This window comes from Lepidothrix coronata, unplaced genomic scaffold, assembly GCF_001604755.1.
Source record: "Lepidothrix coronata isolate B3197 unplaced genomic scaffold, Lepidothrix_coronata-1.0 Scaffold8, whole genome shotgun sequence".
NCBI classification, from domain to species: domain Eukaryota; kingdom Metazoa; phylum Chordata; class Aves; order Passeriformes; family Pipridae; genus Lepidothrix; species Lepidothrix coronata.
The window spans coordinates 10,050,323-10,121,156 of NW_016690188.1; the positions used below are offsets into that span (position 1 = coordinate 10,050,323).

The 70,834-nt window shown below is 43.7% G+C and overlaps 3 protein-coding genes across 5 annotated transcripts in view; all 3 read right to left on the reverse strand.

Moving 5' to 3' along the window:
* The window catches only part of LOC108492052 (lysosomal acid lipase/cholesteryl ester hydrolase-like), a 13,380-nt gene extending 7,463 nt beyond the window's left edge, over window positions 1–5,917 (reverse strand). Inside the window, exons 1-4 of one of the 2 annotated variants that reach the window (XM_017803869.1) lie at window positions 5,843–5,917; window positions 5,552–5,633; window positions 1,790–1,928; window positions 355–469 (exon numbers count right to left, since the gene is read on the reverse strand). In XM_017803869.1, the coding sequence (XP_017659358.1) occupies window positions 355–469; window positions 1,790–1,921 (247 nt within the window). In that variant the 5' untranslated portion in view covers window positions 1,922–1,928; window positions 5,552–5,633; window positions 5,843–5,917. Of the gene's footprint in view, window positions 1–354; window positions 470–1,789; window positions 1,929–2,704; window positions 2,775–5,551; window positions 5,634–5,842 lie in introns of those variants that run through there. The other variant, XM_017803870.1, reaches the window with a different exon arrangement.
* Window positions 5,918–8,597: 2,680 nt separating this feature from the next.
* Window positions 8,598–41,217, reverse strand: LOC108492160 (lipase member M-like). 2 transcript variants are annotated; one of them, XM_017804171.1, is made up of 11 exons: window positions 40,770–41,217; window positions 36,867–36,933; window positions 17,000–17,111; window positions 15,738–15,855; window positions 14,877–15,075; window positions 14,052–14,161; window positions 13,236–13,372; window positions 12,573–12,719; window positions 11,456–11,527; window positions 10,060–10,131; window positions 8,598–8,890 (listed from the first exon to the last, which is right to left on the reverse strand). In XM_017804171.1, the coding sequence occupies exons 1-11, from the start codon at window positions 40,837–40,839 to the stop codon at window positions 8,657–8,659; spliced, it is 1,338 nt and encodes a 445-aa protein (XP_017659660.1). In that variant the 5' UTR covers window positions 40,840–41,217; the 3' UTR covers window positions 8,598–8,656. The 2 variants fall into 2 exon arrangements, with proteins under 2 accessions (XP_017659660.1, XP_017659661.1); XM_017804172.1 differs by lacking the exons at window positions 36,867–36,933; window positions 40,770–41,217 and adding an exon at window positions 18,568–18,761.
* Window positions 34,015–36,379, reverse strand: TMEM72 (transmembrane protein 72). Its single transcript, XM_017804173.1, has 3 exons — window positions 36,244–36,379; window positions 35,514–35,653; window positions 34,015–35,328 (listed from the first exon to the last, which is right to left on the reverse strand). The coding sequence occupies exons 1-3, from the start codon at window positions 36,258–36,260 to the stop codon at window positions 34,868–34,870; spliced, it is 618 nt and encodes a 205-aa protein (XP_017659662.1). The 5' UTR covers window positions 36,261–36,379; the 3' UTR covers window positions 34,015–34,867.
* Window positions 41,218–70,834: the final 29,617 nt, after the last annotated feature.

Here is a 70,834-nt window from a genome sequence, read left to right on the forward strand (position 1 = left end):
TTCATATGCCTAACCTCAGAGGCTTTGTTATCAGGCTTCTATTTTATATGTTTATTACTTAGTGTGTTAATACAAAACCTTCCCAAATCCAGTTTACCAATCCATCCCCACAGGTCATTTAAGCAAAAAAATCCCAAACTGGGATACGACAAAATTATTAGAAAAGTCTGAAATAAGGGCAGAGGCAGTGAATGTGCAGACTTCAGATGGATTCAGTGTTCAAACCACATTTCTGATGAGATGCTGTTGTGGAGATAGAAAGGTGTGGTACATGCCATTGCATGTGCCAAGGGGAGGGGACCCAAGTAGGAGTTGGGTTTCAGACATTCTTTATGTCCTATAACTCTGTCACACCTGTATTTCGGCTGTTCCTCCCAGCAGGAATTCTGAAAACAGCAAGAATGTATCCATCCTCTGTTGTAACTTCATATTCCTCACTGGGGTACCCATGATATCTGATAATTTCACTCTGCAGAAAGCCAAAGGAGAGTTTGTTAACGTGCAAGTTGTCCTGTTCTGGAAGGTAACCAAAATGAACAGTGTGGATGTGAGATGTACTGTGATGGCAGGGCAAGGCCCCTGGCCACAAGAACCTTGGCTGACAATAAATATTACAGGTCTTGTAAAAAGACGCAGCAGAGTCCTCTCCAGACCTGCTTAGATTGTAGTCGTTTGGTTTTTGGCTCCCTATTATGGGACAAAGCAGAACTGTACTCAGTGACTAACCTTTTGGGAGACAAGCTGTCATGCTTTGCAAGGTTGATACAGATTGTACCTTTCTACAGATTAAATATGCCGCCCTATCTGCATAAGACAATGCTAAAAGCTGTGGGGAGGTCCATAATGACTCCTTTCTTGCCAAAATGTGGTTGGGCAAGCCATGCAGGCAAGGCAAATAAGGGTGGAGACCTCGTCAAAGGAACTGATAAGACCACCTACACCTAATTTTGCATGTACTCTGAGGAAATCTTTGGTGCTTCAGGGCAAGCCATCTTGGATTAGTTTGTGTTGTGAGAATCTGCTGTTTGAAGGAGGGGTTCAACTTCTCCTACCTCTGAGCAAACAGGTTGTTATGGAAGGGCAGACCTTTGCTTCACTTGAGATTAGAAACCAGCCTTTGCCTCCACTGCAAAGGAATTCTTCTCTGTGGCAGCCCAGACTGTTCAGATAGGAGACTCAAGGTTTCTTCCAGGCTGTTGCTGGAGGGCTCTTTGTCCTCTTGCCAGGTTCGCACTCCTCCCTTTGTGCGGTAGCCCAAAATACCAACATGTGTTAAAAAAGCTGGCTGCAAACATTTGTCATGAGGCATGACGCAGCTTCACGTTTATCATGTATCTGTTGGGGTTCACCCTAAACACATGCAGCAAAAGTCTGTTGTTCAGTTTGATATGGACTGGAGCACGTAATCTGTGCTATGGCCACAGTCCAGGTCTGAGTCCAGTTGCTGGGATCAAAATTCAGTAGCCTGGGCATCCAGTGCTCTTCAGGAGGTTCTAGGGAGTTGCCTAGCCTTGGAGCCAAAAGTAGCAGCCAGCATTCTCTAGCTGTGCACTGTGACACAGTGCTATGTGTCTGCCCTCGTGCAATATGTCCCTGGCACGTTGTGAGCCAGCCCTCATTTTGATGGTGACTCTAAGGCAGTGGTTTTGGAAACAGCAGATTGGGAAAATGGAAAATGTAAAAGGGGCCCTTCTTAGCTTCCTGACAAGGACTGTTTGTTATGGAACAGTGGTAATGGTACTGGGAGAGAAGCTTTAGAAAGAAAGGGGGAGAAGGTGATCCAACTTACAACATTCATAAAGCATTCAGGGTTGCGAGTCTTCTTGTATGGGTTTGTGTCTGCACTCAGAGTGGAGGATGCTGTGAATCCTGCTGAAAAGGCAACTCCCTGGGAGCAGAGCAGCAGGAGGAGGCACCACATCTTGGGGCTGTGTGAAAGAGCACATGCAGGGGTGTGTCTGTTAGGAAGGGAGTGGTGTGGAATTCCACTAGAAGACCCAGGTGAGAAATCTCCTGAAGGTTGCCCAAGGTCTGTTTCCCAAAGGGCAGAATAAGTATCTGTGTGAGAAGGGGTTGTGTACAGTTCACCCTGTTTAACAGGTAGGGTTGCAGAACAGGATAATAAAACACTTTGGGATACGATGCAAGAATATGCCTGAGCACTCTGTAGATTCCTAGAGAACTGTGGTCAATAGGCAAGGCCAGCTCTTGGTATGTCTAGGAGAAGCTTGACAAAGAAGCATGAGTACCTCAGATGACTATCACCCAGCTTACCTGCCTTTATCTCTCTCCACTCTTCTGCCAGCAGAAGAGGTGAACAGAGCAGAAAGTATTGTTTGATTCCTGTCTCCTCAGGAATGAGGTGAGAGAGAATCAGGGTGGGCTCTCTTTAAACCTGCCCTCTCCTCTTCTGTGATCAAATGCCATTCCTAGGGCTGTCAGTGGCATGCTGGGGGGAGGGATCAGATAATGAGGCTCATGAAGGGGCCAGAAGTGATTCAAGGACTCTGTGAGGAGATGTACTTGGCTTAGGGGAACATACTTGCACCGGTTCAGTGCAGCTTGTGCTTTCATCACAGGATGATGTGCCCAAGACCAGGTTCAAGTCCTGCTTGAAATTAGTTCCTCTGAGAATATGAAGCAAACAAGGTGGCCATGTGTGGCTCCCCAAAATTCCCATGAGTCAGTTCCCAGTCAGCCTTACCTCTCAGCCACAAGCCAAGCAGCCTGAGCAGTGAGCAGTGGATCCTGAGACTGCTTTTGTGTTGCCAAGGGCCTGTCTCCTTTCTGTCTTAGAAATGGCTGTCCAGAGTGCAAATCTTGTATTGGTCATGGGGAGGTGAGATCTTGCCCTTTCCTGGGTTGACTGGAGGTGCCAGATTAGCTTTTCTGAATAGAAATTGCAGAGTGCAGTTGACCTAGTACAAGTTTATGTCCACTCCACCTACAGTAGGAGTAGGAGATATTGCTTCCAGGCTTTAGTCTTTATTTTCCAGAATCCAGGTCCATGAGAGCAGGAACACTGCTCTCTGTGACCCTCCCAGACCTTTTTTTCGACATGAAAATTTTGACTTGAATACAACCTAGGAAAGGGAAGAACAGATTCTGTGACCCAGAAAGTTACTGAGTGTGGGATTATGGGCTAAAATTGTTTGGAGAGCAAGAGAAGTGCTCACAACTTCAGTGCTCCTTGCCTACAAGACAGCTGGAGGGGATGGGATTTGGGGATAGGATTATTCTTTCTAAAAAACTGTACAAAGAAGATTAAAGCATGAAGCTCAGTACTGTGCTCACACATTCTGGAAGAGCCCTTATACATCTGATTTTTGTTGTATGCTGTGCTTGAATGTGGGAGGACAGAATGAAGGCTGTGAAGGGAAGAGTAGCAGCCATTCTGCATGTGTATAAAGACCATAAAGATCAGGCAGGAAAACCAAATGTTCAACAATAGAATCCATGGGACAAAAGGTACACGTAATGCTTCAGTGTAAGGCTTCAGCTCATCAAGGTGTCTTGTAAGATTGCCTCACCAGTAATGACTGGGGACATTACTGCTCTTGTGAGCTTGGTTTCCTCAGAAGAAGAGGACATGCTTCTATGACAATGGTGTGTTTGTGTTAGTTCACCTTTCTGTCCATCTCATAATTAACTTTTGATGTAATTGTCAAATATCTGCCAAGTTCAGCACTGAGATACAAGCCTGTAAGGTAATGGGGTTCACAAGAGCTCCTGAGGACTGTTTGTCAGGGAAGGACTATTCAACGGGGTTTAGCCTTGCATGAGGGGAGGCAGGCTGAAGGCAGCTGTTGTATGTCCAGCAATCAGCTGAGCAGTCAGCAAGAGTGAGCAAATCAACTTTTCAGTGTCCATGTAGCTTCAAAGTAGCTACAGCATGCATGGTTTGTGAGTGAATTTTGTAGGACATATGTCTGTTGTATAGTTTTCATTAGGAAGTTAAGCAGACCCAGGAGACAAGTCTTTCTTAAAGCAGACATTAGACATGGAGAATGTAATTTTTAATGAAGAACAGAGGTTCTCATGCAGCCACATGTTTATTGAGTCTGCTTCTAGCATAAGTCATCTGCTATGATGAGATATGGTGCTCTATGAAGTTTATTTGTACTTGGAAATGTTCAATATCAAGATCAAGAGAAAATAAGACAGTATTCCCTGTCAAGTAATGGGGAATATGAACAGGATTTGTGGGAATGAGAGAGGGGTAACCAAGAGATTTTTTCAGTCTCTAAACGTCCTTATAGGAAAATATATTTTGACTTTTTGTGATATTCAATTTAACCTTTAAAATTGACTGAACAAATTTGAAGAAGTTAAATCTCATGAGTCATCAAACAGTTGAAATGAGGCAGCATTTGGAAACACCCAAAACTTTAAACTTGGCATCAAAACACATTCATTTGATTCCCTTTGTATATCAAATACTTCTTAATTTCTGTTGTCAAAACAGGAAGCCTCACAACTACATACTCAGGCAGTGCAACACTCTGTTTTGCTTTCTGCTGTTTTGTTCTGTTCTAGTGGGAGTAAAATATACCTCTTTCATTTGGGAATCTCATTTGGGAAGAAAAAGTTCCACTCAGCTTGTTTCCAAATCACTACCAAGATTAGTTGTGGCAATGCAGAGGCTAAATTATTCCTCTTGTTAGGGCAAACTTTCCTCAGTGCACTCTGTCATCACCTGGCTTAGCTGGCATGGCTCATGGACTTCCAGGTATTCACCTTTTAAATGAGATACAGCGGGCTGAGTACTATCAACCTTGGCAGGCTGCTACTCCCTTAAGCTTTAGGAATAAAGACAGGAGATGTGAGCAGCTGTTTCCACCTAGTGAGGTGAAATAACTGAGTAACTACTGGGCATGGTAAACTGTCATAAAAAAACATGCTTAGATGAAAAAATGGTCAGAGAGAGAAATGCTCTTCAAAGTTCTTTAGGTACTTCTAAGATTTAGTGAAACCAAACTGTTATAAAAGAACATGCTTAGATGGAAAAATGGTCAGAGAAAGAAATGCCCTTGAAAGTTCTTTAGGTACTTTTAAGATTTAGTGAAACTAAGATGAAACCCATTCCGAAATTCATCCTTCTACCCTTGTGCTTTAAGAAGTCTAAAATTTATTTCACAGAAGCTGTAAGGCAACCCCACACCAACCAGAAAAGCAACTGTGACTAAACACATATGAGAATTTGCTGCCTTACTCACTAACAAAGCATACATGTGCATATGGCAGGAAGGGGAGGTCCAGATTACACACACTGTTGCAATTCTGGGACATTCATTCCCTTGTTCTCAGACTGAAGAAAACAAGTAGAGAAAAATTAAATAGTTGCTCTTTTTCTTCCTTTTGTGCACGTCAAACTTATTTGTCTTCTAACTTGAGCAAAGAAGCACCTCTGTGCATAGCAGCAGGCTTACAGATCAGAGAGGCAAAACACTGTCTATTTTTACAACGAACTGCATAAAACCAAGACAGCACATCTTCGTGGAGACAGGCAACAGAGAAAGAGACCATGAACACATATGTACAAGCAACTTACCTCTGCTTTGACTGCCTTGCTTGTGTCTTCTGCCACTGTGCCTGCTCCGTCTCCACTAGCAGACTGATTCACTGGCAGAAACCTGCGCAGATAAAAGGAAGTCAAAACAAAATGAGCACTTCGGGGAAGCAGCTGTGAGTGTCATGAGCTGGCAGCATGTATTGTAGAGCGTGTTTAAGTGCTGATTTGGCAATGCTTCAGAAGTGGGGAAATCTTTGTGATGAAAAAGATCTGGTTTAATTCACAAACCCAAAATGCACTATGGAGCAGGAGAGTTTACAGACTACCTACAAATCAGTGGTTAGGATGTTTAGCTGGGACCTGGGTGTTCCAGTTCGCTGGGGCTGTGGCAGACCTTGACCAGTACTGTTGCCCAACTGAGGGGCTGCTTCAAATATAATCTTTTAAGATGAAAATGAGGAAGTGTCGAGCTTCTCTGAACACAGTCTCTCAAGAACAGTCTCTGCTATTGCTTTTCATTTGTTTATGTTAACTTTATGATTCCAGATTGACCTAAATCTGTTTCCCACTGAGCATCACAACTCATGAAACCCATCTTATTCTGCATTTATCACACTCCAGCACCAAAGAGTGCTTGAACACAACATACAACCTTTCACCCAGTGAGGGAACAAACAAGGGGTCTTGTTTATCCCAAGCCATTTTCATCAGCTCTGAAAACATGGTGTCTTTGGAGACCTTTGCCTAATGGCTGAATTAGTTATAGTCAGCCTGAGGGCTCAGTCCTCACTGAGATTGGTTTGATGACCATGGGCAGAAGGACTCGTTCTGTGCCCTTGGGCAGCTGGGCTATAAACCAAGCAGAATCCTCCTGTGTGAGGATCAACCTGTTCAGCCAATTCATTCACAAGTGTCTTCAGAAGAACTTATGTTTCTTCATGGGCTGATGAACATTTAGAAGAACATCAGATGAAAGGGTGTATTCTTGGGAACACCATTGCAAATGATATGGTACCTTTGACTAGTGGGGGAAGGAAAAGAGTGAAACAACAGGATGTCAGTGAAGGCACAGTAGCAGTTCTGCTTTACAATACAAAGTAAAGAATGTTGTTTGGGATAGTGAAAAATGTAATTTGGTATTTTCTCAGTAAAAAGCATTATAACTTGGCTTCTCTGATGTCNAAAACTTTCATTAAACCATAAATTAATCACTCAGAAGGACTTCTGCAACATGATGCCTCATCCCTGCTCATGTCCCAAGGTGAGATCAACAGTCCCCACAATGTGTCCAATGCTGTTTGCCCAACCTGCTTCTACTGATTTTCCAGAAAATTCAACACCCTGCCTCCTCTATGGTGTCTCAGGTAGTAAAATAGCTGTACAGTTGCAAGCTCTTTCCTAGGTGACCTTAAGGAATGCTCTGGCTACTTTCAGGTATATTGCAATTTCATTTACCATTGAAAGTATGGAAAACTTATAATGTAGGCCTCAGTCCTCATACATTTCCCCTACAAGCAGTGAGAGAGTTGAAAGATTGACTCTCTGAAGGGTATTTGACTCCAGGAATTTGTATTTGATGTAGGGAATGTCCTTGTCTGGAGGAGAGCTGTTTGGATTGAACTCTAGTTACATTTGTGAAGCAGAAGAAAACAGAACAGGCTTCAGTAGTGGGCTTAGAAGATGAAACAGGCCTGTTGTTTGTTTTGGAAGGGAAAGGTGCAGAAGTGGCAACAGCCATGGTTAATTTGTTTGGCTAATGAACCATTACGCCGAGTGAGGCACTGGTCTTTTGGTCATACAGTGTCACCAGTGAACTGTCTTAGTCTAACAGCTGTACCTGCCCTGGATAGCATCCCAGATTTGGCCCACATTAACATTTCATTCAAATGGAGAATGAAGTTGTCATGCTGAAAGGAAACCCCTAAATGCAATGTGTTTCTTTTCACAGTGAAGCTAATGGCATTTTATTGTGGAGGGATGGTGACCTATAATGCTGTAACCTAAAAACCATGGAGGTTACCCTTCAGCTGAGTGGTTTTGTGCAGTAACTACCTCTTTGAAAAAAGATTGGTAGAGTCATAGTTATCCTGGGAAATTAATAGGATGACAGTTTCTTCAGCACTGTTCTGAAAGCAGCCCTTTTCAGTAGTGGTCAAAGTGCTCTAAATACCCATGGGGTGGAGATAATGGATTCTTTCTAGCAATGTTTGGGTGCTTTTCATTTTATTGTTTAAACTCCAGAGAGGCTGCTCAGAGCCACCATAAAGGTCAGAACAGCTCAGCTGTGTGGTAACCAGTAGCTTACATGGGAAATAAAAGGAGATGTGAGATTCCTGCTGAGTTCAGGGTATAACTTTGAACCAAAGTGTCCTGTGGAAGTGTTGCCAAAATAAAATCGTCTCCTTTCTCCCACACTGGAAAGATCATGTACACAGATCCTGAAAGTGTTGTCAGGAGAGATCGAGTTTGTAAGTATTTCCCTATCTCAGGGTGGGCCCTGAACCCAAGTTTCCCAGCTTCCAAGTGCATGCTTGAACCATGAGACTGGCTGTTGTTTTCTGTTGGTCTCCCTGTGTCCCTTGCTCTTCCTCATGAAAACAGTGAGCAGTCCTGTTTAAAATTAAGACAAATCATCTTCTTTTCAGGAGTGAGGGTTTTTTTGTATTAATTCAGGTTTTGCTTTATGGTTATCATCTCATTTAATAAGAAAATTAATAAATACTACAACTGTTAGAGTTAGTCTCAGCTTACACTATGCCTTTAAATAATTGTCAAACCAATAAACTGAGAAATAATATGAAGAATGGAAAACATCTTGAGATCACTGAATGTATCCAGAGAAAGTAAGTGCTTTTGTTACTGTTACAGCCTAAAGAAGAGAGCAGGCTGCAAGCAAACCCTGTCCTCTGTTAGCAAAGTATGGTTATTGCAGAATCTAACCTGTATCAATCAAGAAAGTATTACAGAGCCACAGGGTTGCCAGAAAATATGAACTGCACTATCAGGATGCAAAAGGCATTGGAGTGACATGGGGTGTGCAGGAGGAACCCTTTCTTTGCCTCCAGATGCAACAGAAGGGGTTTTTTTCATACTGAATGAAAGTGAATATTGTTGAATGAGTCAGGTAAGGCTACTGGTTGTGGGTTAAGGATACTTCTGCATCAGATCAATAATTTCATTGTACATATGCAAAGGTGCATCCAATCCCCAGATAAAATCCAGGTGTGCCCATTCAGGAATCTTCTTGTGATAGATAAGCTTCTTAATTTTAGACAGTAAAATGGCCGCATCCTTGGGATCTGCGAGCAAGTCTTGTCCTCCAGTCCACACTGCAGTTGGTACAGTCATCTCTTCTATGTTGTAGACAGGAGGAATAGTCTAGAAAACATGAGGCAGTACAGGAATGAATGTCCAGGAGAGCACAGGAAACTTTAAATGTCCATTTTGGGCTTTCTTCTGTCACTTTTCAAAGTAGAGGTGCCTAAACCAAAGAGGAAGGAAATTCTCTTGCTCGCCTATCACTGCTCAACTGATAGCAGTGTCAAAGGCAAAACACCTCCTGGGCTGACAAAGAGTTACTGTTGTGTCTTTGCCCTCTCAACTAGGAATCTTAGGGCAAGAACCTGGAACAAGACAGATTTCAGGATGCCTCTGGATAAACCCCCATCATGGTCCTTTTGAAGTGCTGGTCAGTCCCAGAAGACATGATTTAGCTAGAAAACACATGTGACAAGGATGAAAAGGATCATGGAGTGGCTTCTGTAGGAGGAGAGGGAAAGTAGCTTAGGACTTCTGAGTTTGGAAAACAGAGGCCAGAGCAAGTACAGGAGACAAGATTATACAATCACAAATAGTATGAAGAAAGAACACAGGAAGTATTTATCCCATTACTTCTCATAACACAAAACCTAAAAGGCATCCAGTGACTTTCCAGGAGCAAGCAAATTCATGTCAAACCAAAAGAAGTTGTGTTTCATGCAAACCATAATTAAAACATGTAGCTTGTAATGACAGGTTGTTGTGGAGACCTAAAGGGTAGGAGGGTCAAGGATGGGATTAGAGTCCTGAATGGAGAAGATGTTCCTCAGAGTCTTCTTGAGGAAAAAGTCCTTTTGTCTCTGACTGCCAGAATTTAGGAGTGGCTGTTAGTTCTTCAGTGGTACTCTTCCTAATATTGTTTCTGTGAACTCTCATGCCTTGTCAACTGTTTCAGATCCACTAGTAGGTAAGATGACTCTATTCTTTTCCATTAATTTTCTTTTTCAAAATCCATTTTATATAATTTCTGCCCTTACTTCCTCTTATTCCCATTGATCGTGTAATTAAAAAGTTTTGCTCTTCCCTGCTCACTTTCTTCCTTTTAAAATGTATTAAATTTATTATTTCCATTAGTGCTTGTATGCTTTCTCCACTGACCTCCCAAGTGAAAAGTAGTAATATTTTCATCTACTTGTATTCTGAAAATGTGTCTCCTCCTACACACTTGCTCTCTTCCTTTGTGCTTCTGTGATGTCCAAGGGTGGTAATATTGTTTCACCAAAACATACCTGTTGGTATTTTTCCATGTTCTTCTTTGAACTTCCCCAGTCATAAGCTTGGAACTTCCCCGAGCGGGCCACCTAGAAGGATGAACAAGAGAAGGGCAGTTATAGTGCCATTATTCAGGATGTTTTTGTGTTCTTTTGCTGCTGAGCCTCTGACTCCAATCTAAAGCCCCAACAGAAGTTCTTCTAAGAGGTATGAAAGAGCCAGTAGTAAATTAATTAAAAATGTCAAACAGTGAAAAGGAGTCAAATGTTTTTATCAGAACCAAAAAAATCATCTCCTCTGCAGAAAGACCCAGAGATGTCCTTACAAGCAATTTGTTCAGGTTGGAAAACTGCTAATAACAACTGCCTTCAACAAGTTCCACTCACTGCTACTGTCTTGTCCTCTTCTGACAGTCGTGTTGCCATCACTCAGCTCTATGAGTGGCTCCATCTATTTTAAGTACAGAAATCACCATTTCTAATTCTTCTCATGTGCTCCTTGGCTTTGTCTACAGCATGGATGATTACTACTGTGAGAGACACCTTCAATGGGATCTTAATATTGAAAGTCTGTTGGCTCCCTGAATAGTAATAACAGCAAGGACAGTGAAGACTCAGGAATATTATTTCTGCATGTTTGTGCTTGCCAGTCTGTGGTTAGATGCTGAATTACATCTGCGTCAGTTTGCAGAACTTCCCCCACTGTGTTTTTGGGACCCTTTTTTTTTACAGGTCTAAGTCATGGTTACAAAAGCAACTTCATCAAATCTAATATCTTATTTGAACAGCCAAAACTATTGTTTAATTTTGAGTAAATGCCTGTGCAGATGTCACTCAGACATACCCATGTGTTTGCTGTGCTGAAAAGTGCATTCACACTCTTGCAAGCTCACTGTGCTCAGCTCTGCTTCCTGCAGTGCAGCCAGGAAACCAGCCTTGCTACAGGGGCTTCTGTGAGTGAGCCCAGGCTTTATGAATCCTGAAAGTGAGCCCCAACACAGAAAGGCAGCTCCCATCAGCATTGCTGCTGCAGGAGTGCTGTGGCAGTACCTTGTAGGTATGGGATATAAAGAGTCTACTAAATAAAGAGTTTACTATTTATGGTTATATTGCTGTCCAGACACTGAGAGCTTTGAAAGCAAGAGAGGAAACTACATGGGCTTTTACTAGTAAAATTGATCATTTACATAGCAGCCTAAGTCCTGCTCATTTCTTCACTCCACACTGGAAACATGACTGTCTTAAGTGAAGTTCTGTACAGAACTGTGGACATCATTTATAAAAGGTACTAGATACCCCATAAGTTACATGTGTCTCCAAGAAATAAGCCATGGCTTCATAGCAGGATATCTCTAAACATATCTATTCACCCCAAGGTGAGTATGTATTTTGTCTTCCAGGGGTTTGCTCATACCTGACTCCAGTGGACTATGTTCTGCACAGAAGTTCCAGCGGAGGTTTGGGCAATATACACATTGATTCGGTTCTGAAAAAAAATACTCAGTGAGCATTCTCTTCTTCCCTTCCATTCAGATGTACATCAAAACATCTGCTACAGCACTGTCATGGATTGATAAAACCAATAGAAATTGGGGTGGTGTGATTAGAGACTCCTTCAGATTTACTCCAGATATGGCAATGTGTTAGGTTAAGAGTAGCACTGGAAGAACAATCCCCAATCAGAACATTTTCCAGTATGACTGAGAATCTAAAAGAATCTACAGGTGGAAAGTATAGAATAGAAAGTCAGCAATTTAGACCCCAAACTAGGTGAGTTTTTTTCAGAAATCTGTATCAGATCCTATGTGAGAGAGCATCACTCTAGGACAGAATAGCAAAGGGAAATGTAATTGCCTTAGGAATGCATGACTATTTGAAAGAAAACACACTCTAGTCCTGCCAGGTTTCTTAACAAGCTGCTCTGTGATCCCTCCTCGGCAAACACACTCTGAGGCATTTTTTGAAAAATGCTGGAGCAAAATTTTGATGTGGTCTGACCTAGAGCTGAACATAGCATGAGGTGCCCAAGTATGTCTTAATAACCCCTTACAGTGTCTGCCAACTCTCTCTCAGGTATCTCCAAGGTATCTTGTGCCGCTGGGCATGGAGGAGGAGAAGGGGAAATATATGTGCTCCTTACTCTGTTGCAAAGAGAAAACATGAAGTGTTTTATTTCTTCTTCTGCACTGTGCCAGCATACTAAATATTTCTCATGAGACCAGTGGCAGACACAATATGAACCAGGAGTAAAATGTGCCCTGGGTGAGGTCTGGCAGAAGGCAGACTACAGAATTTTGGGGGGCTCTGAGCAGCTGTTGACTGCAGGGATGCTACCAAATGCTCTTCTAAGGAGTGAGGCAGTGGTCCCCTGCTAGTGATAGGGCAATCAGCACATATTGCTGTCTAGTAGTGGGGACTGTTCCCTGCAACGTCACACTAACAGAAATTCAGGATTTACACTACAGGACAGAAGGTGAGTTTTGGGAGCATAAGCTTAAACTCTCAGTAGAGCTGGCAAGAGTTATACATACCACATCAATGTTTTTCAAGTTACAGCCACCCAGACTGAAGAAGACACTTCTACAAAGGCTGGCAAAAGCTTGGTGGCTGCAGACAGGGGCTATTATCCTTGTTAGACCCTCAGTTTGGGGAAGGAATTCTCTTTTGCCAAGCATACCCTGTGAAATACAAAGTATCGTTCACTTAAGAATATACATATTTCCTCTTCTTCAGCACTGTCAGTGGTTCTTGCTTGCTTTTCTCCATTTGCCAATTGATGTTCCCACAAACAAGAAAGAAATAACTTGTTTTTGCATTGCATCAGCCTTCTTGGGCATTACTCAATTTCTGTTACATCACTTTTAATGAAGAGATACGTTAACCATTAACTCCAATTCACAGTTAATTTTAAGCTTGCATATCAGTTGTGGTTTTGTCTACACAAATCTTGGACACCTTCGAGGGTCTGCATCTCTGTGCCTTTTTGGGTGACCCATCCCAGTGCTGCAGTATTGCCTTCAATAGGAAGCTTTTCTTAATGCCCAGTCTGAACTTTCAAAGGCTTCAGCCATAAGGTAAACCTACCCACATGCAAATAAGTAGACTTCACAAAGCCCTATACTTTCTGTTTAACCATTTTAAGAGCTGAACAAGCAAGTATACAGTTAAACAGTCGAAACCAAGATATCACATACCCTGAGCACTTTTTCAGGAAGGTAGAGGAGTTTTGTGGCAGGGCCTTTAGCATACTTGATAGCAGCGACAGGTGCCAATGCAAAATAGAGTTTGATTTTTTGAGCCAGCTCTGGCATTGTTGAAAATGCAATGAAAGCTGAGGAAACAAAAAAGATGAGTTAAAAAATCAGTGTTTGTACATTTTTTTTATTATTAATAAATGCTATTCTGCAACTTCAAGCCTACAAGCAACCTTATTAGTTGCTCAGAGACTATGGTTCAGTCTAGATTTACATGAAATCCCTCATCTCCATGACTACCAGCTTGTAGGTTTTTTCCCATTTTCGGAGAAATTTCTATATTTTGCCTATGCAGCTTTCTTGCAGGCCTGTTTAAACAGAAATGTATACTTCTGATGTACATTCATGCATTTCATATGAGGAGAAGTTGTTTTTCTTCCTGTCAGTCCAATTTCATGTTTTCTTTTTTTGTGTGTACATCTGGTCCAAACTGGCCAACTTCTCTATCTGTACTCTCATCTTCCTGTTTTGTTTATTTTGGTCAACTGACCAGATGCTGTTGGGCACACCCCTGCATCTTGGAAAGAAACAATTTTCACGGCCCACAGTAATTTCCAGTAAGATTTTAAGTTGACAGACTTCCAGTAGCAGTGCATTTGGTCCATTACGTTTTACTGTCTTTATAATAAATGTAAAATGTGTTTTTCACACCTGTAAAGAGTAAATTAAAACCCCAGGTACATTCAGTAGCTCAGTATCTCAAATCAAATTTTACTCCTGTTTTTCTGAAGCATTCATCTGTTGTGTGTAACTTACCGTTGGTAGTACCTTGTGAATATCCAATATAGTACAGCTTTTCCTGTCCTGTTTTCTCCACAATAAAATTTATTGCTGCTGGAAGATCAAACCTTGCCATCTCATCAAAACTGCAGTCAGGAGATTGAAAGAGAGGCATGCATAAACGAAAAATCAGACTTTGAATTGAATTCCCATTTTTATTAATGGCCTGTCAGCAAAGAAACAGTCTGAACCATTTAGTGAATCATTCATCTGTTTTCGGTTCTGTGTTTTCCTGACACTGGATATGGAAGATACTATTCAAGATTTTCTGGGGTAATTTCTCCCTTGACTTTAATAGAAGGACCAGAGCTTCAAGAAGTGTCAGGTTGAATTGTAACTGAATATACAGAAGAAACAGGTGATGATATAATAACAGAGCTCCTTCCTTGGAATCACACATTTTATACAATTTGGCATTAAAAAAAAAGGTCTATTTCTAAACAATCATTAAAATAAATGTAAAAATTATTTACATTTTTTCTTCTGCCACTTTTGTGATATTGTAATATACAGAATAATGTTTCTAATAGCTGCCAAAATTGCCTCCAGGGCATAGGAATGGCTTGGAGACTGCCTGTGCAGGTTCCACTGAATTGCTCTGCTGCTATGCCTCTAGTTTGAAGAACCTGTTCTAGCAGTAATTAAAGTAGTCTCCATTACTATTACAGTTCACATGCACGTATAGGGGCACCTCAGCAAAAGTGAAGGTAAAGAATGCTTTTTTAAAGGTAAGATTTTTGGCCAGCTGAAATTAATATGTGAGGAGGGGCAATGGATATGCCCTTCAATGGTTCTGTCTACCTGAAAGCCCAGAATTCATCTTGATCAATGGAATATTTTTGATGTTTTCTTGACCAGCGATTCCCTCTGCTATTTCCCATCCAAACGTCAAAACCAGCATCAGCTAGCATGAAGGCCAAGCTGTTGTTGGGCAGGTTTGTGACCCAGTTACTAGCATCTCCCAATAATCCATGCTGGAGAAACACCACAGGTTTCGAAGCTGAAAAGCAAATCAGAAACAAAACAACAATTCATAACTTTTTTTTTCATTTCCCTGTAGTTGAGGGATATTATTCAATACTGGGATTTGTTCCTGCATCAAGAACAAAACATCCCTGTGTGTAAGAGAGAACGTCTAAGCTTCTGTAAGGATTTACGGAAAGATCTGCCTGACATCTAACTGGGCACCCTCTGGTCATTGTTTGTGTAGCTCAGCTGCTTCAGCTTGAGATTCTCAACTCTGATACAGAGAATGAAGGTGTGGGATTGTTTGCAGAGGTTTCCTTTACTCAAAATACGAATCAGTCACTGATATTAACCTCGTGTAAGCAAAACCAAAGCAAAATTAGAAGCCAGAACTGCTTTCTCATAACAGGCTGATTAGGCAGATTACAACCTTTATCCTATTTTTATTTTTTTTTTAACTTTTACTCATCAACTCTTATTAGGAGGCATATGTTTCATATTATAATGGATTTTTATTATAAATAAGTATATTTGACATTAATTTTGTAGATCTTGCAGGTTGTTCAGGGCAGCCAGAATGCTCTTAAAATTTCACTCATGTATACAAGCTTTGGTGGACATTATACAAATACAAGGTATCACTTTTTAGAGCATGCCCTATCTAGGCTGGTCTTGTGTCATACTAAAGAACTGTACCTGAGCTTCCTTGATTCTGAGTACCATAAGGGATTCTGTTAATGGTAATGGTATAACCATCTTCTGTCATCACTTCATACTGCTCGCTGGGGTACCCTTTGTAAGTAATGAGCTCATTCTAGAAGAGAAGGTACAAATGCATTTGCTTGCAGAACTCCATTTCATGTATTACATGCATAAGATAGAATGAAGAAATGTTAGAAAGCAGATTGGGCATTTAATCTACATATATTAAGCATCTGAATAAAGCATCATCAGACTGGATATTGTAACCCTCAAAAAACCAACAAATTTCCTTTATTCTTTTTGTTATATCTAGGGGTTTACCATTCAGTTAAAATACGTTGTGTAAAACTTGTATTATACTCTTGCCATGCAATCATCACAAGATCTTGCATTCTCATGATAAAAGAATCACTATAAACTCATAGCAGGAGTTTATGAGCTGAGATAAGGTGTGTGGCTGAGATGAGGAGCTGCCTGAGTGCAATGCTCCTGGTCTGCTGCAATGGAAGCTGTAACCAGTTTATTTAAACAACCTTCAGAGAAACCCAGAAAGCTTCATGACTACTCTATTGTGAATTGCATAGATTCAATGAGTACTGCTGAGAAGCTGACTACATTATGAAAAAAACAAGATCGGGCAGTTGCATAGTCATGAGGGAAATCACTAGCACAGCCCACCTTATGATCTGAAGTAAATATTACTTTTGCCCAGTAACATTCAACCTGTTTTTTACAAAAGAGAGTTGTTTTTTATAACTTGTACTCAGAGAATTACTCAATGTATTTTGTCATGCAGGACAGAAACCCCAAGATTTTAAAAAGCGACTAAAGACCTAAACAAGTTTGCTTGGTGAGAGGTGTTCTTCTGAAAAGCTGGCCGTTTCTGATCTATGCTGGTCACCACTAGTTATTTAGAGATTTCTTTGCTGATGAAATGTTGATATTCCAGATGGTCATTCTTTCAGATATGCAGATAGTGCCAGCAACAGCAAACTGGTAAGTGATGTGTAAAAGGAAATTAACTCTGGAGATTTACTAAGGAAGGGCGTTTGCCTCAATTTCTATCAAACAGAAGATGTGCTGTTAGACATGCAAACAGAAGAGAATAGAAGAGAAAGCAATACTATATACAGTGACTACAGAGGACAGGTCAAATAAAGCAGCTTATCTACCTTGTTCTTTCTAACACTTAGAAACCTCTCTACTGTAAGACATGCATTACGTCCACCCTCAGGTCACTCCACCGAGCAACTTACAACATTCATAAATGCTTCAGGATCCACAGCTCTCTCCATTCTTCTCAGTTCTTCTGAATAAGTAATTCCCTGAAACAAACACATCACAGCAACAAACAGCCATATCTTCTCTCTGCAAAGAGCGATACATTCATCTGTCAGTAGTCCTGCTCTGCACTTGTAATCCAGACAGGTCTCTGATGAGGGAAGTTCTGCCTAATAGTAAATGGAGCCAGTCTGGGACACTCTACTTGTTAATTAAACAGAACAAAGCTGTTTTCAAACACCTATCTGAGGGAGTCTGGCAGCAACCTGGGTTCTCTGCTAAGGTGTGGACCAGGATGTTGCTCTTGATAGGGCAAAAATATCAATGAATCCAAGGAAAGGAGCAAAGCTTTTGGAGAAATGGATTTCACTCATTTGTCTGAGAAGTAGGTCACTTGCATTACCATACCACACATTTGTTCTGTGGATGATTTTGGAAACATTTCTGGCTAACCCTGGAAACAGGTGTTATTGGGCAACTTGTAAGTAAATCAATCACTGTCAGTGAAGTTTTAAAAGTGCGGACAAACAAGTTATTTGATAGTTAGCTGAAAAAAGCAAAGACAATTGAAAATAAAAAAAGTAAATAAAGTGAAAAAAGTAAATATCATTTAATCAAAAAACTTAGGAACCTTAATAGAGCAGTTACTTTTAGTTACCTGGTGAAATGTATACAAAACTGCTCAATGGCAAAATTTTTTCAACTCTAATAGAATGAGGATGGAGAAAGGAAAAGAAAGCTTTGCTAAACGTAATGCTAGGTAGAGACTAAGTGCAGGGACATCCAGTTTTGTTCAGCAAGTAAGGAACAAAAAAACCCGAAGGGTAAGTATCCTGCTTAGATGCACACATAACAGCTCCACTGTCTGTGAAGACCTACATACTCATAGCTTAAAGAAAATGCAGTGTTTGAACCAGCATCCTCTCTACATGACACAAACCCCTGGAGGCCACATCTGAACTTCTGTTGCCCCAGTAACAGGTCTTTAAGCCAGACTGAATCAGCCAAAAAACCTATTGCATTTATCGTTTTCCTAATCAAGAAGACTTCTAAACTTTTTTTCCAGAGTAATATGATAGCCTATTTTTTTCTTATGACAGAACAACAATTTATATTCTAACTTCCTAGCACTACATTCTAGTACAATCTGTGTGTTGAAAATACTTGGCTCCTTTTGCAGATAAAGGAACAGACGTTTAAAAAACCTCTGTTTTACAGAGCTAGACTCCTTTCTTTTGGTTTAAAGCTGTTACTTTCTTATTCCCTCACTTTCCATTTTCCCATACCTCTTCAGCTATCCCACAGTTACCTAAATTCAAGGTAGGTGAGCCAGGCTACTCCTCTTTATCCAAAAGGAACTTTTCAAGAAATAACCATATGGTCACATATGAGCCATATGAGTTACAAACAAAACAACACAATGAAATATATTTGTTTCCAAATATTAAAGCAAATCCTTGAGCTCAGGTTTGATACCATCTTTTGCAGCTCCCACAAAGACTTCATCAGTTTTGGATCAGAAATAATTGAAAGCATTACCGACCTTGTGCCAGAAGTCATGAGTTTGGCTGAGCAACTGTGGCTATTGAAGAATAGAAACTCAATTCCTGGCTTTTAGGAAGCTGTGCTGGGTAAAGATGGCAGTGAAATGATGGTCATGCACTGCTTTTTCCCCAATCATGCAGCACCTTGACAACAAGTAGCTATTTCTTCCCCACTCCTCATTCCTTCTACTATCACTTCAGCTTTTCCCTAAGGTAGCACCAGAGAGAGGTGACTCCTTTTATCCTTAAACCTCGTGCTTTCCAGCTCCTTAGCCACAACAGCTATAACAAGGCTCTTTTATTATCACAGATAGCTGGATTTTTAAGGAGAATACCAGCCTCTGTGGAGTGGCAGAGCAGGATCAGGAATTTTGAAAACAAATATATTCATAGATATACCTTATCATACCTAATGAAATTGTCAATAAACCTGCAACAATTTTCTCTTTTACTAACAACCTACCAATTCCATCTTCTCATGTTATCTGGAAAGGATGGAAGGAACTCTGACTCTTGATACCTCTACAGATGCTATTGCACATATTTTTCTTTTATTCTTTTAATGCTCTTGTTGCTCTTCAATAATTGTACATTGTTGCAGGAGTGATTTCAGGATATTTTCCTCTATTTATATTTTCATCTCTCAGATGGCCATAGAATTCAATAGATTTTTCCTAAATGAATAGTTATGAAACTAGTATGCTTTTCTATAATCTGTATGGACTCAGGAAACATTACCATAATGGGCAGACTTGTGTCAGTGGTCTCAAACATACTGGGAGTGGGCCAATATTGTCCAACAATGGAAATTAGGTAGGTAGTTCTGAGTAGACAGTTATGTCTTCGAGATAGTGGCCTTTGTGATGCTCTTTTTGTGGAGCCATGTTTCACCACAGGAGTGGTATCTTCACTACAACTACAGTACAAACTTTGCAGAAGTGTGATTGAGTTGAGGCTTTTTTTTTTTCACTTATGTACTCCGGTATAAACTTGGTGGGTTTTACATTCTGCCTTTCCAGCATGGTACTTTTAAATCTTGAAACTAATTATTCTTTCTTGTTCATTTTGCTATACTTGTTTGTCCAAATATTCATTCTGTCTTACAGATACTGTTCATCCACATAGAACAGATCAGCTTAAACACTGAGATGAACGTTGAACAAGGTTTTGAACAGGCTTTGACATTTCTATTTATTTTATAGCTTGCATGTTTTCTTTTCCCAGTACTGGCTGTTGTTAGGAATAAAAATATTTAATATATCCTTAAAAGTTATTCTCTTTAATATTTACAGATCAGAAAGAAATATGAAACAAAATCTCAAGAGAAGACTTGTTCCTACAAGACTTGTTATCAGGCCTTCAAAGAGAAATAGAAAGATCCTAGTTCAGTTTGTGGCAAGGAATTAGGAGAGGAAATGATTTTCAAAGAGCTGGTTTAGGACATGGAGTGTTTTCAAATATTGACTCTACACATGGGATGGGGTGTTTTTTTGAATCTTCTCATTATTTCCTTCCATATACTCTAAGTTCTTTCATCTTCCCTCTAAGAAAAGCAGGTTTTCCCCTTTTTAAAGTCTCAGTGTCTTTTGAAGCTTGACATGAATTTCATGAGTGAAGTGTTTAAATGCATACTTGCCTTCGAGTACCTCATGCTATTCTAAGTCATTAAGATGTGCTATTAACTCGTGGTGAACAAATCCAGCTTCATTCTTTAGTGCAAAGCAATGCTTCAATGACAAAAATAACTCAGTAAAAAAAATATTGCATGAAAGGACAAGGTATAAATGGCATAATACCATAAATAGCAAACTATTGGATAAAGTCATTGCAGGTTATTGGCAGTACGTGTTTGAAGTGAGTGTTTGAGGTGGGGAAAGAAGATGAACAAGAGTGGGTATTGGGCTGATTTTCTAAAAAGATTAGACATGCACACTCTGTTGTAAACTGACAGGTTTCAGGGGAAGTTACTCACATTATAATAAGGTGTAGAATTAAGTGGAAATGCTTAAAGGTTGAGATGTTGCTGTGAGAGATGTGGTTGCATCTTCACAATTGTAGTCATATGCAAATGAACTTTTAACTGGTCTCTCTAGGTGCCCTTATATAAATAAGTACTTCTGTATAAATTGTTGACTACACACTCAGTTTATGAAAGTCAACTCCTTCAGTGCTCCTTACGGATGAAAGCCCCAGCAATGTCCAGCATATAATTGCTAGCATTTTGATGTTTTCTGTAAACTTTTTCCTCTCCCCATTCTCTCCTATTTTGGGAATTAGACCTGGCTCTGGAAGTGACTTAGGAATGAAAGATATTTGTATACAGCTGAATATAGCAGTTCATCATGGATCAAATATGTCCTTTTGGCTTCTTCATCCAGCTAGTGTATGTACTTATCAGAAACATTTGGCTATTTTAAGTATGTTAAGGAGGGCCTTTAAGGGGAGGTATGCTTTATTGAGAGACAGACTTGTTTTTGTGAAAGCTGCCATCCAGGAGTCTCCAAGGGAACATAAAGCAGCAAAAAACAGAAAGAACCCCTCAAGCACTCATATGGCTTTAAAAACATTTCCTGCCATAATGGTGCAAGCAGTTGTTTCTTGAGAGTGAGTAAAGCACTGAGAACTAAGAACAGGGTCTAACAGTGCACTCTCCACAGTATCCCTGGGATAATACAATTAATAATGCAACAACTGCCCTCAGCCACCTGCCCCATATTGTTGCCTTGGCTGGACCACTGTTGGCTCCCAGGGCAGGTGTATTTCAGGGGGTGAAGGCAGACCCTCCCTATTCAGCAGTGGACCCTACAGGTCCAAACAGTGAAGGAATTCCTCCCAGTGGAGTCCACACAAAGAGAGACTGGAGTGCAAAAGCATAAAGCACTAGTGAGAACAGGTGCTGAACACTAATGAGAACAGGGTGGAAGATTCTCCTCAGCACTGTTAGGCCTACAAAAATATTCCTGGTGCTCATCATCAAGGTCAACGGCATGGGCTGGCCTGTGGATTTCCAGCAGTGAGGTTGAGTGGCACAATATTCATAAGTGATGAGTGAGGTAGCTCTGAGCTGGCACTTAGACAATTATGAATCTTGGGTGTATAGGTATAGTAAGTAGTGTCAAAAGGAAAGGCTCATGAAGGACAGAGAGGGCTGCATGCCTGCCTCTTCTGCTCACACTCCCAGCTCCTTGTCTGGGAATGTCCCAAGTAGTGTTAGCCTCCTGCCCAAGCACCATTCACCCATAGAAGGGGCAACTTGCAAATGAAAAGCTCAGCACCAGCCTCTCTTTTAACTTATACAAGGAAAATACAATTTGTGAAAACAGCAATTATTTCTACAATACTTTTTGGCTGATGCTGAAGTTTGTGAAATGTATGGAAGCCAGGGTTTCTTCACCTCTGAGGGTGGATGAAGTCTGTGTTGCAATTTATAAGCTTTGCATGACTGTTCAAATTGTTTTGCCCCACAATCTGCAGGTGTAACTTTTATCTCTCTGTTGATTTTGTAGTAATGTAGTAATGTATAGAGTAATACCTCATCACCCCCATAGGTATCTATTGTAATTAGAGAAAAAAGGAACTCACAAATCTGCCTACATGTGTGGAAAGATGAAAATTAAGTATGCTTTATTTCTCTTGCAGTTGTTGCTAAATGAAAGTCTTGGGGGGGGGGAGTGATTAATTCAAATCCTCTGGGAGAAGAACTGGAACCAGTATGAGCACTATGTAGGACTTAACGCTCAGTGTGCACCAGTCAGTGCTAGTGAGTGTCCTGGTGAGCATGAGCCATTAAGCTTTGGCAGGCTTGGACTAATGAATGAGAGTGGGGCTGGGTCATGCAGTGTGCTATGGTCAGTTTTGTGTTGGCATCAGCAGGACCTACCCAGCTATTTTTAAGGATGGGTCAGAGGGACTCTGGGCAGAGTGGCTCGGGTTTTTCTTAGAGCTAAGAATTAAAGTAACAGGTTTGCTCTGAGACAGAAGGAGGTCGCTGGAGGGGGTTAGAACAGGATCACAAAACCTCTGTTCTCCACTCAAACTGTGATCTTTGCATACCTGTAACTGGGCTAAGCTGGCAGCAGCCTGGAGTGGGCAATGAGATTAGGTCAGGGCTGAGCATCGAGGTGGCTGGAAGCTGGGACCACTGGCTCTCTTCCCATGAGCATCTTTTTCTTCCCTTCTTTCTGCTGGAAAATTCTCTTCAAATATGAATTCCACTACTAATCATCTCCATCATGGTTTGTTGAATTTTTTCATGCATAAAAAACAATATCCCACTAACTTTTGCTATGTCAACAGGTTAGATAATCATAGATGTGCTTTTTCCAAATTGTAAAGCCCTTATTTTTTCATTTGTACCTTTACACACAGTAGGAATTTTGTTTGAAACAGCAAAGGTATTGCTAATTCATAGATCCAATACTTTTTCTTTATAAAGTGAAGATACAATTACCAATACAAACTGTTGTTCTATTCTGGGTGTCAACATTAATTTTCCCCCATTGTCTACTACAAAAAATGAAATATAAAGTAATTATAAAATTAGGATGATTACTTTGCACTTAAGAGTTACAATATTTTTTGACCTTTTGTAAGGAAAATGGAACATGATAAAAATATTTTAACCTTAGATATAGAAATGCACTTTAAATAGCACAGCTGCTTATCTAATATAGTCTGTGTTTTCAATAGAAGCTTTCCCTTATAAAGACAAAATTTGTCTGCTGACCCCAAAGTGATTCTTTTCAAAACCAAGTGAGAATCTACATGTTCTATTTTACTTATGTCAACAAAATATTTCATTCTTTTGCTACGTGTAGGAAGTTTACTTCTAAAATATTAGTGCCAACACACAGTTCCACAACATTGCACAAAGGACAAATGAAACTTATGGACCAGTTTCAAGCTCTGCTCCACTGGATGTTCCACTAGACATTCCAAGTTTTCATGAAGCAAGAGAATATTCTTTAATTAAGACAAGTAATATCAGACAAGGGCATAATTCTGACTGTCACAAAGGAAATCTATGTGTTTTTTATGATCAGAATGACCTTTAGAAGCATTTTGTGAAGTGTCTTGAAGCAGGAAGATCCCCTTGCAGAGGGGTGTCATGGCTGTTTTGCTCCCCTGGAGCAGGTAATAGTGACCATCTGAAAAGCAGTGAGTTCCCAAGGTCTGTGTAAGAGGACACTGTCCCTCATCAGGGATGCCTCATGGATCCACGCTCTCTGCTAGTGGGACTGTCAATCTGCAGCAGAGAGGCTCCAATATTAGAGGACAAACAGGTCTGAAAAGCTGGTAATTTGTTTTTCCTTCTGAAAGCCAACAGGAAAATTGGTCAAATCTTCACTGTCCAACAAGTTGTGGTGCAGTGATCCTCGGGCTGATTCTGGTCTGAGCATCCCTACAGAGCAGCATATGGGGTACCAGCTAAGACCTGGCTCTGGCAGCATCATTTTTAGGAGCTGTACCCCTGGCACTGCACCCTGCCTCTCAGCTGCAAAGCTGGGCTGACACCTCCCTGCTGTTGCACTCCCTGGCAGCCTACACCACTGCACTTGTTATATTCCTGTTATCTCATTCAGGTCATCCTGACATCTTGAAATAACTGGTGTCCAGGTCTAATGACTAGGACATTGGGCCACTCACTGGTGTTATTCAATCTTCTCAAGGAATTTTGGTCTCCAGGGCTTTTGTTTCTTTCCTGTTTTCCAGATGGCACCTTCAATTAGGAGGATTTTGTGCACGAACTGTCCCTGCTACTTGTCTGAACAGCTTCTAAGGGATATTTCAGTTCAAGCTGCAGTCTTGCTAATCTGAATGAATATTCAAATAAGTAAATGAAAATTGTGGCTGAAATCCTTCCTTTTGCGCCCTAAGGGATGTCAAATTTTATTCATATAAATCATAAAGACAGAAATGTCCTTATTAAATTGCACTGACAGAGACTTGTGAGAATAGACTACTGGAAATAAAGAAGTGATTTTTTTGACTTAAAAAAAAGAAAATATCTGGAAAAAAATGAAAAAAAATTTTAACAGGCAGGTAGATTCTTGGAGTTAGCAATGCTGTCAGAATTTTCATTCAATCCTACCAGAATTCTTCTGTGCTTAATAAATTGTTCCCTGAGCACTAGCTGAAGCAACACTGGTTTCCTGTCTGTTTGTACCTTACAGTTGATTGCAAGCTCCAGTTAAATATTTCCAATGACTGGGGTATCTCTCTTGCTCTTCTTCTTCCTCTTCTAATTTCCTAATCATGCTACAGTCTTCACTGGTCAGGACACCTGTAATCTTCCTCTTGGTCAACTTTTTGTCATGCAACACATGAATCTTTAGATATTTTGTGGAGGACTATGCTGTTACGAGTGAAAACCAGGAAACATGCAGATGAACACACAGACCACATAATCCCTCAGGAAGGCAGCTAAACCATCCTTCCTTAAGCCTTTGAATAAAATCACTGTAAGCTTCTACACTGCTGCTGGATTCCTCATCTTCATGTTTTGAAAAGGGATTTTGCCATTGCAAAAAAAAAAATTATTTTTTTTAGACTAGTATAATTTTCAAATTATAAAGATATGTACCAGTATTTTTAATAAATGAGTTATTCCAATATTATGGACCCTCTGATATTACTAACACAGCCTGATGGGCAATGTGCCATGCAAAACTTGTATGTGATGTGTATACTGGGTACTTGCTTTTTTAATTTCATAAGAAAGCATTTGTTTCCATGGAAGGCACCGGCTTAGGAAGCACCCTGAAGTCAGCGACATTGCTTTCTGCATGGCTGTGCATGGTTCAATTTCAACAAGGGAGGAACTGAAATAAGACCTGTTCAGAGAAGACAGGATCCACCTAAAAATGGATGGGAGTTCCCAGTCTCTGAGGGGTTTGGAATGTACACAGAAAGATACATTAGCATTTTGTGTAGCGTGAATTCTCACCTGGCATGTTCAACACCCCGGAGGCTGTTCCGGATGGCACAGAAGTGAACCGTGTCACCGTACAATGTCCTTTTCACACTGTATATCTTAGCAAGGGACATTGAGGAGGGCTGTTGGGATTATCTGCGGAAGGAGTCAGCCTTCCCTTTCCCACTGCAGGATTGCTTGGCTCAGCAGATCTCCCACACGATGCCTTCCCTCTGCGAGATGGCTTTGATGCCTTCTCCGTGCTGTTTGTTGCCAGTGGCGCCAGGGAGGGGGAGCAGTATCAGGGGCCGGTCAGCTCTGAGACGGCTTCTGTGACCATTAGCCTGTAATTTTCACTTGGGACTGCAGAGAATTACAGCCTTGGAGTTTATTTACTAGAAATTCAAATCAAAGCCAGAGCTAGGTAATTGCTTACGGCAAACTGACTCCTCTGCGTGGTACACCAGCTGTCTACTACCAGCAGGTGAAATCATAAATACAAGGTGTATATGCACACAGGGTGTGCACATACAATCCACTACTCACAATGGCTATTTTTTCCCTTAGATGGCAATTCATTTCAGAGAGAATTTTGGGGAAATTTTTTTTTTTTGAAGAATCACGGAATTTCAGGCACTAATCTGTCTGCTTTTTCTTTTTATTTCAATCTTTAGACATTGCTACCTAACACTCGACAATGAAAAGGAGTGTAGCAAAAGGGGCTACTCAACACAATAGTAATCAGTCCCTGGATCCAGCAATAAGAAGTAACCAAACATGGGGTTTAGTGCCATTTCAGATGCACTTGGGCATCCTGCCTGCCTCTGGGATTTGTCTTTGGCTTTCCATGTAGTAATTTTGGCTGAACCAGTTTCTTGCTGGATAATGTCTGGAGTCTGTGAAGTGTTTACCTTATGTTTTATCCTTATCTGTTAAAGATTGTTTTATTTACAAAGCTATTAGTAAATAATGAAGACTGGATTTGCAGGTAATCTTCACTTGGTTTATGCAAAGCACAACCAGGTTTTCAGGTGTAGAAGAAATTGTCCATCTGATGGGCACAAGTTGGTTAAACTCATGAACATCTATTGTCTGCAAAATTTATGCTATTTGTAGCTGAACATTATAGGGAAGAAAGGGTGAAAGCAGGAGGTTGTTTATGAGAGGAATTCTAAATATTTTCTCTTTAACAGGTGATGCAGACTAGGAAGTTCTGTACATTTAAAGACACAAACAAACTCTCCAGGATCAGCAGGTGTTCCCAGTTTTCAACCTTTTTCTGTATGACTGAGGTATGACTCTTTCAACAGAAACTCAGTATATCCTCACATGACTCCAGGAGTAGTAATTTTAATGGAAATTACAACCAACCTTTCAATAAAATCTTAGTAAATTCATTAATTTATAACACCATTATGATTTAAATTATGGCTTTTCATAGCTATGACAAGCTTGAAAATTACTATCATGATCATATAGGGTTTGATATTATCCTTGGACTTAAGAATATTTTGTAGGTAATATCACAGTTTTTTATCCAGTTTTTGATGTTGTGCAGGTTAGAGGGTTTTGGTTCGGTTGTGTTGCTTTTTTTTTTCCTGTTTCTGATATATTTGGTTTGGTGTTAACTCTGGTGGTGAGGCTGCTTTACAACATTGTTACTTTTCTAGCCATGGTATATTTCCTTACATGCAACAGACCATTTGGCTTGAAGAGATCTGTGATACACATTGAGTGTGAGTGTAGCTGTGCTGCAGAAGTTAGCTTTGTTAGCATGTGACTCCCAGAGGGTTTGCACCCAGCATGCACACATACATTTCTGTCTGGGAAATCACAGTCAGAAATACTGTCACCGTACCTAATTGGAGACAATCATCTTGATATTTCCCATCAAAGCAATGTGGATTTACTGCAGTGACACAGAATGAAATAACAGGGTCTTATTATGCAATGTACATTTGTCTTGTTTATTAATAATAGATGGGGTGGTCATTTAGGGTGAACCTGGTTTGTTAAATACAATCATAGCATGAAGAGGTGTGGTACCTCCTGTATGAGCTGAGGAAATGCTGGTTAGCTGCAGCCCTGGCACTGTAAGGACAGGCCATTCCCATACACAGCCTGATGTGCCATGTCTCAGAGTCCCATCCAGTCATCTCCATCTGCACTGAGAAGTGATGCACATAGTCCTGCTGCTCTTGCCACGAAACCACACAGCGATGCTGCAAGCAGCAGAGTATTGCACAAGGTGTTCAAACCATTTCAGAATTAAAAAGCTGATGGAAAAGTTATACAGGGCAATTAATCATCATGTATCCACGTTTGTTTATGTTTGCTATATATTTGCTTTTTTTAGTCTGCCTTCTGGTCTTTGAAGGGGAAAGAGCCACTCCTAACATATGTGACAATTTCAGTTCCAAATTCAACTATAAGTTGTCATATTTCTGCTCAGGATGAAGGAAAAAAAAAATCTCCATTTACCTCTCCTGCTTTTCGTACACATCCATTTGTGAATGATTCACCCAAGGCAGAGTAAATTTATAGACCTGTGAACTCAGCGGTCTGTTAAAGTTTCTCATGACCATTTTGAATAAATCAGATTTTAAATGTGATTAAATAGATCAAATGAAATATAAACCACAATATAGTAAAACAGAAATTCTACTTGGCTTCAGTTCTTCTTAGCAGCTACCCTGCACAGGTACTGAGCCATATACACACCTACTCGGCTTCACAAAAGGGTTTCCAAAGATGTCAGACTCTTTCTTAAAAGAATACAGCAAAAGGAAAATGCTATAAAAATTATCTTTCATCTTAGTAACTAAAGCATTAAAAATCCATGGAATGTGTTCAGAAATATGATTCAACTTGTAATTTCTAGTTACTGTTATGTGAAAACTCTACTTGATTAAAAATAATCATTAATGATTTTGTACTTGAGCCTAGATTTGGTTGCATGCCATTCAACTTGTAATTTTCATGGTGCTTGCCTGAGATGTACAATCTTTTTTAGCAAGAAAACACTCCCATTTGAATGGCTGATCTGAATGCCAGCAACATGGGAGTTACAGTCCTATAAAAAAGATTTAACACATTGCTCAACTTGATTTTTCTTACACTTTTTTTTTTTTAAATTGTTTTACTGATTTAGCTGTTTGTGGGGCAATAACTCAAATAATTATTTTTTCAATAAAAGTATTGAGTAACAAAGGTTAGCTTTTGCATGGCAGTTCCATGCAGTCCTGAGTGGCTGTCTGAGCGTCTCACAGGTGTGAGCCACACAAGGAGCCACAGAAGATGCTCAGGTGGGCAGGCAACTGGAGCTGAGCTCTGGGTATCTCTCTGCTGTCATTTACAGCTATAAGCAGGTAACAAGAAAGGAGAGAGTCTGTCCAGAATGGCACACAGGACACTGTTTCAGGGCAGAACCAGCACAGTGGCTGCAACAGAATTTCATGGCAGTATAAATTCCATATGGTATTTTTGCCTTGTATTGCATGATCTGTCATAGTGCCCTGTCTAGATACACAGTATTAATGGAGTAATTCATACATATGGCACTCTTTCGGGGAAGAGCAATGCTACAATTAATGGTTTTGGGGCATTCTTAGTTGTAGCTTCAGGACACAAAGCAAAAAATATTTTGCCATTTTGTGCCAGCTTTTCCATGGTTGAAAGTGCTATGTAAGTGGAAAATAAAGGCATGTAATTTTGACTTAGAAGGAATCAGCTTAAATAAGGAAATGTTTGTGCCTGTGACTACTAGTTGGAAGGGAAGAAAACTTGAAACAATGAGTAACAATGATAAAATAATTATAGCATAAATGCAACATTTTAGTACTGGATAAGAGCCAGGAAAAGTAATGACAAAAGCACAGCCTTCTCCATTTCCAAAACAGTCAGCAGGAACTTGTTTGTAATTTCCTTCTTAGGGCACTTCCACGAGAGATGTTGACAGTAAGATTGTTATATTTTTTACACTGTCACAACATGCACTCTCAGTGTGGAATATATAATATGTCTATGCTGGGGAAGACACTTGGATTTTCATTTATGCAGCTGATGATTTCTTCTGTGCTTGCATGTGCTTACATGAGAAACAGATGCTGAGATAGAATAATAATTAATTTGAGAGGAATAAGATGAGGTTCACTTTCATGTCTGGGCCTGGGTTTTTGAGGGGAATGTGTGGCTAAAAGGTGTAATTCCATTCTCAAATTCAATCCCCCAAGAACCTCCCAGATCAAGCTTCCTTGCCATGCGGCTGCAAATGTATCCCAGAAAAGAGCTTCAGGTTAAATGGCCCATCTGACTTCACCCGCTAAATCTGGGAGCATGGAGAGAATCCAATGGAGAGAATACACCTGCACATTCATTGGCAGCCTCAGTCTTTCTGAGCACATGGTATGGGGACATAAGTTGGCAACGTGTGACATAAAATGGGATGTGGTTGCTTCATTTGATTGGGCAGGGAAGCAGGCTTGTTCCCATCCTGGGGACTGTCTCCTCAATAGGCACAACAGGGAAAGAAGTAATAAAGAAAGCAGAGTAAGCCTCCCCACCTTGAAAGGGAGAAATGCAGTGCTACTACATCAAATTCAAAAGTCTTGTCACTATACCAAATTCCCCCAGAGGATTCTACTCGAGTGTGTGAGAGAGTAGCCAATATAGAAGAGCTTCTTCAGCTCAGTTTTGTGCACAATAAAACTCTTGTGTTCTTCTGCTTTCTCATGCTATTGAAGGAAGTAATGCAGTCTAGCAAAAACAATGCTGAAAAAATAAGTTTCTCTCTGAAATATGGATTCCCTCTTTAGTCTGTGATCCAAAGACCTGGGTTGGTTCCTGGTGTTTTGCCAAGAGCCTCAAAACAAGATTCAATTTAGTCACATGCTGAGTGAATAATTGCCTAGAATTAGAATCCAAAAGGTGCCTTAATCATTCATTCAGATATAACCTATGCAGTCATTTCACTAGTGGTATGTCAGATGAGATATGGTGGCTGGAAGTCACATTCCTGATTTTGCATTATGTCAAGAAGTGAGCTGACAGCTCCAAGCAATTCCAGGCAGGTTTGGGATCTGGTTTCTGCTTCCTGTAACTTCCTGCACAGCACAAAATGCAGGAGGCCAGACAAAACAGAACCTGCATTTCTGGCCCAGCACTTGGTAGAATCTCCTGAATGGGATAGAAGGTGCAGTGATAATGAGTGGTGGGGTTGCAGGTATGTGAACATGAAGTATTTGGAATCAAATGGAGACAGGTCCTCTCCTGCATGTGGATATGACTCAATACTGAACTAGGAGCCACCCACACCACCAATGCTGACACTGGTGTTTGCTGCCATGGGTGTTGCAGTCACAGATACAAGCAGGGCACTGCTGATTTTGAGTACTGACACTGCAGAAACTGAACACTTTTCTCTCCAAATGTACCTTATTTTCCTACACTGCTGTTGTTTGGGTAAAACATTCATTTCCATGTTTCAAACATGGAGCAGCGCTCAGAGAACCTGGGGACCAGAGTCCCAGTGGGGAGCTAGGGAGTTTGGAGGGTGACCATCTAAGTATCTGGTGTGAGGTAGGAGCACTGTGGCAGGCCAAGTCGTGTGGGGCTGTCTCTGGGGCTCTGCAACAGCTGCTCATACTAGTGTGCAGTGGAGGCAGAGAAGAATTGTAACTAAAGCTTGCACTGAAATCTGGTTTTGCCTTCATATAAAACTTAAAATGGAGTAATTGTTTGCAACACAGCAGTTCACAAAGTTGTGATGGGAGCAGTCAAGTAGCATCAAAGAGTGTTTCCACTACACACATACATGCAAAGCAGGAAAATTTTTCCTCATGCAGGGATATCTTTCATGGAAACTTTGAAGGAAATGATTTCTGCCAGGATTACCTCACAGAGTTTTACCTTACACATGTATTTCGTTTGGATGATTCATCTTATTTCCTTTCAGTATGTGAATCCACAGGAGTTTATAGCTTTATGCACTCTAACTCGGTAAATTAATCTCAGTGGACCGGCTGAGTAATGAATTTTTGCAATGCAGGCAAAAATTATATAGCAGAGTTCATGTAGTGCTGTGTGGACTTACAGTTCAAGCAGCTCAAATTCAGATACTACTGCACTGCACAGTTAATAGCATCAAGTGCTTCCTCTTTTTCTTTTCCTGCAATTACCCTGCATATATGAGAGTTTTTCTCATACAGACCCCCCAGAGCCCTCCACAGCATCTCTGGTGCTTTCAACACCCTCTAGGATAACCCTCTCAGCTAGATTTAGGGAGAGGGACCAACAGAGAAGTGTACACTTGAGTGAATAATCTCTGAGGTCTCTGCAAAGTCATCTGACACCCCCTGAGGCTGAACATTTCCCTGCACTGCGATTTTAAAGAAAGCCTGAGGCTGTGTTTCTTTAAGCAGTTGCGCTGCTCTAACAGCCTTCTGCCTCTGAAAGAGGTGCTTTTATTCCCCATCCCCTTCATTTGTGGCTGGCCCTCCCTGAATTTACTTGGGTCATTACCCAAGAAGATAGCCACCTGCTTTCTTTTTCCTAATTATTTTTCCTCTGGGCTAACAAGGTCTGTACGCTGATGGAGCTGGAATATGGCACCAGGGGTGGGATGGGTGTTGAGGAGCAGAGCAGAGGAGGTACAAATGGACTTCTTGGCAAGGGCAACCCAGGAAGCAGATCAGCTCCTGTGGTGGGATCGCACTCCTCTGGTGCTTTTGGGGGCACGAATTGTCTGCCTCTGAAGGAATCTCCACTTCCCTAGCACTGATGCAGGCTCTTGGCTGACTCCAGGGTGAGTCAGCCATGGACCTTAACTGAACAGTCAATTTAATACCACAGCAAAGATGACCAACTTTTTTTCCTAGCCTTTATCTCCTGAGCCAACTAGCTGTGAGGCTGGAGAGGAGCCAGGCCAACACAAAGGAGCAGGCAAGAAAAGCGACCAGGTTGAATGCTGTCTCCATGAAGGGTGAAAAAACACCTCACCTTGTAGCTTTCCCCAGTCTTGCTTCTGAAGGGAAACCTAGAACAGACTTTTAAAAGGTGAGCCTAAAAACTGAAACCTAATTCTTCAGACTCTAAAAACTACAAACTCATTTTAAGCATTTCACAGAGCAAGGAAATTTGCGCCCCTCACGCTTCAGGGTGCCACAGGTGCTCTCACCACATTGCTTCTCCCCTTGCCAGCTGGCCCTGCTGCCCCATGTAGATCAAGTAAGGGCTTGATCAAGTAAGGGCTGAAGGATGAAATTTGCTTCAGAGTAGCAGTTCCCACCCAGGCTGCCCTTTGCTGAGGGCTAGAGAGGAGTCAGCAGATTGCATGATACACTGGGAGCGGTGCCTTTTCAACAAAGTTTATCTCTCTGTGTGTAATTAATTATGCAATGTTCAAAGAAGAACCTTGAATGATGCAGAAAGCTGACTCTGTGTATGAGAGTGGTTCTAATTGCAGAACAGATGTGTAGTTGAGCTGGGGAGCCAGCTCCAGGTACAACCTTTTTGGGCAGTTGGCAAGGGTGGGTGACTGTTAGCATGGCTGGGTCAAGACCTTCATGGATGCAGGTATGCTTGATTGTCACCTTCAGAGGAAAATAATTTTATTTTTTGTTTCCCAATGTGAAGAACACACTAGGTCAGGGTGGAGCTGTGGTTTGATCCTGGGCTTGCTGCTATCAGCTGCACAGCATTAGGCTGGAACTGGGTGCAATTTTTTGAAGACATTTTTCTAGGTGCAAATCTACCCTAAAGGCAGATGTGTACGTGATTCTTCTCCAACACACAATTATGGGGGGAAGGTTAAATTCTGCAGTCAGAAACAAGAGGTCTCTAATCCATGCATCATGTTTAGAGCAGATTGATACCAGCTATCATTTTAAATGTTGATGATGCAACAAAAAGGTTTTCTCTATGTCTGATTGTAGGAATGACAAGCATGTGCAACCCTTCATAAGCTTCTCTTACTGACAGCGTTTCATTATCAAGCAGTCAAATATTGTGAGTCAACATCTTTCACCTTCTTCCTCATCCATCTCCCAAATTAGAAGTCAGTTTAAAAGAGTGTATTAAAAAGTACCACTGGTTTCTTATCTCAAGTGTTTTCTGATTACACTTTGACCTACATCGCTCTCCTGAATGAGCATGATGATTGTCACTTGGAGAGGTGAGATTTTAAAGAGAAGAAATAACCTATTTTCAAGAAAAACAGCCAGCTTTACTGGCTTCTACCTTATAAATAGTCTAGCAGGTCTCAAGGAACTTCTCTCTCTACTACTGTCTTACCCCAATGCTGTGTGTCTGGGCTTCTAACAGGGGTGACAGTGTGGCTTAATGTCCCATGTTCAAGGGGAAACCCAGCCACCTGAGTTCTTTCCCACGTGTTCTCAGGTGGGATAGAACCAAAGACATAAGTTGAACTGGAGGGAAATGCCTGTTTATAAGGGAACGGTCCTCAAGAGGCAGAAATTATGCTAGGATTAAGCCAGAGATGAAGTGTTCAGGGAAGAGCTGGCATGGAGGGAACTGGTGAGACAGCGATGTAATTTCATTATTGCCTTTGCCCTCTAGGGGCCATGATTACACACTGGGAGTGGCACAGTCTGTCGTGCCAGCGTGGAGCTGAATCTCAGGACCTGAGCTACCATATCATCCCAAAGCTCTCCTAATTCAAGAGGTCTGTCCAAGCAGGGGACACAAGGAAGCCCCAGGGTGCTCCCTGCTGCCCCATAGGTGCTCCCAAGGCCAGAGGTAATTTCCCTGCTGGGCTCAGGGTGTGTCTCAGAGGAGGTACTGAGCAGGTGCTAGCCTCAGGGGTGTGCTTGGTCTCAGCCCACCTCCAAAATGACATTTTGGATATCCCAGGCCGCTGCAGCTGGTGCAGGTGCTGTGAGGGAGCCTGCAGGCTGCAGTGCCCTGTGCCAAACGTGTCCCAGCCCTGAGCTCTCCAATGTGCACAAAGGACCAAAGGGAGACAACTGCCCCAGCAGAGGCTGCTCGGGGGCATGTCAGTCTCCGCTTTTCCTGCCTGCTGCTGCCAGAGGGGAGGCACATGCCATGGCTGTGATGTTAGGCAGGAGCAGCTGCAGTGATGTGTAGTGCTGTAACAGAGGGGTGACCCATGTGAGAGGTCATGGGAGCAGAAACCTCTCTGTCCTGGAACTACGCTGGCTGAACCACCGCCTGTCCCCTGACCCTGCCACAACATGTGGGACCATGTAGGGTGGGCAGCCCCTTGAAAAGGGGGCTGGCACAGCTGCCACCCTGGATGCAGGGAGGGCAAGAAGAGCCACTTCCTGGGGCCCTTTGGCTACTGGAGCATCAGGGAGCAATGCCAGTGCCAGGGGTAGTAGGTCTGTCATGTCCTCATTCCTGCTGAGGGCTCAAAAGAGCCCTGTGGAGCTGAGTGGAGTGACGATGATGGGGGCATCTGGTGGCGTGAGGATGGGTGTTGTGTCTGATGTGGTCTCTTCAGCCTCACTCTCCACATCCTCCAAGCTCTCGCTGACAGAGGGGATGATCTGCACCACTTTCTCCTGGAAGTGCACTTGCTTGCGAGGGACTGACATGGCTGCTGGTTGGGCAGGAGTTACTGGGGCTGAGCTCCTGTCCTTGCTGCCCTTCAGGATGCTCTTCATGTGGCCCAGAAGTGAGTGGTGCTGCTCCCTCTGGGCCCCGTGGAAGGTGTAGATCTGCTCAGTGTCACCAACGATGGTTGGAGCTGCCATGGTGGCTGAAGGGTCCACGTACTGGCTCGTCTGGGGATGCATCTCTTTGTGTCCTGGGCTCTTCCTCCTCTTGCTCAGCAGGAAGTAGGCCAGGGCAGTGAGCACCAGCATGGACCCTGGGGAGAAGGCTATGTTGGCTGAGGGCTGTGGCAGGTGGGAAGAGCTCACCAAGCAGTGCTTGGTCTGGCTAGCTCACTACCATCTGCCACTGGTCCAGCACCCCACACATCCCCACCCTCACTGGCTCTTGACAGACCATGCTCCTCTTCTGTCTGCACTGCTCCCCACCCAAGCTTCTCACCAGGAATGGTGACATGCCAGACGAGGATGGGATGCAGGAAGCAAGCCACTGAGAGCAGCGTGTACCCCAGGAATTTCTGGAAGCTCCCTGGGCGTCTAGCTCGCTTCCAGCAGGTCTGTTCCAGGGATTCAGGCTTGTGACTGGGGAGAGAAAGAGAGGTCCTTGTGGGATGAGGCACCAAGCACATGGCAAGAATTTGGACCTAACTGTCACCCACCCAGATGTGCAGATCCTCACGCTGGTTTTCCAGGAGACTGGAATTGGTATTGGTCAGGGAAGGTAAGCCAAGCCAGGAGTCTGGGGCTGCATCTGCCAGAGGCCAGCATCTCAGACAATCTCTCAATGTGTTTGCCCACTTGGTCACTAATCAAGTGTGTATTATCTGGAGTAAGTTGTTGCCTCTGAGTAGCTGGAGTAAGGTGTTGCCTCTATGATATAAGGGCTTTTGAGTTTATGCTAGAAGACAGTGGCAGTACTCAGCCTCTGAAAAGTACATAAGGATTTTGTACATTTTAATTTTAACTTCTGCACTGTCTCTGGAAGGGAGCTGAAGCTCATCCTGGGGATCTGGCTCTTTCCTCAACCCCCGTACTTTTCCCTGCATACTGTGTTAAGTGGATGCTGGAGAGCAGAGTTTGTTGTGCTGATGCTCAGCAAATTAAGGCACAAGCCTGGTTTAAAACACAGGTGTAAATGGTGGTGGACACGGCCCCACTTACCTCACCCCTACCTGAGTACACTTGCCATGGCATTAGGGAAAGGACCTTTGGTCTGGCACTTGCAGCTCCCTCAGGTCTGGTGTTGCCTGTAAGAGGCAAGTTGCCTTAGGAGGTCCCACCAAGGCTGGAGAAGAGTGGACAGGGTCTACTCACGTGAAACACATCTCCAGGAACAAACTGATAAAGAAGAAGCCTTCACAGACAGTAACTGCAACCCCTGAAAAACTGAAAGGTGGAGCTGTCAGGGGGACAGGGCTGGGCTTAAGTGTGCTGTCTAGGTGGCAGAAGGGGCACAGAGAGCCAGAATTTACTATCCAGTTCACAACAGTCTGTGTGCTGAGGTCCAAACACCCTCTGCTCAGCTAGTTTGTGGAGGAGAGCTCACAGCCCTCCTGTCCCCAGGGAGTCATCTTGCAGCCAGTGTCACCTCTGGCCTGCCTGAATCTGCAGTAGCATGTCTTTCTCTACCAGAAATAGCTTATTTTTCTGAAACCTCAATATGGAGACCTGAAATCCCCAAAGCCTTGGACACTGTTCCCTGCTGTTGTTGCAGTCTGGTCTGGTGCCATATATGGTGGAGGGGTTGACCGTGTCACTCTCTGCCAGCTCTGAATTCAAGGGCAAAAATACTCACAGCAGATAGAAAGCCAGGCTTTTGAACTGTCCTCGCTGCAGAGTTTCTATGCCCACACCGATCAGCACTAGAAAGAGAAGATAGGAAAGATGCTGACTGCAGGGTTAGTTCCCAATTCCCTGGTGCCCTACCAGCTCCCAGGATCAATGCCCTCATTCCCCAGAGGCTAAGCAAGGCTGCTTCTCCCATGCAGTGCAGCACGTTAGCACTGGCAGCATCAGTGATTCATGCTGACATACCAGCCCATGGGAGTCAGAGCTCAATGCTGGCCTTGACACACAGCCCTGAAACCCATCCCAGCAGCACCACTATTACGGCAGCCTTGCCACTGCGTGGGCTGGGGAAAGGTGCTCTGGGGATACCAGCTGGCCTTGGACTGATGGGGCAAGTGAGCAGTGACCTGTGACCCTTTCACCCTCTACCACACCACCACATCACTGTTGCCACAGGGCCCACTGCCCACTGCCCCATTCATCTCTGCCCAGGTCCCCCCAGTGCCTGCCAGCCTCACTTCCCTGCCCTTTCTGCTTGCCCAGGCCTGCTTCACCCAACACAGGGCTGTAGGGCAGCAGCAGGACACAGGAACTGTGCCAGCTGCCTTCACAAAGGGCTGTAGCCATAGCATCAAGATCCTTTGCTAGCCAAACAGAAAAATATATAATGGGAGCAGGCAGATTAAAAACAGGGAATGAACATTCTCTCAGTGCCCCATCCAGTACAGAACACCAGGGAGTCAGTTTAAGGGGGATTAAGAGTATTAATAAGGCTAAAGTCTTCGACGGATTGGCCAATAGCTTCAGGGGATGGAACATTTCCTTCAACATCCTTCAGTTTGCTTCAAGACTATTTCTAAAATGGAGCAGAAACATAGTGACTTACACCAGCTGCAGTCACAGTGCACCAGTGCCAGCAGCACAGAGATGAATGGAGCCCAGATTTTACGGCCAGAGCATCACTCTGGACAACCACTACACTTGTGTCTGCACTTGATGTCTCCACACCTCACTGACCAGTTCCCACCCATTCACCAGTGCTCAGGAAGTTCGCCACTGATCCTGCTCAATGCCCACTGCCCAAGTTTTGAGATGCAGGTTGGATCCATTTCTCTGAGTTGTGGTTTGTCCCATCTGGAGAAGGATACCAGGCTCCCAAACAAGGATGCACATCACTGTCCATCAAGACTGCAGGGTGGGTCAACACCAAGGGTCAGCTCTCCCACAGGGGCTGAACAAAGAGCCCCTGTATTTTTCTTGTGTCACCTGCAGCTGCCAGCCCCTGTCAGCCAAGGGAACACATGGGGCCCATGTGCCACCCTCCTTTGCTGCCTTTCCAGCCCTGAGCAGAGCACAGAGAAATCAGTCTCATCAGACGGCTGTGAAGCTGCATGAGCTGTGTAATCCTACACGCAAAGTATTGTCCGCTACTATCTTGTGACTGAGAACTGTTCTTTATAATCTTCCCTACAAATGTGGAGTTCATTCATTTATTCATTTATTCCCTGTGGATGAATGCAGAATTCAACAGCTTGGCTGTTATGCTCGAGCCTCTGCTCTGGATGGGGAGGTTTCCTCATTTTGCACGGCTTCTGCTTTATCCACAAAGCTGTTTGGATGAAGAATCTGTAGGAAGAAAAGGGCTGTTTCCGAGGTGTTTATTTGGACTAGTTGCTGCCTTGATTTGGATTTTGTCCAAACCATGTGGCTAAAGGCACATGATTAGGAATTAAATGGTTGAAAGCATGAGAATTAAGAAGTAAGTAGGAACTCTTTCCTAGATGTAAATATCACAAGGCCTAAAATCGCTGAACTAGAGAGATGCCTCAATATTGTAGCAAATTGCAGGGCTATTTGATTTTGCTAACTTGCCATAAGACAAGTTAGCCATTTTCTCATGCAGAAGAAACTCTGTAGCTACACCATTGCAGATAGCTGTTACACTCCAAGATCCTGGGGGAAAGGGACGTTTATATTATGTGCATAACCTGTATTTACTAGCAGCATATCGAGCTGGCCAGGCCTTCTCAGAATCAATTAGTGAGGCTGATGCACTCTCTCTTTCATAGTTTTTTTCAAACAAAACCCATGGGAGTCTCTTCAGTGTGGTTTCCATTTCATGCAAAACCCTCACACACTTCATCAGGCACTGAATACTGCATCAAGCTGATTTCTTACTCCATTGAGACACACAGAGGAATAAAACACAGGCACATCCTTCAATGGCATTTTTGGAAAGTCAGGTGATACTGGGAATGCACCAAAGGTATGGAAAAGCACAGAGATTGGTCGTACAGCTGTCCTATGCTCTGTGATGCTCAGCAGAGAGACAACTGCACTGTTCATTTAAAGAAAAACTAAAGAAAGAGATGCAGATGATGCAAAATGATGAAAAGAAAATAAGGAGAGGGAGATTATATTCCACTAACACACTTCCACATTGTAAATTACTTTCAATTTTGTTGTTCTAGCTTTAGTTTTCTCATGGCAACAAACTCACATTTTATCCCAGGAAGGTCTCTATGAGTTTCCTGGGAGCTTTAAGTGGGAATATGACCAGCATGGGGCTCATAGGAGCCCAAGGGGGATGGGGATGAAGAAATGAAGAGATTTGCATTTGCTGATTAAAGCTGTGTCCCAACTCCCACTATTGCAGTCTCATCATGATGTGCACTTATCTACTGGGAGTTTGTGTAAACTCAGAGACTCAAATCACTGCTTGTTATCCGTATTAGTCATTTGAAGCACATTCCAGGGCCTTCATCGTCCCAGCTGGGCTTCGCGTGTCCTTGGGGACCTGTGTGCTTTTTACTTTGCCCATGACAAGAGCAAAGTGTGTCTTTTATGGCTGTCCGCAGTTGATAAAGGAAATGTGAAGGTAGGAGGGCCTGCTGTGACTTCCTCTACAGTGTCTGATTATGAAATCCCTGGGGGTCTGAAACAGGAACCACAGGCACCACCTCAAGTCACTTCTCACCAGGAACCTCTGTGTCACACCTCCAGCCTTTAGACAAATCAGGCACCTTGATCTCTGCTTTACTGATGGGGAAACTGAGGCAGAAAGTGTTGTCTGTCCTGTCCCATAACAGTGAGTCAGCAACAGTGAGTCAGTGCCAGAGTCATCCCTTGAGCCCTCTGCTTTAGTTTCTTCCCTAATCCCATCTAGAATCATCCATGTTAGAGGGTTGTTCAGTCCTTCTGGGTGAGATGCTGTGTCTGACACCTGGCTCAAAACACCTGCATGTCACCTGAAAACAAGTGCTTGGATGTGTCACCAAACGCAGAACACCCTGGTCCAAAGCAGCCCCTGACAGTGGGAGAGAGGATGCAGCTAGCCAGGTGGGTGAATTTATGATGTTTGTACTGCAGCTATAATCTGAACTGCTCCGAGCCTGCTCCCCAACAGGTTACTAAAGAGGCAGAGCAGTGCTTTTGCAGTAACTGTGCTGTGATGGCTAGGATGGAACCTCTCCATCCTGACTTCACTGTGCAAAGCACAAGGAGCTCCTCTTTCATCTTCACATGTCACAGAGCAGCCTGGCAGTCTTTCACAGCCATGAGTATTTTGCTTTTCCGTCTCATTCACATCTTGACTGTGCCCATGTCTGTTTCAGAAGAATACGGTTTAGTTTTCTTTTCTATATGTGCTTTATCTTGCCCTCTGACATACTGAGTGGTGGCTCTTCCTTTCTGATGTCTCACTGTGCCTTCCGCAGTGTTTGGAAAGAGCCTGGGCAGGCACTCAGCATGCTCCCTCCCTTGGTCCCAAAGCAAAATTGAGCAAGTTTCCTTGTCCCCTTCGTATGATGGGGCAGTGGCTGCACCTGGCCAAAGGCAGGGAGGCAGCTTGGGGGTCCCAACACCCACTCAGTGCCTTTTAGTGACAAAGAAAAAGAGAATTTCCTCTTACCTGCTGCAGTGGAGATGCCCAGCAATCGGCAGGTGTACTCCAGGGCACTCCAAAACACCTTGTGCTGCATGGTGAAGAGATGAAGACTGCGGTACAGCCAGGCAGAAACTCCTCTTCAGAGCCCCCACCCCATGTGCAGCTCAGCAGCTCCCAGAAACAGGCAGAGCCTCCCGCTCCCTGGACCGAGTGACCTTCCTGAAGGAAAGGACTGTGTGTGCAGGACTGGCCACCTCCACGGGGCCTCCCAGGGGAGGGTGGTCGGAGAGTGAGCTGCCACCACAGGGAACCGGTCAGCACTGCTTCCTGCTGCTCCCGTGGGGGCTGTGGAGACCTGGCCTTTTCCTGCTTGCTTGCCGCTTGCTCCTTGCTGGCCCGGGGTGATTAATGATTGGTAAGGCAGGGGTGCGGCTTTGGGAGCATTTGTACCCCGGGTGCATGGGTGCATGGCCTTCCCTGCTCCCGAGGAGGAGGCTCTGGAAGCCCAAGCTGATTAAATGAATGTGAAGTCATTAGTGCTGTGCAGCTCCCAGCAGGTTAACCATTTGTGAGGATGGCAATATTTGTTCTTGGCAAGAGAGCAGCACGTTTCTGGCAAGCAACAAGAGGCACCCCAGCCCCACTGCCCCCTGCAGCTCAGTCCCCTGCCATGGCTGCTGCTCACTGTCAGGTTCTTCCAGGCTCCAGACTAGTATGGCTTGGGAAGTGTCTGTGCTGATGTGCAACCACAGGAACAAGGAGATCAAATTTATTCACAGAGGTCCTACAGACTCCGGCCAACCATAGCAAGGGAGATTCATATTTCTTTGCTTGGGGAACCCCAGTGAAATGTGGTTTTGTGTTGTAGCTATCAGAGCCATTTGAGCAGCATCAGGGTCTCGCAAGTATCCTAACATACAGAATGGGCTGAACAGGTACTCTGACCTCTTTGCCTTGGATTTGGTAGACAGCTTGGGGGTCCTTGGCTTGTCTCTGCAGGACACGTTGCCTCAGGATAGGGGCAGCCCTAGGTGTGTCAGAAGGACAAGACAAGAAAGAACTGGCCTGCTCTGGACCCCAGCCCCACACTCCTACGTGTTTGAACAGGGTGCATCTCGCTGGAGGTCACCATTGATCCCCACATGCTGCTACTCAGGGAAGAGCTGGTGTGGGCAACAGCATCTGGTCATGGTAGTCCCAGCGGGAGGGGTATGTGAGCACAGCACAGTCCCAGCACGGATGTCTGGTGCCACTGGGCTGCAGGTTCACAGGTCAGTGAGCTCACCTTGTGCTGCAGCCACTGTCTGGCAAGTCACTGAAGCCCCGGCCCCTCACTGCGCTCGCTGTGAAGCTGGCAGTGGTGCAGGCAAGGGGCTGGGTGAATCACACTCAGCTCATGCACAGACAGCCCTGAGGGGAGGCAGCTACCAGCTGAACCTGTCCCCTGTGATCCCTTCTCACCTGCTTGACACCACAATGCTGAACCTGGACAGTATGTGTTGTACTGACCTGTCCCGGGGGTAGAGATGACTTGGTCCAAGGGCACAGTGACAGCTTCTCTTCCACAGGATCTGAGTCTGTATTTCAGACTGGGATTCTCCCAGGGCAGCCAAATGCTTCAACTTATGAAATGAGTCTATAATTCCTGTAAATAACTGCTGATAGTGTTTTTTTGAACACTCACACATCGTGGGTAGAAGGGATTTTCCAGTAGGCAATGCTGACAAGGTTTGGGGGCAGTGCGTATTTTTCATGTGAAAAATGGAAAAGCCCACTGGAGAAGGGCTTCCAGAGCATCCCGAGGGCAATGCTGAATGGCGCAAACCCAAAATGTGTCTTTGCTTTGCAGCACTGGCACTGCCTTTGGGTGTTTACATTTCCTCTTGTCCTCCTGCACTATCTCCGGTGTTTGAAGGAACTACCCATTTTCCACAACTGGTGACTCACTGGTGTGTCAAAACTTCCTTTTTAAGAGCAACACAAAGTGGAAAACAGAGGCAGTCAGCCGGGAAGATCACATGAAGAGTGAGGAAAAGCCCAGCCAGGGCACCCTGCTGCCCTGCCTGCTGTGACTGGGCACTGCCTGGGTCATCCCCTCTCACAGCACATTGACGCAGGTTCCAGGGACACCCTCTGCCTCCAGAAATCACCAAACCAGTTTAAGAGCCCTGAGGTTGTGCAAACAGTCTGGATGCTTTTTTCCTTGCTTCCATGTTCTTTTTTTTTAACATTGATGCATTGAATTTAAGGTGTCTCTTTGCAAACATGAAAACTAGAAAACTACTTGAAGAGCAAGTAGATGAAAGGAAGACATAAGAGTGTTTCAGAATCACTTAAAGCCATGAGCTTAGGCTTGATGAAAAGCAAAAAACACCACAGTGCAACCCTGAGCTGTCAGCACCCACCCTTCAGCAGCACCCAGCACTGCCCAAGGCAGTAAGCTGCTGCCTCCTCCGGTGATGGGGGTCCCCTTAGCCAACATGGGCATCGCAGCATGCTGGGCTATTACTCTGGAACTCTTATTAAACTTCACTGAGCTCTCACTCAGAAAGTAAATGACTTTGTCCAAGTGCCCTTGACAGCAATGTTTCCTTTCTGGAAAGCAACATACCTCAGGGGTTTAAATAAATGTAAATTTATGGGTGCCTGTGGTGGTGGTGATGGAGGGACGGAATCTGTTTGGAAAATGCAGATTAATACATTAACAATTTAAACTTTCCATCTCCTTCCTGTGTTCCTTTAGCTATTGCCCAACCTCCATCCTCTGAGTGGGCCTACATTAGCCTTCCTGAAGGTCCTTGTCCCCCACGTGGGGAAACTCCTAGTGTGGGGTAACATAAGGTCTTCACCCACTGTTTCTCCATGCACTAGGTCTTTCTCTCACTCCAGTGCCCAGGAGGGTAGCATGGAGTGAGCTGGACAAGTATCTTCAGACTTGACTTGTACCAACACTCATTTAATCACTCCTTCCTTCCATTTAGGATTTCTTTGTCTAGTGCTCCTACAAAGCAACCTCACATGAACTGGATTTTCCTTGGTAGAAGAATCCTTTCTCATTCACCTCTGTTCAAGTGGGGAGATGATACCCTCAATGAAGCTATAAGCCGTTTGAGTGTTTTGGTAAGGTTTTTAGGAATGAGCTATGCAGTCAGAACAGGACTGAGAACTTCTGATCTTAGAGGGGTTTAATAGACTGTAACCAACATTACAAAACCTATGCACCAGCACAGGTTGTTCCAGGACACATAATAGCAATGGTCTCCACTGCACATTAAGCCACTTCTCTTGCTCAGAGGCTTGCCATTTGCAGTTTGGCTGCCAGCCAGGATTCACATTTACAGGCTGCTTCCCATGATTTATGGGTTGATTTGAGAGAATTTTATTTCAGTGTTAGGGTTTCATGGTGGTGGTAGTCTTTGCCTTCATCTCTTCCTCCTCACACTTTGCTCAAGTCATTTTTGCTGCTGCACAACCATTGTGGCCATTCTTCTGTGACCAAGGCCATAGTGCAGCACCTGTGCTGAGTGGCTGCCCTTGTAAGGCTGTGGGGGACCAGCACAGACACCTCATGTTTGTCTCCGAAAAATGGTGATGGTGCAAGAGCACTGCAGAGAGTGGAGATGCCCATGATGGGGCATAGGGTGCCACAACCCATACTCTGGAAGAAACTTATGGAAACACTCTCAACTTAGCTTACCCAGTGTATAAAAACAGTTCCCAAACTGCCTTGTACAATGTTTTGGAAATCCGGTTTTGCTCTTTCGCTCCCTCCTCTCTCCACGTCCTCAGCTATAACCACCATGTCTGGCAGCCTTGCTTGGCAGCTTTTGTCACCTGTCTGAGCAGTGGCAGCAGAGGTCCTTCCATCAAAGTGTCCATCTGAAACAGACTGACACCAACACCCTCCCTTGCCCACTGAAGGACAGGGAGCCAGCAGGCAGCTGCCCAGAGTCTTTGCAGTGGTGCCACATGCTGCCTTCCTGTGCCCTCCTTCCACCAGGTCATCTGCCGTGGAGAGGAAATGGACTGTCACTGCAGCCAGCTAATGGAAGATGGGCTAGCTGATTGGAAACACCGACCTGCAGCTGTGGGTTCACTGGGTGCAAACACCTTGCAGTCCAGAGATTTGCTCTGCCTTGTATCCCTAGATGTCCACAGCTTTCCAAACCAGTCTAAATGAACTGAGAGCATCTGAGGCAAGCTTGGCAGACCTCCTTCCTCTCCTGGAGCAGAGAAAAACATGGCAGCAGGGTGCCTGAAGCCACATAAGCAGAAGAGCTAAAGAGAAAATCTTAAGTGTGCCCCCTCTTCCTATGTTATAACCACAAAATCATGTCCCAGGAGTTCCCAAACCTGGGGCAGCACTACAAGCCGCGCTGGGGATGCCCAGCAGGGGACAGCAGGGCCCCATCACTATACAGAGAGTCCGGCTGCTCCCTGCGAAAGGCAGGCTGTAGCCAGCCCTCTGCAAGGTGGGGATGAAAGAGCACCATTAAGTTTTACTGCTTGAACAAGAAAAGCACGATAGACACCACATGGATCTGAAGGGGCTGGGGAGAGTCCAGAGCTGCAGCAAACACAAATCAATAACCGACCTCTTTCGCTTTATGCTCTGAGATCAAAGGAATCGACATGCTACCGAACATGTATCTGCTCCTCTGGGAATTTCCCACCCCACCAGGGGTGCTAAGGCTCAGCTGTACACTGCCCCAGTTGTCCCACGTCAGACTAGCCAGCCCCAGAGGGTTTTGGTGCACAGATCCAGTGCTGGAGGCTAAACCAGCAGAGAGGGTGAGCTGGAGGGGCTGATGAAGAACCTTTGTGCTCACAGCCTCTCCTAGGGACACTCTCACTGACAGCAGGAAGGAGAGACACTGGGTTTCTCCTGGGGCCAGGCCTGGCATTTGCACAGTCTGTGCCTTGTGCCTGGCAATGGCTGGGAGGTGAGCTCTCATCCAGGTATATGGTGTTAATAAAACTCACAACGTTGTTGTGTGAGATGATGTGGGGATGGTGCCAGAGGAAGGGGCTGAGGTTGGTGCTTCTGTGGCAAAGGCAGTCAATGCAAATGGATGTAGGAAGGTATCTGATACACTTGTGGGGATCTCACAGACCTCTACAGCACCTCTATCTCCTCCAGTGGATGAGGGCCAAGGGTCCAAGTAGACTGTGCTTCTGACTTGTTGGTGATTCCTACTTTCCCTGTGAAACCTGCAAACCTCCTCACCTCATTCCCAGGCTAACGCCTCTCACTCAGGAAGGTAACATGTCAGCATAAACTTCCCTTGTCTTATTTGGTCACCTATTTGACACCAACCTTAGAGGGTTCCCAAAAACTGGACTAACACTGGCTCCCTGTGGAAGCATGTGTGAGGGGCTCCTGGCTGGCCATCATCCAGGTCTCAGCTCTGCTCAGTACAACTGGGATCAATCCCCATCCCAGTGCCACTCTGCTCTCCAAGACAGAGTGGGCTGGGCACTGTGTGCTGACCTTGTGGCATTTTACACAGTGTTTGGCACAGAGATGTGTCATCAGGATGTATGCACACATATGTATGTGTATGTATGTATGCAATGAAAAACCATAAGCTGTAATAACAAGAATGATCAAAATGACATTTATTTATTATGCATTTGATCTTCAGTTCAATAGCAGGGCTCCCAGAGGCTCGTGTCCAGCTCCCAGAAACTCGTGATTATGCAAGACTCTAACTACAAGTCTAAGCCCCAAGACAACAAATGCCTTTGATCTCACCACTTCTCATCTGCCTGTGCAGTTTCTTTGCTGACAGCAGAGAGTGAGTGGTTAGAAGGACTGAGGCAGGAGTGGGGCTGGGAGCTACAAAGCACCATGGAGACAGCAGAGGCCTGACAGGGATAGGGATGCTCCCCCAACTTAGCGAGGGGGAGGAGATGCCAGGCAGTGAGAGGCATGAGCCTTCTGTCCAGGGAGCTGCCAGGGAGCTCATCAGGTATGTGCCTGGTGCACCCAGTGGTGGGTTGCTCCAGGTTGCAGGTAGAAGCCCTCTCCAGTGGGACTGTCTGCCCTGCACTGTGGGGCAACACAGCAAAGGAGCTGGTTGTCAGCTCAACCAAGAGGGAGCGGGGTCAAGGGGGAGTCTCAGTGTGATGGGTATGCCCATCTGTGGTATACCCAGTGCAAAGGAAGCAGAACTCAGTGCTGGGCTTCGTAGTGGGGACTTGCAGACCTTGTCCATCTTCCTTAGGAATCTGGTCTTTATGAGGCTGATCTTGGCTCTCAGGTGGATGACAGAAGACCTTGACTTCCATGTAAAGAGGGAAGGGAAACATAAAGGGAGCTACATGTGTGGCCTTAGGGCATGGCTACACCCTGCACGAGTCCCTGCATGTCCTCTATATGTCTGCTGCCCCTCAGTTCCCATTCTTTCTTGCAGGACTATGGGCTTGGTCAGACTCCCTTGCTGTAAACTGCTCCCATACGATGACTGTGGGAACTCCAGACGGGTTCAAAGGTGAACTGACACGTACACAGAACATGTGGCCCACACATACAGGAACCCCCACCGTGGATCAGTCAGCTGCAGAACTTGGGAGAGACTCATCACGCTGAAATTGGCATCAGTGCCTCTCAATGGACTGTTACACTGAAAATAGGTCCATCTTCTTTTTCCATAGAGCCTGCATATCTGAGTTGAAGTCTAAAACACTTCCCAAGTTTGATGTGACAAAGCTGTCCTAGCAGGTGGGTATGTTGGTTAGTATTGTCTAGGAGGCAGCCAGAAGTGATCAGTAATGCACATATGGGCAGGCAGAGCAGATGGAAAAGGCTGTGCTTAGGATCACTTACTGCAGTAAGCATAGCTGGTGATCTGGATGTGAAAGCCATGGATTTCACCTCACATGGATACATGTGAGCACACATCCACTTTTCCCGCTGACACTGGAAAATTCTTCACCCCACAAGAAGTCGCATGGGACTGGAGTGATCAAAGAGGGATGTAATTGTAGATTGAAAGACCCATCCCCACCTTTAATAATAGAATATTGTTTCTAGCAGTGGACTGTATTAAAAGACGTCCAGCCCCATATCACAGGTCACAAGACAGCACAGAGTCCAGGGGGCACCAAAGATAACTACACAGCAGCAGTGCAGAGGCAGAAAAATCACCCATTTAATACTCCAGAACAGCTTCAGCCTATTTGTACAGAGCTAAAGAAGGGATGAAATCAATCACACATATTCTGTCTGAATCAGCAGTTCAGCTGCTGGTGGGACCCCTGAGTAAAGTTTGTAGCTTGCTCCCATAGCCAGACAATTTCTTCCTCAGTAGCTGTCAGCGGATATGAGCTCTGGGCTGTCACAGTAGGTGTTTGAACTGCTGGCCAGGCTGCTCTAAGGTTCCATCTCCCCTCTTCCAACTTCTCCATCCCTTCAACCTCCACTCTGAAAAATAAATTTGTAATATCAGCTGTCACCCTGCAAGACAGCAGCTTGTGGCAGCAGTGCAGGAGCCACATGCAGGGGTGAGGGTGTTCACAAGGGATTGCTTTCCCTGGAGTAGTATGACATCTTACAGTGTTCTGTATATGCAGGCTTATTCTCATCATTGAGACCTGAAAATGTGGCCAACAGGAGTGATGTGTCAACATAAAGTAAACGATCTTAGTTTTTCCACTGCACTGACTAATTTTCATTTTGAATGGGGAAACTGAGGCAGAGTGATGCCTTGATCCAGACAGTATCACATGTCAGCACTACAGTTTACTCAAGGATGATGAATCTTGCCTGCCTGTCAGTGACTCTGCACATCCCTTGTGAAATACAATGCTAGCTCTCAATCAAGGAAGTTACTTAGCTAAACTCTAACCTAAACCCATGATTCATTTCCAGGGCTCAAAATGAATGCTAAAAGTTGTGCTATAATGATGAAGAGTGAGATCCATCTCTGTCTGGAGCAGGTCTGCAACAAGACTGAAATACCACCTTAACACTACAGAATAAGGCTAATGTTCTACTTATTCCTGTACAGAGAGGAATTCCCACCACAGGAGGAAATGCAGTAGTGTAAAAGGAGCTCATAAAGAGATCAAATATTCATGTGCAGGCTCTTGGTCTGGAGTGTATTTCATAAGGAAGGCTGGTGGAGGAGTATTTTATAGCACTAGAGTGCTAGTAATGCAGTATATACAAGCTCTGTGCATAAGCTTTAGCCCACAGACATTCATCCATCCATCAAAACCATTTGACTCTCTGCCCTCTTTTCTAGCAAAGGGGACTGGTAACTTCTTCCTGCATGGAAGCAAACAAGGTGTACACAGCAATGATTGATGCACCTGGTGATTGAGACATACATCAAAGAGCCTGCTTGCTGCATTTCAAGTCCCAGTGAGCAATTTATAGAAGGCTTTATGCAGATAAATAACCAGGGAGATTTATGTGAAGCTATACAAAACACATGTTTTTGGCTGCAGAGATGTAGAAACGCTCAAGCACTTGGAAGCTGTGTAGCTGAGCTTATTTGTAAAAATGTTCCTGTTCAGTAGGATTTATTCTGGGGCTTCCTTTTATTTGGCATTGCCTCCAAAAGGCTGCAAAGCAAACAAGCACAGCAGGATCCACCACCTCTTTTACTAGGTTGTCTATAAGAGTTTCAAGCATACAAGTTTAAAACCAGAAGGTTTGTCATGTCACCCCTAGGTGGGGCTGGGAATAGGAAGAGGCTGAGAGCAAGGAGAAGGAACAGCAAAGGAGACAGACCTCCTGGAGATGGAGATTGGAGAAGGTTAGAGGAGTCCCTGGAGGGACCCCAAATCCCAACTCTGTCTCCCATCCTAGGCACCAGGCACTGGGTCACAAAAAAAGGACGCTTACCCTGCAAACCTTCTGACTCTGCCATGGCTACTGTGATTTGGAGGAAGAAGAGGAGGCTGTCCCAGCCTCAGCTGGTAAGCTGGGATGTAAATGTGAGTTTGTCCATCACATCAAATGTCCAGGTGAGTCTGTGGTAAATGGGCAGAAGTTTCTGCCATGTATTATATTCATCTGGCTTGGGCCCCCCCGTGATTCTGCGCACCACTGGCTGTGTTGCATCTCACTTCACACTGAGATCCAGTCAACATCACTGTTGAACTGCCCTGTGATTAATTTTCAAGTCTGAGCTGCTTCTCTTTCAGGAAGGAACAAGGGATTCACTCAAATAAATTATCTCCAACTGCCCACATAAATTGTCCACCCTGTTCAACACTGATGTACACATATACCAGCAACACAACAGCAAGACTGGAGAAATCCCTCCCTTCTGGTTGCATACCATCTATCTGTAAAAATTCCTCCCCACATCTCCCTATTCCCTGGCCCTCTCTCTTCCAAGTCTCCATCTTCTGGTGCTGGAAGCAGATTTTAGAGTGCCAGTGACTGCCATTTTCTATCCTAGGTACAGGAAAAGATCATCTGTTTTAAGAAAAGTTGTGACAGCTCCTAAATCTTAGGTTCCCTTTCTATGTACAGGAGTGCAGGGATTTGCTTGGCAATCAGCTTTCCCATCCATGGGAAAGGCCCCCTGCTCTCACGTGCTCACCACATAAGCCATTTTATTTACATAGCTGAGTCCACACATTTACATTTAGTATGTTTGAGAGGCCACCATGGACTTAGAAAGCTAAAAACGAAGATGGAATAAGATGTAAGAAGGCTAAGGGGGAATATGAATGAAAACTGAGGAGGCTGGAGGTAACTACAGGGCTTTCTTGGCTTGTGTGGCCATTAATGCCACTGTCTTCTGCTGTGAGCAAAAGGACCAGAAGTTGAGGTCACTTTGAATATGAACCCAGGTCAGATTCAGGCCCTTCTTTAAACATCCTCACTGTAATGCAACTTGAAATTGCAAAACCAACCCAGACTTATAGACTATAAGACATCCATCTATCTATCTATCTATCTATCTATCTATCTATCTATCTATCTATCTATCTATCTATCTATCTATCTATCTACTGATTTGATAATTTTTAGTTATCACATAAGACTGACCAGAGTCAGGCCTGAGGTCTCTAGCTGCAGTGCTTTAACTCGGGTCTCTCATGTGAGCATCCAGGAGATTCGCTGCCATTCTCTCAATGAACGCCCCCCAGAAAGAGAATCATTTAATGACAGTTGGGAGCCGATTATGTGTTCCTCTTCCTCCCACACCCCTCCTCTCTGGTATGTATTTATTTCCTTTTGCTTCCTACAAACATGCTGTGCAGCAGCATTTGCTTCTCAATTGCAAATACTTATTAAAAAATGAAACACTAGACAGGATTTTTGCTCAACTGCTGTAGGCATGGTGCAGCTGTGGAGTCACCCTCTCCCCTCGCCAGCATCGTGATGCTCATTGAGGGTGGCAGGACAAAGATCTGATCTGCTCATGGGCAACAGGGTTGAGTTTGAGGAACATCTTTCAGATCAGGTTTTGGTGCCAAATATGAAGTAACTTGTCTCAGATTTGCCTTTGTCTTCTTCACAGTAAGTCCTTGCATAAAGTTGGTCAAACCAAACACTGAAAACAGTGTTTATTTTTCAGAAGTTCTCAGTTAAGAAGGAGGTGGGCTGGCTGCAGCAGAGGACCTTATGCGAATGTGGTCCTGCTAAGCTTGTGCTACTGCTCATGGCATATTTTTGAGTCAAAATTGCAGAAAAAAAACCAGAATAAAATCTCCAAAGATGCATGAAATTTTATTGTCCCTTACTCCAACTATACTACATTATTTTCTAATTAAATACAGGCTTAAAAAAATATCAGAGTAATGTCTTTCAGCCTGTGTACTGGTGTTAACAAGCCCTTCGCTTGGACTGCCCCCTCTCTGCTGATGATGGTTTGGGGGATGTTATGGACCAGCTGGCATTGCTTTATTTCTGAATGGGAATGACTCAGAAAAGAGAAGCATTCTTATAAATTTAAAGCACAAAGTTGTAACTTGCTTTGAGATACCAACTCTTTGACAAATTGTTCCCATTAAAAAGAAAGCAAAGTGTCAGGCATGTTGTTATGCAAACAGACCGTGTCTCTGAGCAGAACATATTTGTATTTGATTGTGTTTGTATCTGATCATGAACTTCACTTTACACTGTGCACTGCTGCAGCTTGCCCAAGCACAGCTTGCTGCCATGCCCTCCAGAAATGTTCTCAACATGTTGTTACAGGATTATCCCAACACTTAAAGCCGGGATCTGAGACTAGCAATAGATATTGTTGCTCATCTACTGCTAGCATCCATCTGTTTGTTTCTTCCCCAGCCTTTTTCCTGCTTCCCAGGCTGCACCTGGGGCAATTGTTGGGGTTTCAGGATTTCAGCCAAGATTCACCTGGAGAGGTCATCTCTTAGGCGAAGGGTGGGCTGGCTGGTTGTGTTGGCCTATGGGAGCACAGTAGGATACTTAAATATCAAAGGCAGTAGCTAAGTAAGCTTTTCTGGGTGATGTTTGTTCCTGTGGAGAAGGCAGCTCTAAGCTGGGCACAGCCACTACGTATTGGGAAGTGAACTTTGAGCAATATATTAGGGAATGACCTCGCCCATCTGTTGCTGCTGTTACTTTTACTTCCCCACCAAAATAGCACCTTGAAAGTAGGACCTGCCTGACAGTGGGAGCTGGAGACACCTGGGTGAAAGGCTGGTTCTAAAGGTGAGTGCCTCTTCCAGAAAAACACGCTACCCAGAGGGTCAGAAGTGCACTACTGGGTGCCTGGCAGGGTGGGCAGAAGCTTGTCCTGTGTCTGGCTCTGCTGGAAATTGGGGAGGCTTGGTAACTGGGCAGGCTGCAATGAGCATGTGACCCTGATGGGGTCTCGGGACAGGTGACAACTTCAGCTATAGCAAACTGAACCTTGTATGGGCATTTTGGGCATGCAGCCCTGCTTGGCACTATGCCCCATGTGCTAGTGAGGTGCTTTGAGTGAGATATGAATATTTCAGTGTTTGCCAGTGAGCCTGCTGGGACAAGCCTTGGTTAAAAGCAAAACAGAGGCCTTGGGCTTATAGGCTTCAGCTGAGTTACTGTTGGCAGTGAGGACTGGTGCAAAGATAGGGGAGAACATAAGAATTTGCCAGCTAATGTTGATTGATCAGCTAGGCAATATATGGTGAGTCATGGGGTTTGATGCTGTCACTAGCCTTAGCGTCACAGCTGCTGGCTAGCTGGGCAGGGGTGGCTAGTCCCATTTTGCTATAGTCTGAGGCTTTATGTTTGGCTTTGCTTCCAAACAAATTGGAAACAAGTTCACAAAATGTTTTGTTCCCACAGGTGCAGAGGGTATTGAGTGGGTGGATCTGTTTCTGCTAGCAACTCTAGTGGCACAGAGCCTGCTGCAGCTCTAGTGACTTTTCACCTGAACGGTCTGCTGGACCTGGTCTGTGTCCACAAATAGCTTTGGTCCCAGCTGAAAGGGTTTTTTTTTACCATAAATGTATTTGGTAGAAATGTTACATTCAGTGCCACTAATTCCTTCCTTTAGCAGCTTTAAGCAGAGTAAATGAAACTTTCATGAGTCTAAAGTACATAACTTTCCTTCAAGCTCCAGGGTCTGTTTTTCTGGTCATTCTGCATCAACAGGGGCTCTGCTGGTGATGTTGAGGTCTTTGGGGAAGATGGTGCTGCTCACCCAAGCTGGTGCTGTAAACGGTGCTAAATTATTGCTCATCACTCTTGTCCTTGGTAGACTTTGTGTAGCTGCTGATTGAGGCTGTTTGTGAGTTGTGGTTACTGGGAGCAGCAAGGGTTGTGTGCTGCTTACCTGCCCTGGCTGGGACTGCTCCCTGCACAAACAAACAGGACTTTTGGACCACCCGCTAGACAGCAGACTCTTTCCATTAGCTGAATGCCCTCAATCTCCTCCCCTTGAGAAGGTAAATTGCCCTCATGTCCTCTGATGAGATGCACTTCAATTATAAAGAGAATGAAAAAGTAGTTCCCCCAGCTCCAAAAAGAAATTTCTTGACTCTCTGGACTGTTTTGTGCTTTTCTGGTAGAAAAGAAAGCTGGGGAAATAAGTGAGGTTTTGGAGTTCAAGCAGGCTCTGCATGCAGCTGCCAGCTTGCCTGGTGTCCGTGCAAACAGCAGTTTCCAGGAAGGTAATTTCTGAATATCCAGGCTCCTAATATTGCGGTGCTCTGTTGAGAACAAGTGGTAAAATCCTCCCTCTCTGCAGGTGTGCCCACTGTGAGCCCCCAGCAACCCTAGTCACTCTCCTCTCCTGGGAATGGGGTTTTCCTTTCTGCACTGGGGTATACTGACCCCTGAGAGGAGCTAGGGCTTAGCTTGCCTTTTTTCATGCTAAAGCTGCCTTTCGAGGGTGTTAGCAGATAAAAATTTCAGTCACTAGTTCAGTGGCTTAACGCATTTATGGAATAGCTGGGGCAGCATTTTTAGTTGATGGTTATGAAATTTCCTATGATTGAGGAATACAGGATTATGAATCTCCTGTAGCCTATGGTAAAACTTGTTTCAACTCTGGCATGAAATCCAAAGGAAATTTTAGCCTATTTTAGAAAGGCAGAAAACAGTGGTCTTGACTGGAGGTAAAATTATCTTTTAATGAATCCAAGCTCTATTAATCTGATATTTCTACTTCTAACAGAAGTTATTCTTGCTTTAGATTCATGTCTGCTTGCCAAACTCTCACCTTTAACCCAGCAACACTTTCTTATGAGAGAATGTTGCATCATCTAGCTTTAGGCAGAAGCCACCTAATTTTACTCTAATTTAGAGTGTGTTAAGTGAACTGAGGGGAGGTGACACCCTTCTTAAAGAAATGCAGTCTGTGATGGTGAGAGGTTTTAGGGGATTAGCTTCTGCTTGGCATGAGGAGAGACAGAAGTAGAGGCAAGATTTTGCCTTGGTGCTCTATGGCCTTGATAAATCAGGCACCACAAATCAATGCTGTTTTAGATATAGAACTTAAAAATTTCACATTCCTTAATGGTGGGAGGCAGAAGTGCCCTATCTTGTGATAAGATCCTCCTGTTTCTTACTTGTATGTTAATTTAGCAGCTCCAAAAATAGCAACCTATAGTATCTAGATTCATAACTCTTAATTAAAACTCCTAACAGTGTTCAGGCTCCACTGTTGGTTTGACCTCTATGCCTCACCATGAGCATACATTTCAAGGGATTTTTGCCCTCTTCTTGGGGAGAGCCATGTGACTTATCCCATCAAGTTAACAGAAGGTCATATAATAGTCATAAAAATATTATGGATCCCTCCCACATTCCTCACCCGTGGCAAAATACTGCAACAGGGAACAATCAGTGCTTTTTAGCTGGGCATCCAATAAATCTGGAGAGGTATTAGGCAGAACTGAAGCTCTACAGCTGTTGGGGTGGGGAGTGAGTGCAAATAAATGGCATGAGAAATGGAGGCTTTTTTTTCCTCTGTTACTGTTTGGAAGCAAACCTGTATTTGAGGTATGTCTTTAAGAGCAGTAAATGTTCTATTTCTTAAAAGGTCTTGTTTTCTATTTATTGGTCAGCTGTGTTATGTAGGGAAGTAAATTCAATGCAGTTGAAGTAGTTTTGCAGAAATGCTATTCTGCTCAGTTGCTTTTTCAATTTCTCTCCAAACTCCCTGCCCTGCTCCTCCTGAAGTCTCACTGCTGCCAGACAAGCAGCTTTTAGCTTTGTCCCTTGGATCGCAGAAGCAGTGCGTAACTCTGGCTTTTTGTACAGAGGAACTGCAATGTCTCCTACAGGCTGTCCCTCTTCACAGCTTCAGCCTACTGAGTCCTCTCCATCTGGCTACTCTCTTGGGCTCTGCTTGTAGCTGATGACTGAATTGTGCTGGCGTTGTCAGCCCAAAAAAAAAGCCAGGGCATTTCTTCTCCCTATGGTGCCTCAGCTTGTCTCATTGACTCGTTCCTTACCTTTCCTAAGCCCCTGTGGAAGGCCTGGGGGAATGCGGCTCTTTTAATACATCTGCTGCTTGATCTGCCCAGGGTCTGAGCTGCTGTGTGCTCATATCCTCAGGATGGGGTATTTGGGGGGAGAGTTGTGCCATGTGCAGTGGCATGATACTGGTTGCTGCTGTTTAGGCCAACACAGGGTCACAAAGTTGTCATGTCACTTGGGTTTCCTGCAGAGAAGACTTGTGCAAACATCTGTAAACTTTCCTCCTTCACAATCCTTAATATTTTCTGAAACCCCTTGGTTCTCCTGTGCTTTGTCTTGGCATGTACAGAGATACTGTTTGTGCCTTTCTTGAGGACTCTGCCACCATTCCAGCTCTTCTGTACAGTGAGTTTGTCTTTCACAGCCCTGTTGAGTCCTGCATGTCATACCTCAAACTTAGCTTTAGCAGAACCTTTACCTATGAAATGCATTACATTTTGTTAAAAATGTCACATGGACCAGGAATGGAAGGACACTGATGCCACGTTACTGAAGGTGTTTCCCTCTCCCCTGGCCTGTTGGTTTATATTTGTTTTTGCTGTTTTCCATAGTGTCATATCAGAATTGTACTGACCTTCACAAAGTTTCAATACAATTTAAATGAGCCTATGTCTGTTGAAATCAATGGCAAATTGTTACTACATTGGTATGGAGGATAAAAAATAGCCTCAAAGCATATCAGGCTTTACTCATACTGTGTATGAGAGCCCATGTAGGCATTATCTACTGTTCTGCGTATCAGTTTTCTGTAATATTTTAAACTGACTGACAGAAAAATAAATTATATATATGTAGAAGTGAAGTGAGTTGCCCAGGATCACTTGGGAATGAATAGTGGCTTTTCTACAGCCTGAGTTTCACTTGTCCATGTTTGCATGCTCTTGTCTCCTTGCTGTAGAATGTTTGTTGTGCTGTGTGCTTAAGCAGGCAGCAAAACAAACCTTACTTCTCTAGACCCAGCTATATGACAGTCAAGAAACTCAGCCAATAGTCAATATAACTATGACTAACTCTTGCAATGACATTACATTTCAAGTTGAACATTGATATTTATAGGCTTAAGTGTGTTTCTCCCAATAAAGTATGATCATAGCTGTATTCTCAAATGATTTCTCTGTGGACGGCAAGTAGCTGGAATATTAAGGGTACTGGAAGTGTGTACAGACAGAATTAACAATCTTAAGAAACTGATGTATGCTCCTGTCATTGACTTTATTGAGAAGTTCCTGAAAGTATTGCACAAACAAAGGAGCAGGCTGCCAGGCTATGTGGCTGTTGAGGAAGGTGTTCCTGATGCTGGAGGTCAGAATCTGTTAAAACTTTATCTAGAAGTAAATTAATATGCTGCTGGGGTGAGGTCACACACAGCCACTAGATTTTTTTTCTCAGGGATGTATTTTTCTGCTCAGATAGTTTTCAGGCTTAAATTATGCATATGGAGGAGGGCAGGAGGAGAGAACTCCAGCTCCTTGCCTATTAGCATTTTGGTGAAACTTCAGATTTTGGCATGAGGGTGACAGCCACGCTATCTGGGAGGGAAGGAGTCTGATTTGCTACATTTGCAGGATACTGGGGACTGTGCATAACTTTGGGGTGTGGTGTATGAATGAGAAGTCTCAGACCCACAGAGACTCTGGGTCTAGGCTGGCACCTCTGGGATGCATGTGCTCACTGCCTTACAAGGATGCATTGTGGCCATCTCCTGTCCCGGTATTCTCCACAGGGAGTGGAATGGGCAACTGTAGATCAGCTGCTGTGCAATTGCCCTTTCTTTGATGGTGTCTGCCAGCAAGATGCTGCCTGATGCAGAGCAAAGCTGGTCTCTGCAGGGATCCTGGACAGCCTCAGTCTTGGAGACTTCCTGATGATCAGACTGAGGGCCCTCTGTAACCCTGGCTCAGGTGAAGGCCAGGCAGAAGGAGAAAGTAGACCTCAAGGAAATAATTTCCCCAGGGAAGCTCCTGCAAGACAAAAAGCCAAATCCTCTGTAACAGAGCCAAGCATCAATGAAGGAAAAATCTAATTTCCCCTTCTTGTGGGGTTTGTAGTACAGGAAATGTGGTCCTCTGGGACTGATGTAAATTTTAGGCATATTAACTACTCTAATGCTGTACTTGTCTGAATACCCCAAATTCAGGATCTCCCTTTAAACAGTCAGTTGGTTCTAAATGGGAGTTGTTGAGCTGGAGATGCTGTCTGCTTCTTCCACACCTTACCCACCAGTCTGCACAGTGCAGTAGGTGAGGACCAGTGATATTGCAAAATAACTGGCATGGGTTATTTCACTTGATCCCTTTAGCCTTCCACATAATGTGCTAATGTCTGTAACCTCTAGGCTGTTTCTTCAGCTATTGCTGAAAAGGGGTGTAAAAATGCAGCCCTTCAGATGTGGGACACTGCCCTGAACAGCAGACTCTGTGTCTGTCCCTGCTTGTTCCTGGCGGTGCTGCGGCTTATCTTCAGCCAAAGTCTGCCTCAATTTGAATGGACTCGATTGCTGCAAGACTTGGGTGTCCTGCTAGTCCTAGTGATTTTGCTTGTGATCAGGTGGTTTGTTGCTGAATTCACAGTCTTGAGAGTTGACAGGTCTGGGTTTGCTTTCCAGTCCTGCCTTTGTGAGCAGGTGGGGTGGTCCTGGGATGGTCAGTGCAGGTCTGTGACCCAGTTTCCACACAGGTGCCTAAGGACTGTTGCTTCAGACTGCTGAGGTGGTTCAGTGCAGCCATGTGAGAAAAGATGTTGGACTGCATCAGACTGAGTGCCCAAAACTGTTACTGTCACTCATCAGCTGTGATCTCCATAACTATAGTTACAGTGCAATAGACACAATCACTTGGCAAAGGCTTGTCAGCGATAGAAACCTGTCAGATGCACCACTGAGCAGAAACTGCCTGAAGAACCCATGTTTCTAACTCGGGCTCTATTTGGCTATCCCAACAAGAGGGCTGTGTCTTAAAGAAGTAGTATGCTGCCTGAGGCGTGCCAAGAAGAGAATAGATAAGTTTTCCTTACATGGAGAAAATGCTTGTGGTAGAAACCCAGAAGGCTTCAGGGATAGCATTTAGCATGCACGAAAAGAACTACTTCAGGTGTCTTTTGTTGTGTTAATTGAATGATATCCAAGTATGTTTTCTCACTGTGCTTTCAAAGAGTAGCCTAGCCAGATGTGAAACACTCTTTCTAGATGAAGGAGCAGCTGTGTGTACTAGCTGGGTTTGCTTGGCTTTCAGTCCCAGGGAAAGGGGAATCCGAGTGCTCAGCTGTTCCTAAAAAATTGCTGGTGAGGAACACAAACTAACAGACACAGCAGGGGTTTTGCAGCAGACATTTAAGGAGTGGAGATATTTTCCCCCAGCAAAGCTCAACACCTGTGTGTTCCCACATAGCCTGTGAGCAGTGGGCTCTGTGCGGGGGCTGGGTTTGAGCCCAGACCCAGGAAACTGCCCTCCAACTTGGGCAGTGCCTGCAGTGCAGAGGGTCAGTGGGCAGTCAGCCCCTGCAGCCTGGACAGGGTCTAGGTTGTAAGGATGAAGAAGGGCTGAGTCCAGCCAGGACCAGCAGAGAGTGAGTTACTGCAAAGTTAGGTTTACTGACCATAAAATTCAGGAACAGAAATAAAGACATGTTTTTTCTATAAGATCTGTGCAGGTTAAACAAGAACCCATCCCACCTTGGTCCATCCTACAACCCTGTCTTGTTCCTGCAACAAGCAGTGGAACATAACAATGATGCTCCTGATGGCAGAAGGGGGTAAAAAAGTATGTGATGCCCAGTTGTGAAGGCTGATTTCATTTACTGCTGAAAAATTGCCAGCCTGCCTTCATAGCCTTGTATCCCCTGGGGACCAGTAATGCCAGTTTATGCAGTTGTATAAGTACCCACTGGCTTCATCAGGCTGGAGCTCTTGGTGCAGTTTCTCTGTCATGTTAGCTGAGTGAGAGCAGGAGTGGGTGAGGTGATGTTACCCAGACCCCTGTTGTTTTGAGAATCACACAGTGATGCAGGCAGCTCCCCGTGCTTAAATGAAGCTCTTGGTAGCAGACTGGTTATATCAAACACTCAGTGCCCTGGCAGCACTTCTGAAAGCCAAACTCAGAGTGAATGAAAAAGTGTTTTTCCGTTCCTTAGAAAGTACAAACTGCTTTCCTTTTTGCTTCCCCGCCATTCACTGCGTGTGGGGGATTTGTTTATGTTAGGTTGTGTTAAAAAAAAATAAAATCCATGTGTTATCTCAGAGCTGGGCAGGTTAATTCAGAGGAAGATTTACTTGAGTGCAAATCAAAGGCTTAGTTTTCTTGGATAGTTCTTCAGTGTCTTGAATCTAAATCCATCATGCTATCACTGCAGGACTCAAATATTTCAAAAGAATTTGGAAACTTTGCTGTCCGCTGCAGTTTGTAACCAGACTGGATGGCCTGGGTGTATTGTTGTCTTTTTTTTTTTTTTCTGTTCTTGGGGCTCCTGCTCTATCTCTAATTTATTTTTGTTATGTGTAGTATTGAAGAGCTCTGAAGCCCAAAGGAAGACTGTACAAATAAAAGCTACAACACAAATCCAGGACATGCACTCTCAGTTCTGTGTAAACAGATTCTAAGCTGAGCCTGTGTAACTGATGTGCCCAGGGCTGTACTTAACTAACCTCTCGCTGCCCAGAAGCAAGAAAATATTCCCATTATTGCTATACTTATCTAGTTTTCCTAAGTGTTCCAGGCAGGAACCCTTTGATTTTAATTGCATTAAATGTGTTCATCTCCTTGTATTCCTTGCTTCAGGTGTTAACTTATTTCCTGCATTATATTCTCAAGTTTTTGTTGTCCTGCAGGTACCGGCCCACCTGGAGTGCTCTGCTGCCATATCTGGATCAGACACATTAGGAAGTTATTGGGAACAACAAACTCTCATGCTCAACAATTTTTTCACATGAGTAATAGCAATGGCAGTGAGCGGCTGCTTGTGAGCACACACCTTGTGGGTACCTCTGTGCAGGGAGGGCTTTAGAAGCGAATAACACTTTCATTCCCTCTAAAATATGAGTGTACAAAGAATATGGGTCTCAATGTATTGATAGCTGGAGATGGGCAGTCCAAGAAATGTTGGCAGAGCTCTGAGATTCAGCAGAACAACATTGTGGGTCTGGGTTATTTAGAAAGTTGGGCAGGATCAGGTCTGGGTGTTGACAGGTAGTTTATGGTTTGTGTATAGCAGCTTGGCTTCCCGGACTGATTCTTGTTGCCTAGTGTGATCTGGAGGCATTCCTAGTGAGGAATTGACTGCTGGCTCCTCTGTTGTATCCACAGGGCAAGCTGGAGACTCTCTGCTTTTTCCAGCAGTTGTGAGCACTTTTCAGTTGAACATGTGTGCAAGTAAAATGATTTAAAAAAAAACCCAAACAAATAGATGTCAGCTGCTGATGCAGCTCTTTAGTCTGAGTGAAAAAGCAGTGTGGCCCTGAGGCTGAGCTCCACATCTGGCTATCAGGCTGCAGGAACGCTGAATGCAAGGGGTTGGCCTGGAGGAGATGGGGAATTCAGACTCTGAGCCAAAGACACTGGGATCACAGGGAAGGATAGAAAACCAGGTGCAGGAGCAATGTCCGTGGTGTGATTCCAGCAAAAGGGCAGAAAGCTTAAGAGATAAAAGGTTAATTAGCTAGAGCTTGGGGTGTTGTTTGGTATGTGTCTTGTAAGTTTGGGAACTAGCACCTCTAATGAAGCCTCTTCCTTTGGGATTTAAATGCTGGGTTCAAATAGCAGTCAGGACAAGGAGGAGTTTTGTTTCCCATGTCGCATCAAACTGGAAATGGCAAGATATCCAAACCAATTGGCAGCTTGTACTGTCAGGTGCAGAAGACTGAGAATTGCCAGCCAGTTCTTTCCTTGGCTCTTCCTTTAATTTCTTCAAGTTGTTAGTGTGTAAAGTTTCTGTCTCAATCATTTTTGCTCTGGGCCTCTATGGACCAGCTTCTCTGCCTTTTGGTTTAGTAAGCACCAAAGCAGAACTCAAGTGACAGACAAGCCTTTTTGTACAGGAGCTTTCTCCTGCATGTTTTTTGCAGCTGTGGGCTGTCATGAATGCTCCCAATTTTTTAAATTCTTTATTCTGTCCATATTTCTGGCTCCGGCACCATAACTGAGAGGTGGGTAGAAATTTGGTGTGTGGTTTTTTGTTTTGTTTTTTTTTTTTTTCTGCTATAGATTCTGTCTCAGTGCTGACACTAGTAAGGTTCCATGTTGGCATGAGACTCTGGTAATTGCTTGCCTTTGCCTCCAAAAACATATAATTGGTGTGCTTCCAGTGCTAATAAAAGATGTTTCCCACAAAGGTGAGCTCATGAGCAGTTTTTAAGATACCTTTCTCTACTATAATGGGATTGCCTGTGGATTTAATGTCTTCTAAAATTTTTATCAGCAAAATTTTGGATCTGCTGCTGCATTTGTTATCAGTTGCACATGAGCATATTTGGGAGACAGACTCTGTTAGTATATTTAAAACCATGAGGAAGTTCTCCCACTGATTTCCTTTTTCTTTAGTACAAGTTTGTACTGGTGAAGTTGATGGTAATTCTGACTAGCGTGAACAAGATAAAATCAGTTCATTTCTGCTCAGATCACAATTTTTTTGACAACTTTCTGGAAAGCCTAGATAAATAATAACCCTTTTCATAAGAAACCTAGATAAACAAGAAAACTCTGCTATTGGAGGCATTGTCCACTTTGCCAAAGGTTTCTGGAAGCAAGTTAGCTCTGAACGAGAGGCATATCTGAGCTATTCAATTTTTTTACCAGTGTTATTGAACAAGGTGAAAATGTTGCCTATGGTAGAAGGAACAGATTCGTTTGATTATACCCATAATTTGCTGTCGGGTTCTCTGGGGGACATGGACAGTTATTGTGACCCCATGCCCACTGCAATTTCTCAGATATTGTCACTTATGTAATAATATGCCAATTCTGTTTTTCATTTTCAGGGTCTGCTCCTTTTCCATGTATCTATGGGTGAGAAGTTCAGAGCCCTACACTCTGCTTCTCATGTTAACTTTCAGATCCATTTTATCCTCTCCTCACATCTTGTTGGCATAGTTCTCTGTGCCCAAGCATTGAGGTTTTTTAACCTGGTCCAGATGAATCCTTTGTTTTAGTGACATCTGCCTTATTTGGATAGGCCCTGCTATTCCAGTCTGAGGTAAATTTTTCCAAGAATTTAGTTCCAGGCTAAGATCTATTTGAAGAAAAAGAATTTTCCTGTGTAGCACTTCTTTGAATTCTTGCTAAGATGTAGTGCTTTGTATATGGCCTAAGTCACTTGTAAAAGCCCCAATGGACAGTTGTAGTGCTGGGATTGACTTGCCTGCACTACTGGTTCCAGCCACCAAGTGAATTTACCTGACCTCTGCTTTCCTCCTGGGTTTTCAGCTGGTTTCCTAATCAGCCTGTGGCTTAGTATACTTGTTCATGTCACTTTGGACCAGTTTTTGACTTTTGATGTTAAGCGCTGTCCAACACCTTTTGAGTGTATTGAATTTTTGATGGAATTTTAGAGCTTGAACAAGTTATGCTGTTTTGACATTGCCTTTTGAATGCTATGCTAACTATTTGTTTTCTTAGTGCTTCATCCAATTCCCTTCCAGATGTTTTCTCAGACTTTGTCCCCTAGGAGGTGCTCTGAGATAATTTCCCACTGATTAACTGACAAGTCTGTTTTCTGTGTTTGCTTCTTAAATCCTTGTTTAAGCTACAGCAGGACAATGTGCTAGTTTTCTTTTTTACTATAATCTAAAACTTGACAGTTGAAACACTCACCGTGAAGGAGGATCTCTTCAGCTAGTTATTTTGTGATCAAAGCTTGGGAAGGAAGAAAAAAAAAGGAAAAAAGCTTTCTGGAAAGAAAGGAAGTTGATAAAACAAAGGAGTGTATAATGCATTGCTTAAACTGTAAATCTCAGCAAATATCCTTTCAGAATTTGCTCTGGGATTGATGCTTGGCAGCAAATCATGGCTGAAGACAGGGATATTTTTGGCCCAGTTAGGATTTCCCTTCATTTTGTAGCCAAGTGCAAAACCACCATCCAGCTATATTGCTAGATATAGCACTGACCTTTTTACCTTATTGGACCAAAGTTTGATTCTTAATTGAAATTGCACTATAATTACACCTTATGTCCCAATGGACACTTGTCTGTCTCATAAAACCAACACAATATATTGGAACAATCTGTTCTCAAGTGACACAGAGCAGGCTCTGAGGAACTGCTGCCTCTCATCTCTCCTGGTGGTGGTGATGACTCCTCCAGGACAGCATGGCCAAAGCTGCTACCAAAGGAGGTGTACACCTGGGTGTAAGAGGGTGGTGAGGTTGTGGCTGGTTTCAAGGGACTTGGCTACTCCTTTTAACTGACCCTCCAAAACATTCCCATGAAGCAGAAGTAAAACCCTCAGGTCATTGGAAAACACTTCTTTGAGTTCTCACAGCAAGAGGAAGGTGCATCAGTGCTCCTTCATGTCTGCTGTGACATTAGCACAAGTCTGTAGAGCAGTGTGCATAGGTCATGCAAGTGCAGCTTAACATGGGCTTCATGACTGGAACATATGTCCTGTATTTCAACACTGTAATAGGAAAATTACCAGCTCCACTGACTTCTCAGAATCACAGAATTGGTCAGGCTGGAAGGGACCACAGTGAGTCACCTGGTCCAACCTCCCTCCTCAAGCAGGGTCATCCTAGAGCCCATTGCACAGGATTGTGTCCAGACAGTTCTTGAGTATCTCCAGTGAGGGGGACTCCACAACCCCCCTGGTCACTGTTCCAGTGAGCAGTCACCTGCACAGTGAAGAAGTTCTTCCTCCCTCACAAAGGGCAGAAGGAGGCTGTCATATGTTTGGCTAAATTCCTGATTTGGGCAATTCGAATATCAGGAGCATGAGGACATGGGTGCTGCTTGGTTTAACATGTTTACTTTTCTTTCCTGTAGTTTTGGTGCTTTCCTGATTGAAATAAAAGGCAATTTACACCAAAAAGTTCAGTGAACTTTGTGCTAAGGAATATAGTGATATTTATATGGAGGATCACTTGCTTGTTGTACCTTAATGCTCTGCATAGGAAGAGGGATGAAGAGTTTTGTAACACTGGTTGTGGACCCTGCCAGCAGGGAGTGGGAGGGACTTGGCTCTTGGAATTTGAAGGTCAGCTGTGAGTAGGATACTGTTTTCCACCTGAGTAAAACTTAGCTCCTCTGTGCAGCTGAAATATCTGCAAAACAATGATACAGAAAACAAATGCTGTAGTAGCAAGCCAGTTCTCCAGTAGTTATTTGACATATGATGCATGCAAAAACTCAATGCAATTATTTCTTCCTGAACTCTGTCCAAACTACCTTTTAATGGTCTTAACTAAAGATAAATCTGTCACTTTTTCCTGGACTCCTCCTTGGTCTAGGAGCGATTTCTTCCAGTCCATCTCCATTTCCTTTCTTTTGGTCAGATTCATACAATTATACCTTTTCTGGCCTTTCTTTCTCTGATTCCTCCTCTTTGCTTTATACATGCATATGAGAGCTATTCAGTCTGTACCTCTAGAAAAGTTGCCTGTCCCAGGAGGATTTTGCCAGTGCTGAAGATAGATTATCCATCATGATAAAAATGCCTTATGGAGACAAAGTGAAGTGTGGAGTCTTGAGGACTTGCCTGAAAAGTTGGTTAATTGGTTGCATATGAGGCTGGTTAATCACTGTCATAGTCTTGTGTGCTGAGTGTACAAGAGGAGGGTTGTGTGGTGGTTTGGGGCTGTCTAAAGGGGATATGCAGAGTTGAGAAGATACTGTTACAAGATCAGTGTGGCTAAATGGCAAATGTTGGTTAAATCCTAGAAAGGCAGTGTAAAGTCTGTGCAAATCATGTCCTCAAACATGTCTGCACTCAAGATGACCTGGGATTGACAGACATAGGTAGATGTGGGCCAATAGTGTTATTCTGGGAGAGTGTGAAGGAGCTATGATGGCCCCACTTCAAGTGGGTACCTAAAACCCGGTACCTAAAACCTGGGCCTTGATTTCTCAGCATGGCAACTTGTGATCTTTAGCTCTGTGCCTTGCTGTTCTATCTGTAAATTGGGGGTAATGCTGCCCTACCTTCACAGGATCTTACTAAATTTTGTATTTGTGGGGCACTGGGACTTGAGCAGTGTTGAACAGGATACATTAAGGTCGGTGAAAGCAATAGTATTGTGCAGACAGCAGGACTTAAGAGCCCATGCTGAGCCTTCAAAGAGGAAGAAAATTGGGAGGAGCTGTTAAATGAGTTCTGCCTTTCCTGTGGCTCATGTTTTGTGGAGCAGTAGTCCATGACTACACTGGAAACTTTTGTCTGCTGTTATAAAAGGTGATTTTGACTTTTCTTGATCATTTTAGCTCAAGTGACCTGAATATATAAGTGCTGTGTGATGAATTATATAAGGAAGATGCTGGGGAGTTGGGAGATACAGCTGATGCTCTCTGCACACTGATTGTTCCAGCCATTTTTCCTCTTCAGCTGGGCTGCAATGAGTCAAACTAGCTGGGTGAACGTAGGGACAAAGCGACCAAAAGTAAATCACTTAAGAAATTGCAAGCCCAGAATTATGGATGTTATCTCTATTCAGTGAACTTGGGGAGCCTGATGGCAAACTGCTGTTTTGTCCATTGATGGAAATAATTTCCCTGATAAACTATTTGCAATTATCTGTTAATTGTCTTCCTCCAGCTCATGCCATGACATCTGGAAATCACCAAAGCCTGTCAATTAACAACTGGCTTCTCAGCTCAGCAGGAAGACTGGGCTCCTGATTTGCTAATCAGAGTATCAGGCAGTTGCTGCTGCTGCTGTCTGGGCTTGTGGTGTGAAATACAGGAAGCTTATGGCTGAGGGCAGGTTACTGTGTGGGACACTCCACATCTACCGTCCTGTCTGTGAAGAGTTGGCTGTGAAAACACTTCAAGTAAGCAGCTGGTTGGTTCCTTCCCCCATCCCAGACAGGACCATTTCTGCTTAGGATTGTCCAAGGAGCTTGGAGAATACACCATTCTCCTCTCACAGCAGGTTGATACTGAACTCCTCTTTGTGAAGTTTGAAAGGTACAGGTAAAGCTTTCTGATCCAGAGGATTAATTTATCTTGAATTTTTTTGTCTCTACAGAGAAGAGAAGGGAGTTCAGAGTTTTCAGTAAAGAAAATCCTGCAGCAAACAATTGCAGAATCACTTGCAAACTTACTATTTTTCCTGGGAGTTCCACGTGAGAGGAAGCAAATGAAAAATGTGAACTTTCTAAGACAAGATATTTGTAAGCTGTGAGTTCCCAAGGAAAAGCAAGGATGGCTTTTCTGAATGTGAGTGATGTGAATGCCTTGTCAGATGAGCCACAAACTTCCGCTACAAAAGAATTTGTCAGGAGACCACACAGGATAAACTTCAGGCAGAAATCATCTACTTGGAGGGAAAGGACTAAAAATTCAGGACTTTTGGTGGGAAAGAGTCAAAATTGTAACAGGATAGTGACTGCTCTTCCAGTGCAACCACTCCACAACATAACTGACTGGAAGGAATAATCCCCTCTGCCTTGTTCACTGCATTGGGCAGAGGCACCAAAGGCTGATCAATGTTTAGGACAAGTCACACAAAAAATCCCTGTCCTCTAAATTGACATCATGTCAATGGTTTCCTTCAAGGACACTCAGGTGATGTTGAAGATGATAGGAACAGGAAAACATTACACTAAAAAAATCTTGATCACTTTTTTAAGTATGGAGCCAGGCATTTTTCCTTTGTCGGAAGTATTGTAAGTGTTTCACTGACAGATTTATACAATTCAGGTTTTTGTTCAATTTTAAGAAACCTACTTTGTTTCAAAGCTGGTGTGTATTGTAACCTAAAGATGAGGAATAAATCTGCTTTGCTCCTGACTAATATGTGCATTTGCAAAGAGCAAGGAACACTGTTAACCTTTCACGTTTGCTAAAAGGAGTTAGTCATCTGGGGCTCAGTTTTCTCTTAAAAAATAATTATTCAAAAAAAAAGCCACAGTTGTTGCTTTCTTTATTTCCCTTCTGAATTTTGAGCAAGTTTGTCTGGGACAAATCTTCTAATTTTTTATAATTCACCAAAATGGCTGGAAACATGGAACAAAAGTTCTCTCTGTGACCAGCACCCAGACCAGTGTTCAATGCCCACAACTATGTCCACAGTAGCACGTGGTCGGTCCCAGTTTGCACTGATGTAAACCCATCTCCTCTTTTCCCTCTGGAGTGTCCTTGCTGCCTGGCAGCCTCTGTGCTGCGACTGCCTGGTGGGGTAGGACCTGTTCTGGTATTTTCGTGTATTTTCTTTCAGTAAGTAGTGAGGCTAAAAACAAAATCCAAGATTCCCCGCTTCCTTTTCTTAGTACTTGCTCAGGATATAAAGTCTTGCATTTTGTAGGGGTAGAATGAAAATTAGAAGACTTCTCAAATTTGGCTTATGCTTCAGGATTTTAAAGAATAGCTTTTATCAGTCTTCCCGAGAGCATACTTCTAAACACTGATGTTTACAATCAGAAGGGGCAGCCAGAAAATTTGAAAGCAGAGAAAATTAAACTGGTCAGTAGGTATCTTTGCCAGCAGGGAAGTAGAAGAAAAAATAAACAGCATCTGTTATGGAAATATCTTTTATTTAAAATGCATTGTCCAGTCCAGACTCTCAAAGACTAATAGCACCAGTGTTGAGGACGCCTGGCTTATATCTTTGATTTATGTTTCAACTTGTTCACGTGCATCTAAGTGTTGAGAAATGGCCAGTTTAACAAACAAAGCCTTATTCATAGCTATACAGGTTCATATTGCAGTTTTGTGTACAGATAATTACATTGTGTATCTTGACATTATCATTGTTCATGTTCGCTAATAGTTGCTGTTTGCCAACAATTAGTGTATTTCTGGGGACTTAACTGCAGTTGCTTTCTCTGTAATCACATTTGATTCAGTGAAGCACTTAGATTCTGATTTTGACCATATGAGACCACTGACTCCAGGGGTCTGCCTTAAAGTTTGACTCTGAGTACGTCTGTGTGATTTACTGGATTGTGGCCTAATCAGGAAGAGATCTCCAGCACAAGTAGTCCTGAATAATTAATATATCCTTTGGAGATTAAAAAAAATGAAGTGTGAATCAGTTCAGTAGGATCTTTGGGGCTGTAGCTCAGTGATACTGGTGCCCACAGCTGTCTGAGATAAGATGTTCAGCTCCTGCAGGATAAGCTCTGCATGCCAATGTTTCCTGGTCAGTCTATCATAGGCAGGAATGTGAGAACTTCTCTTCAGACTTGGTGAAGATCCATGAGAAACAGATGCATGAGATCCAGAAAGATCCATGAGAACATGGAGGGAGGCACTAAACTCAGTGAATGGTATCAGTCTGGTAAAACCAGAGCAGGCTTCTGGTTAGATATTCTGCTCACAGTTCAGCCCAGTGGCACTCAACATGTGCAGTCGTAACTTGTGCTTCAAACAGGCATTTGCATTGTTATAAGAGTGCCACTTACCTTCAAAGTGCCTTGCAAACATTATTAGCTCACAAGATCTTTGAGGTACAAGAAGCTTGTTTTTACAGACTGAGTTTGGTTTTCTTTGCATGCTTCAGGGGTGGGGAGATCCCTTTAGCCCTGATGCAATGAAGGTGGGACCATTTTGTGTTATTTGCAATTATTTTCCATTTGTTTTATTTGGATAAAACTTATTTTACTGGAAAATTTAGGTCTCATCACTGCTAAGTCATGAGTCCATGTTTCATGTCCTTCATGTTGTGTGAGGTAAAATCCCTTTTCGTGTCAGTCAAAGAATAGGATGTCCTATCTCTTAAATCTTGTTTTGGGGTTCTGTTATTCCTTTCTGGTGCCCAAAGTTGCCCTGCTAGATTGTGCTAACCTCACCAAGGAAGGATGCAGACAACCATGATGTGCTTGAGCAACAGACAGAGATATCCTCCCAAGAGGAGTGGCTTTTAGTCACTGGGTAGGACCTGGCCATGACCTCTTGGGTTGCTTATTGAAATGGTATCAATTCGAGAGCTCATTAAAGGTCTGTGGGTGACAGGGCACTTACAGCACTGATGTAAGGCATGTCTCCCTCCCTGCCAGTTTCCCTAGAGAAAACAGCTTCAGAGGCAGTGCTCTGTACAGTGGAGGAGGCAGCTGGTAAACCAGGACAGGCTCCCTTGTGCTCAGGGGGTCTCAAGCAAACTGTGATGCCTCCAGCCAGAGCCCCCATCAGCCAGTGCACAGGGAAAGTGAATCCTGTGTGACTGTGGTGCCAAAAAGAGATAGTAAATCCTTCAGAAAGGGGGGAACTCTGGTTTAGAAGTAAACACAGCAAGACATTTCCTACCTTATTATGTGCATGTCATACCTTATCAGAGTTTACTTGAAAAGCAACAGGCGTCTGTTCAAAGAACCTCCCTTCCCCGTCTGTTGAATTTCCATCACTGTGGTCAGTGTACTCTGCCTTCCTGCTTATAGGAGAGGAAAAGGACAGACTTGGAATCTCTCCTCTTTTTCAATTGCTTCTCATAAATGCAGCGTTGGACCTTGTCAGGGGGGAGGAGGATAGTTCTGGGAGTACAGCAACCCATCAGAAACTCCTGTCAACTTTCCACCAAAACTAATCATGTTTCCCCATCAGCCTGTAGGAGGGCCTGGCAGACAGGTAACCAAGATGGTTCCCAGCTCAAAGGTCATAACACTAGCAAATAGGAATTTTGAAGTTAATCAGAGTATCTTGGTTTATGACTCAACCACAGACTTCAAATGCATGCAAAAATCATAAACCCCTCCCTTTGTTGCTGGCAACAATTGCTCAGCTGCTTTAGAAATGTCTCTTCTTTATCTACTGTATCTTGGATGAGAATTTTGTCTTATCACCTTGCCTGACATGGTGTGCAAGCAGAACAGCTGCCTTGTAAGGAAAGAGCTATTATTTTTACCCTTCTAAGGACATGGGGGACATTTAAGTGCATCTTTGTCTTGTGGCTGAAAACTCAAGAAAGTGATTAGGCATTGAACTGGGAGCTTAACTTCCATTGCAAAGCAATGCATACCTGTGTGTGGTACACTAACTGGCTTAATAAGATGGTTTAATTCATTTTGTAAACCTGAGTAACTTGGGCTATTGTTGATTGTGCACGGCAGTGTT

Coding starts and splice junctions, on each gene's coding strand:
- LOC108492160 (XM_017804171.1), bottom strand. CDS start 40,839: ATGCAGCACAAGGTGTTTTGGAGTGCCCTGGAGTACACCTGCCGATTG. Junction 15,856..16,999: donor CTGAAGCATTTATGAATGTT/GTAAGTTGCTCG, acceptor CTTCTCTTCTAG/AATGAGCTCATTACTTACAA. Junction 14,162..14,876: donor GATGAATTCTGGGCTTTCAG/GTAGACAGAACC, acceptor TCCTGACTGCAG/TTTTGATGAGATGGCAAGGT.
- TMEM72 (XM_017804173.1), bottom strand. Junction 35,329..35,513: donor CTGGCATGTCACCATTCCTG/GTGAGAAGCTTG, acceptor CCTTCTCCCCAG/GGTCCATGCTGGTGCTCACT.